Source organism: Heptranchias perlo, chromosome 6 (genome assembly GCF_035084215.1).
Source record: "Heptranchias perlo isolate sHepPer1 chromosome 6, sHepPer1.hap1, whole genome shotgun sequence".
Taxonomy (NCBI): Eukaryota; Metazoa; Chordata; class Chondrichthyes; order Hexanchiformes; family Hexanchidae; genus Heptranchias; species Heptranchias perlo.
The window spans coordinates 75,793,742-75,865,830 of NC_090330.1; the positions used below are offsets into that span (position 1 = coordinate 75,793,742).

The 72,089-nt window shown below is 48.8% G+C and overlaps 2 pseudogenes; both read right to left on the minus strand.

The window, feature by feature from the left end:
- Positions 1 to 36,808: 36,808 nt before the first annotated feature.
- LOC137323205 (GPALPP motifs-containing protein 1 pseudogene) lies at positions 36,809 to 37,352 on the minus strand (annotated as a pseudogene).
- Positions 37,353 to 37,417: 65 nt separating this feature from the next.
- LOC137323207 (probable ATP-dependent RNA helicase DDX5 pseudogene) lies at positions 37,418 to 40,330 on the minus strand (annotated as a pseudogene).
- Between the last annotated feature and the right edge of the window lie 31,759 nt (positions 40,331 to 72,089).

The following is a 72,089-nucleotide window of genomic DNA, read 5'->3' on the forward strand; positions in this document are numbered from 1 at the left end:
AGGATGCCCCATTTGATGAAGATGATGATGATGATGATGAGAAGGAGGAGGAGGAGGAGGCTTCATCTGATGAAGATGATGATGATGACGATGAGTTGGAGGAGGAGTAGGAGGAGGAGGACCCATCTGATGATAATGAGGAGGAGGAGGAGGCCCCATCTGATTATGTTGAGGAGGAGGAGGAGGAGGCCCCATCTGATTATGTTGAGGAGGAGGAGGAGGAGGCCCCATCTGATGATGATGATGAGGAGGAGAAGACCCCATCTAATGATGATGATGTGGAGGAGGAGGCACCATCTGATGATGATGATGAGGAGGAGGAGGCCACATCTGATGATGATGATGAGGAGGAGGAGGAGGCCCCATCTGATGATGATGATGCTGATGAGAAGGAGGAGGCCCCATCTGATGATGATGATGAGGAGGTGGAGGCCCCATCTTTTTGATGAGGAGGAGAAGGCCCCATCTGATGATGAGGAGTAGGAGTAGGAGGCCGCATCTGATGATGATGATGAGGAGGAGGCCCCATCTGAAGATGATGAGGAGGAGGTGGAGGCCCCATCTTTTTGATGAGGAGGAGAAGGCCGCATCTGATGATGATGATGAGGAGGAGGCCCCATCTGATGATGATGATGTGGAGGAAGAGGCACCATCTGATGATGATAATGAGGAGGAGGAGGCCCCATCTGATGATGATGATGAGGAGGAGGAGGAGGAGGAGGAGGAGGAGGAGGAGGAGGAGGCAGGCCCCATCTGATGATGATGATGCTGATGAGAACGAGGAGGCCCCATCTGATGATGATGATGAGGAGGAGGATGCCCCATCTGAAGATGATGAGGAGGAGGAGGCCCCATCTGAAGATGATGAGGAGGAGGAGGCCCCATCTGATGATGAGGAGGAGGAGGAGTTTTTCCCATCTGATGAAGATGAGGAGGAGGAGGAGGAGGAGGCCCCATCTGATAATGATGATGAGGAGGAGGAGGAGGAGGAGGAGGCCCCATCTGATGATGATGATGATGATGATGATGAGGAGGAGGCCCCATCTGATGATGATGAGGAGGAGGAGGCCCCATCTGATGATGATGAGGAGGAGGAGGCCCCATCTGATGATGAGGAGGAGGAGGAGGCCCCTTCTCATGATGATGAGTAGGTGGAGGAGGCCCCATCTAATGATGATGACGAGGAGGAGGAGGCCCCATCTGATGATGATGATGAGGAGGAGGAGGTGGAGGACCCATCTGATGATGATGATGAGGAGGAGGAGGCCCCATCTAATGATGATGATGTTGAGGAGGAGGCACCATCTGATGATGATGAGGAGGAGGAAGAGGCCCCATCTGATGATGAGGAGGAGGATGCGGTGGAGGCCCCATCTGATGATGATGATGATAAGGAGGAGGAGGAGGAGGAGGCCCCATCTGATGATGATGATGCTGATGAGAAGGAGGAGGCCCCATCTGATGATGATGATGAGGAGGAAGAGGCCCCATCTGATGATGATGAGGAGGAGGCGGAGGAGGCCCCATCTGATGATGATGAGGAGGAGGAGGCCCCATCTAATGATGCTGATGAGAAGGAGGAGGCCCCATCTGATGATGATGATGATGAGGAGGAGGAGGAGGAGGAGGAGGCCCCATGTGATGATGATGATGAGGAGGAGGAGTTCCCATCTGATGATGATGATGAGGAAGAGGAGGCCCCATCTTTTTGATGAGGAGGAGGAGGCCCCATCTGTTGATGAGATGGAGGAGCAGGAGGCCGCATCTGATGATGATGATGAGGAGGAGGCCCCATCTGATGGTGATGAAGATGAGGAGGAGGCACAATCTCATGATGATGAGGAGGAGGATGAGGCCCCATCTGATGATGATGATGAGGAGGAGGAGGAGGCCCCATCTGATGATAATGAGGAGGAGGAGGAGGCCCCATCTGATGATGAGGAGGAGGAGGAGGAGGCCCCATCTGATGATGATGATGAGGAGGAGGAGGAGGCCCGATCTGATGATGATGAGGAGGTGGAGGCCCCATCTGATGATGATGATGAGAAGGAGGAGGCCCCATCTGATGATAATGAGGAGGAGGAGGAGGCCCCATCTGATGATGATGATGAGGAGGAGGAGGAGGCCCCATCTGATGATGATGAGGAGGAGGAGAATGCCCCATCTGGTGATAATGAGGAGGAGGAGGAGGAGGCCCCATCTGATGATGATGATGCTGATGAGAAGGAGGAGGGCCCATCTGATGATGATGATGATGAGGAGGAGGAGGCCCCATCTGATGATGAGGAGGAGGTGGAGGCCCCATCTGATGATGATGACGAGAAGGAGGAGGCCCCATCTGATGATGATGAGGAGGAGGAGGAGGCCCCATCTGATGATGATGAGGAGGAGGAGGAGACCCCATCTGATGATGATGATGAGGAGGAGGAGACCCCATCTAATGATGATGATGTGGAGGAGGAGGCACCATCTGATGATGATGATGAGGAGGAGGCCACATCTGATGATGATGATGAGGAGGAGGCCCCATCTGATGATGATGATGAGGAGGTGGAGGCCCCATCTTTTTGATGAGGAGGAGAAGGCCCCATCTGATGATGAGGAGTAGGAGTAGGAGGCCGCATCTGATGATGATGATGAGGAGGAGGCCCCATCTGAAGATGATGAGGAGGAGGTGGAGGCCCCATCTTTTTGATGAGGAGGAGAAGGCCGCATCTGATGATGATGTTGTGGAGGAAGAGGCACCATCTGATGATGATGATGAGGAGGAGGCCCCATCTGATGATGATGATGTGGAGGAAGAGGCACCATCTGATGATGATAATGAGGAGGAGGAGGACCCATCTGATGATGATGATGATGAGGAGGAGGAGGAGGAGGAGGAGGAGGAGGAGGAGGAGGAGGAGGAGGAGGAGGCCCCATCTGATGATGATGATGCTGATGAGAACGAGGAGGCCCCATCTGATGATGATGATGAGGAGGAGGATGCCCCATCTGAAAATGATGATGAGGAGGAGGCCCCATCTGAAGATGATGAGGAGGAGGCCCCATCTGATGATGATGAGGAGGAGGAGGAGGAGGCCACATCTGATGATGATGGTAATGATGATGATGAGGAGAAGGGGAAGGTGGAGGAGGAGGACGAGGAGTAGGCCTCATCTAATGATGATGATGATGATGAGGAGGAGGAGGAGGATGCCCCATTTGATGAAGATGATGATGATGATGATGAGAAGGAGGAGGAGGAGGAGGCTTCATCTGATGAAGATGATGATGATGACGATGAGTTGGAGGAGGAGTAGGAGGAGGAGGACCCATCTGATGATAATGAGGAGGAGGAGGAGGCCCCATCTGATTATGTTGAGGAGGAGGAGGAGGAGGCCCCATCTGATTATGTTGAGGAGGAGGAGGAGGAGGCCCCATCTGATGATGATGAGGAGGAGGAGAAGACCCCATCTAATGATGATGATGTGGAGGAGGAGGCACCATCTGATGATGATGATGAGGAGGAGGAGGCCACATCTGATGATGATGATGAGGAGGAGGAGGAGGCCCCATCTGATGATGATGATGCTGATGAGAAGGAGGAGGCCCCATCTGATGATGATGATGAGGAGGTGGAGGCCCCATCTTTTTGATGAGGAGGAGAAGGCCCCATCTGATGATGAGGAGTAGGAGTAGGAGGCCGCATCTGATGATGATGATGAGGAGGAGGCCCCATCTGAAGATGATGAGGAGGAGGTGGAGGCCCCATCTTTTTGATGAGGAGGAGAAGGCCGCATCTGATGATGATGATGAGGAGGAGGCCCCATCTGATGATGATGATGTGGAGGAAGAGGCACCATCTGATGATGATAATGAGGAGGAGGAGGCCCCATCTGATGATGATGAGGAGGAGGAGGAGGAGGAGGAGGAGGAGGAGGAGGAGGAGGCAGGCCCCATCTGATGATGATGATGCTGATGAGAACGAGGAGGCCCCATCTGATGATGATGATGAGGAGGAGGATGCCCCATCTGAAGATGATGAGGAGGAGGAGGCCCCATCTGAAGATGATGAGGAGGAGGAGGCCCCATCTGATGATGAGGAGGAGGAGGAGTTTTTCCCATCTGATGAAGATGAGGAGGAGGAGGAGGAGGAGGCCCCATCTGATAATGATGAGGAGGAGGAGGAGGAGGAGGAGGAGGCCCCATCTGATGATGATGATGATGATGAGGAGGAGGAGGCCCCATCTGATGATGATGAGGAGGAGGAGGCCCCATCTGATGATGATGAGGAGGAGGAGGCCCCATCTGATGATGATGAGGAGGAGGAGGCCCCATCTAATGATGCTGATGAGAAGGAGGAGGCCCCATCTGATGATGATGATGATGAGGAGGAGGAGGAGGAGGAGGAGGCCCCATGTGATGATGATGATGAGGAGGAGGAGTTCCCATCTGATGATGATGATGAGGAAGAGGAGGCCCCATCTTTTTGATGAGGAGGAGGAGGCCCCATCTGTTGATGAGATGGAGGAGCAGGAGGCCGCATCTGATGATGATGATGAGGAGGAGGCCCCATCTGATGGTGATGAAGATGAGGAGGAGGCACAATCTCATGATGATGAGGAGGAGGATGAGGCCCCATCTGATGATGATGATGAGGAGGAGGAGGAGGCCCCATCTGATGATAATGAGGAGGAGGAGGAGGCCCCATCTGATGATGATGAGGAGGAGGAGGAGGCCCCATCTGATGATGATGATGAGGAGGAGGAGGAGGCCCGATCTGATGATGATGAGGAGGTGGAGGCCCCATCTGATGATGATGATGAGAAGGAGGAGGCCCCATCTGATGATGATGATGATGAGGAGGAGGAGGCCCCATCTGATGATGATGATGAGGAGGAGGCCCCATCTGATGATGATGAGGAGGAGGAGGAGACCCCATCTGATGATGATGATGAGGAGGAGGAGACCCCATCTAATGATGATGAGGAGGAGGAGAATGCCCAATCTGGTGATAATGAGGAGGAGGAGGAGGAGGCCCCATCTGATGATGATGATGCTGATGAGAAGGAGGAGGCCCCATCTGATGATGATGAGGAGGAGGAGGAGGCCCCATCTGATGATGATGAGGAGGAGGAGGAGACCCCATCTGATGATGATGATGAGGAGGAGGAGACCCCATCTAATGATGATGATGTGGAGGAGGAGGCACCATCTGATGATGATGATGAGGAGGAGGCCACATCTGATGATGATGATGAGGAGGAGGAGAAGGCCGCATCTGATGATGATGATGAGGAGGAGGCCCCATCTGATGATGATGATGAGGAGGTGGAGGCCCCATCTTTTTGATGAGGAGGAGGAGTAGGAGGCCGCATCTGATGATGATGATGAGGAGGAGGCCCCATCTGAAGATGATGAGGAGGAGGTGGAGGCCCCATCTTTTTGATGAGGAGGAGAAGGCCGCATCTGATGATGATGATGAGGAGGAGGCCCCATCTGATGATGATGATGTGGAGGAAGAGGCACCATCTGATGATGATAATGAGGAGGAGGAGGCCTCATCTGATGATGATGATGATGAGGAGGAGGAGGAGGAGGAGGAGGAGGAGGAGGAGGAGGAGGAGGAGGAGGAGGAGGAGGCCCCATCTGATGATGATGATGCTGATGAGAACGAGGAGGCCCCATCTGATGATGATGATGAGGAGGAGGATGCCCCATCTGAAAATGATGAGGAGGAGGAGGCCCCATCTGAAGATGATGAGGAGGAGGCCCCATCTGATGATGATGAGGAGGAGGAGGTTGCCCCATCTGATGAAGATGAGGAGGAGGAGGAGGAGGAGGAGGCCCCATCTGATAATGATGATGAGGAGGAAGAGGAGGAGGAGGCCCCATCTGATGATGATGATGATGAGGAGGCCCCATCTGATGATGATGATGATGATGAGGAGGAGGAGGCCCCATCTGATGATGATGAGGAGGAGGAGGCCCCATCTGATGATGATGAGGAGGAGGAGGCCCCATCTGATGATGATGAGGAGGAGGAGGCCCCTTCTCATGATGATGAGTAGGTGGAGGAGGCCCCATCTAATGATGATGAGGAGGAGGAGGAGGCCCCATCTGATGATGATGATGAGGAGGAGGAGGTGGAGGACCCATCTGATGATGATGATGAGGAGGAGGAGGCCCCATCTAATGATGATGATGTTGAGGAGGAGGCACCATCTGATGATGATGAGGAGAGGAGGAGGCCCCATCTGATGATGATGAGGAGGAGGAGGAGACCCCATCTGATGATGATGATGAGGAGGAGGAGACCCCATCTAATGATGATGATGTGGAGGAGGAGGCACCATCTGATGATGATGATGAGGAGGAGGCCACATCTGATGATGATGATGAGGAGGAGGAGAAGGCCGCATCTGATGATGATGATGAGGAGGAGGCCCCATCTGATGATGATGATGAGGAGGTGGAGGCCCCATCTTTTTGATGAGGAGGAGGAGTAGGAGGCCGCATCTGATGATGATGATGAGGAGGAGGCCCCATCTGAAGATGATGAGGAGGAGGTGGAGGCCCCATCTTTTTGATGAGGAGGAGAAGGCCGCATCTGATGATGATGATGAGGAGGAGGCCCCATCTGATGATGATGATGTGGAGGAAGAGGCACCATCTGATGATGATAATGAGGAGGAGGAGGCCTCATCTGATGATGATGATGATGAGGAGGAGGAGGAGGAGGAGGAGGAGGAGGAGGAGGAGGAGGAGGAGGAGGAGGAGGAGGAGGCCCCATCTGATGATGATGATGCTGATGAGAACGAGGAGGCCCCATCTGATGATGATGATGAGGAGGAGGATGCCCCATCTGAAAATGATGAGGAGGAGGAGGCCCCATCTGAAGATGATGAGGAGGAGGCCCCATCTGATGATGATGAGGAGGAGGAGGTTGCCCCATCTGATGAAGATGAGGAGGAGGAGGAGGAGGAGGAGGCCCCATCTGATAATGATGATGAGGAGGAAGAGGAGGAGGAGGCCCCATCTGATGATGATGATGATGAGGAGGCCCCATCTGATGATGATGATGATGATGAGGAGGAGGAGGCCCCATCTGATGATGATGAGGAGGAGGAGGCCCCATCTGATGATGATGAGGAGGAGGAGGCCCCATCTGATGATGATGAGGAGGAGGAGGCCCCTTCTCATGATGATGAGTAGGTGGAGGAGGCCCCATCTAATGATGATGAGGAGGAGGAGGAGGCCCCATCTGATGATGATGATGAGGAGGAGGAGGTGGAGGACCCATCTGATGATGATGATGAGGAGGAGGAGGCCCCATCTAATGATGATGATGTTGAGGAGGAGGCACCATCTGATGATGATGAGGAGAGGAGGAGGCCCCATCTGATGATGATGAGGAGGAGGCGGAGGAGGCCCCATCTGATGATGATGATGATAAGGGCGAGGAGGAGGAGGAGGCCCCATCTGATGATGATGATGCTGATGAGAAGGAGGAGGCCCCATCTGATGATGATGATGAGAAGGAGGAGGAGGAGGAGGAGGCCCCATCTGATGATGATGATGAGAAGGAGGATGCCCCATCTGATGATGATGATGAGAAGGAGGAGGAGGAGGAGGAGGCCCCATCTGATGAGGAGTAGGAGGCAGCATCTGATGATGATGAGGAGGAGGAGGAGGCCCCATCTGATGATGATGATGATGAGGAGGAGGAGGCCCCATCTGAAGATGATGAGGAGGAGGAGGCCCCATCTAATGATGATGATGAGGAGGAGGAGGAGGAGGAGGAGGCCCCATGTGATGATGATGATGAGGAGGAGGAGTTCCCATCTGATGATGATGAGGAGGAGGAGGAGGCCCCATCTTTTTGATGAGGAGGAGGAGGCCCCATCTGATGATGATGATGAGGAGGAGGAGGAGGAGGAGGAGGCCCCATGTGATGATGATGATGAGGAGGAGGAGTTCCCATCTGATGATGATGAGGAGGAGGAGGAGGCCCCATCTTTTTGATGAGGAGGAGGAGGCCCCATCTGTTGATGAGATGGAGGAGCAGGAGGCCGCATCTGATGATGATGATGATGAGGAGGCCCCATCTGATGGTGATGAAGATGAGGAGGAGGCCCAATCTCATGATGATGAGGAGGAGGATGAGGCCCCATCTGATGATGATGATGAGGAGGAGGAGGAGGCCCCATCTGATGATGATGATGAGGAGGAGGCCCCATCTGAAGATGATGAGGAGGAGGTGGTGGCCCTATCTTTTTGATGAGGAGGAATAGGCCGCATCTGATGATGATGATGAGGAGGAGGCCCCATCTGATGATGATGATGATGAGGAGGAGGAGGAGGAGGAGGAGGAGGAGGAGGAGGAGGAGGCCCCATCTGATGTTGATGATGCTGATGAGAACGAGGAGGCCCCATCTGATGATGATGATGAGGAGGAGGATGTCCCATCTGAAGATGATGAGGAGGAGGAGGCCCCATCTGAAGATGAGGAGGAGGAGGAGGAGGCCCCATCTGATAATGATGATGAGGAGGAAGAGGAGGAGGAGGCCCCATCTGATGATGATGATGAGGAGGAGGAGGAGGCCCCATCTGATGATGATGATGAGGAGGCCCCATCTGATGATGATGATGATGAGGAGGAGGAGGAGGCCCCATCTGATGATGATGAGGAGGAGGAGGCCCCATCTGATGATGATGAGGAGGAGGAGGCCCCATCTGATGATCATGAGGAGGAGGAGGCCCCTTCTCATGATGATGAGTAGGTGGAGGAGGCCCCATCTAATGATGATGAGGAGGAGGAGGAGGCCCCATCTGATGATGATGAGGAGGAGGAGGAGGCCCCATCTAATGATGATGATGTTGAGGAGGAGGCACCATCTGATGATGATGAGGAGGAGGAGGAGGCCCCATCTGATGATGATGAGGAGGAGGCGGAGGAGGCCCCATCTGATGATGATGATGATAAGGACGAGGAGTAGGAGGAGGCCCCATCTGATGATGATGATGCTGATGAGAAGGAGGAGGCCCCATCTGATGATGATGATGAGGAGGAGGAGGAGGCCCCATCTGAAGATGATGATGAGGAGGAGGAGGAGGAGGAGGAGGAGGCCCCATGTGATGATGATGATGAGGAGGAGGAGTTCCCATCTGATGATGATGATGATGAGGAGGAGGCCCCATCTTTTTGATGAGGAGGAGGAGGCCCCATCTGTTGATGTGATGGAGGAGCAGGAGGCCGCATCTGATGATGATGATGATGAGGAGGCCCCATCTGATGGTGATGAAGATGAGTAGGAGGCCCAATCTCATGATGATGAGGAGGAGGATGAGGCCCCATCTGATGATGAAGATGAGTAGGAGGCCCCATCTGATGATGATGATGAGGAGGAGGAGGAGGCCCCATCTGATGATGATGATGAGGAGGAGGCCCCATCTGAAGATGATGAGGAGGAGGTGGAGGCCCCATCTTTTTGATGAGGAGGAGAAGGCCGCATCTGATGATGATGATGAGGAGGAGGCCCCATCTGATGATGATGATGTGGAGGAAGAGGCACCATCTGATGATGATAATGAGGAGGAGGAGGCCCCATCTGATGATGATGATGAGGAGGAGGAGGAGGAGGAGGAGGAGGAGGCCCCATCTGATGATGATGATGCTGATGAGAACGAGGAGGCCCCATCTGATGATGATGATGAGGAGGAGGATGCCCCATCTGAAGATGATGAGGAGGAGGAAGCCCCATCTGAAGATGATGAGGAGGAGGAGGCCCCATCTGATGATGAGGAGGAGGAGGAGGTTGCCCCATCTGATGAAGATGAGGAGGAGGAGGAGGAGGAGGCCCCATCTGATAATGATGATGAGGAGGAGGAGGAGGAGGAGGCCCCATCTGATGATGATGATGATGAGGAGGAGGAGGCCCCATCTGATGATGATGATGAGGAGGCCCCATCTGATGATGATGATGATGATGATGAGGAGGAGGCCCCATCTGATGATGAGTAGGTGGAGGAGGCCCCATCTAATGATGATGACGAGGAGGAGGAGGCCCCATCTGATGATGATGATGAGGAGGAGGAGGTGGAGGACCCATCTGATGATGATGATGAGGAGGAAGAGGCCCCATCTGATGATGATGAGGAGGAGGCGGAGGAGGCCCCATCTGATGATGATGACGATAAGGAGGAGGAGGAGGAGGAGGCCCCATCTGATGATGATGATGATGATGAGAAGGAGGAGGCCCCATCTGATGATGATGATGAGGAGGAGGAGGAGGCCCCATCTGAAGATGATGAGGAGGAGGAGGCCCCATCTGAAGATGATGAGGAGGAGGAGGCCCCATCTAATGATGCTGATGAGAAGGAGGAGGCCCCATCTGATGATGATGATGAGGAGCAGGAGGAGGAGGAGGAGGAGGCCCCATGTGATGATGATGATGAGGAGGAGGAGTTCCCATCTGATGATGATGATGAGGAGGAGGAGGCCCCATCTTTTTGATGAGGAGGAGGAGGCCCCATCTGTTGATGAGATGGAGGAGCAGGAGGCCGCATCTGATGATGATGATGAGGAGGAGGCCCCATCTGATGGTGATGAAGATGAGGAGGAGGCCCAATCTCATGATGATGAGGAGGAGGATGAGGCCCCATCTGATGATGATGATGATGAGGAGGAGGAGGAGGCCCCATCTGATGATAATGAGGAGGAGGAGGAGGAGGCCCCATCTGATGATGATGAGGAGGAGGAGGAGGAGGCCCGATCTGATGATGATGAGGAGGATGAGGCCCCATCTGATGATGATGATGAGGAGGAGGAGGCCCCATCTGATTATGTTGAGGAGGAGGAGGAGGAGACCCCATCTAATGATGATGATGTGGAGGAGGAGGCACCATCTGATGATGATGATGAGGAGGAGGAGGCCCCATCTGATGATGATGATGAGGAGGAGGAGGCCCCATCTGATGATGATGATGAGGAGGAGGAGGCCCCATCTGATGATGATGATGCTGATGAGAAGGAGGAGGCCCCATCTGATGATGATGATGAGGAGGAGGAGGCCCCATCTGAAGATGATGAGGAGGAGGTGGAGGCCCCATCTTTTTGATGAGGAGGAGGAGGCCCCATCTGATGATGAGGAGTCATAGAGTCATAGAGTTATACAGCATGGATAGAGGCCCTTCGGCCCATCGTGTTCGCGCCGGCGATCAAGCCCTGTCTACTCTAATCCCATATTCCAGCATTTGGTCCGTAGCCTTGTATGCTATGCTATGAGGAGGAGGAGGCCCCATCTAATGATGATGAGGAGGAGGAGGCCCCATGTGATGATGATGAGGAGGAGGAGGCCCCATCCGATGATGATGAGGAGGAGGAGGCCCCATCCGATGATGAGGAGGAGGAGGAGGCCGCTTCTCATGATGATGAGTAGGTGGAGGAGGCCCCATCTAATGATGATGAGTAGGTGGAGGAGGCCCCATCTAATGATGATGAGGAGGAGGAGGAGGTGGAGGACCCATCTGATGATGATGATGAGGAGGAGGAGGCCCCATCTGATGATGATGAGGAGGAGGAGGCCCCATCTGATGATGATGAGGAGGAGGAGGAGGTGGAGGACCCATCTGATGATGATGATGATGAGGAGGAGGCCCCATCTGATGATGAGGAGGAGGAGGAGGCCCCATCTGATGATGATGATGAGGAGGAGGCCCCATCTGATGATGAGGAGGAGGAGGAGGCCCCTTCTCATGATGATGAGTAGGTGGAGGAGGCCCCATCTAATGATGATGATGAGGAGGAGGAGGTGGAGGACCCATCTGATGATGATGATGAGGAGGAGGAGGCCCCATCCAATGATGATGACGTGGAGGAGGAGGCACCATCTGATGATGATGATGTGGAGGAGGAGGCACCATCTGATGATGATGATGAGGAGGAGGAGGCCCCATCTGATGATGATGAGGAGGAGGCGGAGGAGGCCCCATCTAATGATGATGATGTGGAGGAGGAGGCACCATCTGATGATGATGATGAGGAGGAGGAGGCCCCATCTGATGATGATGAGGAGGAGGAGGAGGCCCCATCTGATGATGATGATGAGAAGGAGGAGGCCCCATCTGATGATGATGATGAGGAGGAGGAGGAGGAGGAGGAGGAGGCCCCATGTGATGATGATGATGAGGAGGAGGAGTTCCCATCTGATGATGATGATGAGGAGGAGGAGGCCCCATCTTTTTGATGAGGAGGAGGAGGCCCCATCTGTTGATGAGATGGAGGAGCAGGAGGCCGCATCTGATGATGATGATGAGGAGGAGGCCCCATCTGATGGTGATGAAGATGAGGAGGAGGCCCAATCTCATGATGATGAGGAGGAGGATGAGGCCCCATCTGATGATGATGATGAGGAGGAGGAGGAGGCCCCATCTGATGATGATGATGAGGAGGAGGCCCCATCTGAAGATGATGAGGAGGAGGTGGTGGCCCCATCTTTTTGATGAGGAGGAGAAGGCCGCATCTGATGATGATGATGAGGAGGAGGCCCCATCTGATGATGATGATGTGGAGGAAGAGGCACCATCTGATGATGATAATGAGGAGGAGGAGGACCCATCTGATGATGATGATGAGGAGGAGGAGGAGGAGGAGGAGGAGGAGGAGGAGGAGGAGGAGGAGGCCCCATCTGATGTTGATGATGCTGATGAGAACGAGGAGGCCCCATCTGATGATGATGATGAGGAGGAGGATGCCCCATCTGAAGATGATGAGGAGGAGGAGGCCCCATCTGAAGATGATGAGGAGGAGGAGGCCCCATCTGATGATGATGAGGAGGAGGAGGTTGCCCCATCTGATGAAGATGAGGAGGAGGAGGAGGAGGAGGAGGCCCCATCTGATAATGATGATGAGGAGGAAGAGGAGGAGGAGGCCCCATCTGATGATGATGATGATGAGGAGGAGGAGGCCCCATCTGATGATGATGATGAGGAGGCCCCATCTGATGATGATGATGATGATGATGAGGAGGAGGCCCCATCTGATGATGATGAGGAGGAGGAGGCCCCATCTGATGATGATGAGGAGGAGGAGGCCCCATCTGATGATCATGAGGAGGAGGAGGCCCCTTCTCATGATGATGAGTAGGTGGAGGAGGCCCCATCTAATGATGATGAGGAGGAGGAGGAGGCCCCATCTGATGATGATGATGAGGAGGAGGAGGCCCCATCTAATGATGATGATGTTGAGGAGGAGGCACCATCTGATGATGATGATGAGGAGGAGGAGGCCCCATCTGATGATGATGAGGAGGAGGCGGAGGAGGCCCCATCTGATGATGATGATGATAAGGACGAGGAGGAGGAGGAGGCCCCATCTGATGATGATGATGCTGATGAGAAGGAGGAGGCCCCATCTGATGATGATGATGAGGAGGAGGAGGAGGCCCCATCTGAAGATGATGAGGAGGAGGAGGCCCCATCTAATGATGCTGATGAGAAGGAGGAGGCCCCATCTGATGATGATGAGGAGGAGGAGGAGGAGGAGGAGGAGGAGGAGGAGGAGGCCCCATGTGATGATGATGATGAGGAGGAGGAGGCCCCATCTTTTTGATGAGGAGGAGGAGGCCCCATCTGTTGATGTGATGGAGGAGCAGGAGGCCGCATCTGATGATGATGATGAGGAGGAGGCCCCATCTGATGGTGATGAAGATGAGGAGGAGGCCCAATCTCATGATGATGAGGAGGAGGATGAGGCCCCATCTGATGATGATGATGAGGAGGAGGAGGAGGCCCCATCTGATGATGATGATGAGGAGGAGGCCCCATCTGAAGATGATGAGGAGGAGGTGGAGGCCCCATCTTTTTGATGAGGAGGAGAAGGCCGCATCTGATGATGATGATGAGGAGGAGGCCCCATCTGATGATGATGATGTGGAGGAAGAGGCACCATCTGATGATGATAATGAGGAGGAGGAGGCCCCATCTGATGATGATGATGCTGATGAGAACGAGGAGGCCCCATCTGATGATGATGATGAGGAGGAGGAAGCCCCATCTGAAGATGATGAGGAGGAGGAGGCCCCATCTGATGATGAGGAGGAGGAGGAGGTTGCCCCATCTGATGAAGATGAGGAGGAGGAGGAGGAGGAGGCCCCATCTGATAATGATGATGATGAGGAGGAGGAGGAGGAGGCCCCATCTGATGATGATGATGAGGAGGAGGAGGAGGCCCCATCTGATGATGATGATGAGGAGGCCCCATCTGATGATGATGATGATGATGAGGAGGAGGAGGCCCCATCTGATGATGAGTAGGTGGAGGAGGCCCCATCTAATGATGATGACGAGGAGGAGGAGGCCCCATCTGATGATGATGATGAGGAGGAGGAGGTGGAGGACCCATCTGATGATGATGATGAGGAGGAGGAGGCCCCATCTAATGATGATGATGTTGAGGAGGAGGCACCATCTGATGATGATGATGAGGAGGAAGAGGCCCCATCTGATGATGATGAGGAGGAGGCGGAGGAGGCCCCATCTGATGATGATGATGATAAGGAGGAGGAGGAGGAGGAGGCCCCATCTGATGATGATGATGAGAAGGAGGAGGCCCCATCTGATGATGATGATGATAAGGAGGAGGAGGAGGAGGAGGCAGCATCTGATGATGATGATGAGGAGGAGGCCCCATCTGATGATGATGATGAGAAGGAGGAGGCCCCATCTGATGATGATGAGGAGGAGGAGGAGGAGGCCCCATCTGAAGATGATGAGGAGGAGGAGGCCCCATCTGAAGATGATGAGGAGGAGGAGGCCCCATCTGATGATGCTGATGAGAAGGAGGAGGCCCCATCTGATGATGATGATGAGGAGGAGGAGGAGGAGGAGGCCCCATGTGATGATGATGATGAGGAGGAGGAGTTCCCATCTGATGATGATGATGAGGAGGAGGAGGCCCCATCTGTTGATGAGATGGAGGAGCAGGAGTCCGCATCTGATGATGATGATGAGGAGGAGGCCCCATCTGATGGTGATGAAGATGAGGAGGAGGCCCAATCTCATGATGATGAGGAGGAGGATGAGGCCCCATCTGATGATGATGATGAGGAGGAGGACGAGGCCCCATCTGATGATAATGAGGAGGAGGAGGAGGCCCCATCTGATGATGATGAGGAGGAGGAGGAGGCCCCATCTGATGATGATGAGGAGGAGGAGGAGGAGGCCCGATCTGATGATGATGAGGAGGAGGAGGCCCCATCTGATGATGATGATGAGGAGGAGGAGGCCCCGTCTGATGATAATGAGGAGGAGGAGGAGGCCCCATCTGATTATGTTGAGGAGGAGGAGGAGGAGGCCCCATCTGATGATGGTGATGAGGAGGAGGAGGCCCCATCTGATGATGAGGAGTCATAGAGTCATAGAGTTATACAGCATGGATAGAGGCCCTTCGGCCCATCGTGTTCGCGCCGGCCATCAAGCCCTGTCTACTCTAATCCCATATTCCAGCATTTGGTCCGTAGCCTTGTATGCTATGCTATGAGGAGGAGGAGGCCCCATCTGATGATGATGAGGAGGAGGAGGCCCCATGTGATGATGATGAGGAGGAGGAGGCCCCATCTGATGATGAGGAGGAGGAGGAGGCCGCTTCTCATGATGATGAGTAGTTGGAGGAGGCCCCATCTAATGATGATGAGTAGGTGGAGGAGGCCCCATCTAATGATAATGAGGAGGAGGAGGAGGTGGAGGACCCATCTTATGATGATGATGAGGAGCAGGAGGCCCCATCTGATGATGATGCGGAGGAGGACGCCCCATCTGATGATGATGAGGAGGAGAAGGAGGTGGAGGACCCATCTGATGATGATGATGAGGAGGAGGAGGCCCCATCTGATGATGATGAGGAGGAGGAGGCCCCATCTGATGATGATGATGAGGAGGAGGCCCCATCTGATGATGAGGAGGAGGAGGAGGCCCCTTCTCATGATGATGAGTAGGTGGAGGAGGCCCCATCTAATGATGATGATGAGGAGGAGGAGGTGGAGGACCCATCTGATGATGATGATGAGGAGGAGGAGGCCCCATCTAATGATGATGATGTGGAGGAGGAGGCACCATCTGATGATGATGATGTGGAGGAGGAGGCACCATCTGATGATGATGATGAGGAGGAGGAGGCCCCATCTGATGATGATGAGGAGGAGGCGGGGGAGGCCCGATCTGGTGATGATGATGAGGAGGAGGAGGAGGAGGAGGAGGCCACATCTGATGATGATGATGCTGATGAGAAGGAGGAGGCCCCATCTGATGATGATGAGGAGGAGGAGGCCCCATCTGATGATGCTGATGAGAAGGAGGAGGAGGCCCCATCTGATGATGATGATGAGGAGGAGGAGGAGGCCCCATCTAATGATGCTGATGAGAAGGAGGAGGCACCATCTGATGATGATGAGGAGGAGGAGGCCCCATCTGATGATGATGATGAGGAGGAGGAGGCCCCATCTGATGATGATGATGAGGAGGAGGAGGAGGCCCCATCTGATGATGATGAGGAGGAGGAGGCCCCATCTGATGATGATGAGGAGGAGGAGGCCCCATCTGATGATGATGATGAGAAAGAGGAGGAGGCCCCATCTGCTGATGATGATGATGATGTGAAGGAGGCCCCATCTGATGATGATGATGAGGAGGAGGCGGAGGCCCCATCTGATGATGATGATGATGAGGAGGAGGAGGACCCATCTGATGATGATGATGAGGAGGTGGACGCCCCATCTTTTTGATGAGGAGGAGGAGGCCCCATCTAATGATGAGGAGGAGGAGGAGGAGGCCCCATCTGATGATGATGAGGAGGAGGAGGAGGCACCATCTGATGATGATGAGGAGGAGGAGGCCCCATCTGATGATGATGAGGAGGAGGAGGAGGCCCCATCTGATGATGATGAGGAGGAGGCGTAGGAGGCCCCATCTGATGATGATGATGAGGAGGTGGAGGCCCCATCTTTTTGATGAGGAGGAGGAGGCCCCATCTGATGATGGGGAGGAGGAGTCGGAGGCTGCATCTGATGATGATGATGAGTCGGAGGCCCCATCTGATGGTGATGATGATGAGGAGGAGGCCCCATCTGATGATGATGAGGAGGAGGAGGAGGCCCCATCTGATGATAATGAGGAGGAGGAGGAGTCCCCATTTGATGATGATGAGGAGGTGGAGGAGGAGGCCCCATCTGATGATGATGAGGAGGAGGAGGAGGCACCATCTGATGATGATGATGAGGAGGAGGCCCCATCTGATGATGATAATGAGGAGGAGGAAGAGGAGGAGGAGGAGGAGGAGGAGGAGGCCCCATCTGATGATGATGATGCTGATGAGAACGAGGAGGCCCCATCTGATGATGATGATGAGGAGGAGGATGCCCCATCTATAGATGATGAGGAGGAGGAGGCCCCATCTGAAGATGATGAGGAGGAGGAGGCCCCATCTGATGATGAGGAGGAGGAGGAGGTTGCCCCATCTGATGAAGATGAGGAGGAGAAGGAGGAGGAGGCCCCATCTGATAATGATGATGAGGAGGAGGAGGAGGAGGAGGCCCCATCTGATGATGATGATGAGGAGGAGGAGGCCCCATCTGATGATGATGATGAGGAGGCCCCATCTGATGATGATGATGATGATGATGAGGAGGAGGCCCCATCTGATGATGATGAGGAGGAGGAGGCCCCATCTGATTATGATGATGATGATGATGAGGAGGCGGCCCCATCTGATGATGATGAGGATGAGGAGGCCCCATCTGATGATGATGAGGAGGAGGAGGCCCCATCTAATGATGATGAGGAGGAGGAGGAGGCCCCATCTGATGATGATGATGAGGAGGAGGAGGTGGAGGTCCCATCTGATGATGATGATGAGGAGGAGGAGGCCCCATCTAATGATGATGATGATGAGGAGGAGGCCCCATCTGATGATGATGAGGAGGAGGCGGAGGAGGCCCCATCTGATGATGATGATGATAAGGAGGAGGAGGAGGAGGAGGAGGAGGCCCCATCTGATGATGATGATGCTGATGAGAAGGAGGAGGCCCCATCTGATGATGATGATGAGGAGGAGGATGCCCCATCTATAGATGATGAGGAGGAGGAGGAGGCCCCATCTGATGATGATGATGAGTCGGAGGCCCCATCTGATGGTGATGATGATGAGGAGGAGGCCCCATCTGATGATGATGAGGAGGAGGAGGAGGCCCCATCTGATGATAATGAGGAGGAGGAGGAGTCCCCATTTGATGATGATGAGGAGGTGGAGGAGGAGGCCCCATCTGATGATGATGAGGAGGAGGAGGAGGCACCATCTGATGATGATGATGAGGAGGAGGCCCCATCTGATGATGATAATGAGGAGGAGGAGGAGGAGGAGGAGGAGGCCCCATCTGATGATGATGTGCTGATGCTGATGAGAACGAGGAGGCCCCATCTGATGATGATGATGAGGAGGAGGATGCCCCATCTATAGATGATGAGGAGGAGGAGGCCCCATCTGAAGATGATGAGGAGGAGGAGGCCCCATCTGATGATGAGGAGGAGGAGGAGGTTGCCCCATCTGATGAAGATGAGGAGGAGAAGGAGGAGGAGGCCCCATCTGATAATGATGATGATGATGAGGAGGAGGAGGAGGCCCCATCTGATGATGATGATGAGGAGGAGGAGGCCCCATCTGATGATGATGATGAGGAGGCCCCATCTGATGATGATGATGATGAGGAGGAGGAGGAGGCCCCATCTGATGATGATGAGGAGGAGGAGGCCCCATCTGATGATGATGATGATGATGATGAGGAGGCGGCCCCATCTGATGATGATGAGGATGAGGAGGCCCCATCTGATGATGATGAGGAGGAGGAGGCCCCATCTAATGATGATGAGGAGGAGGAGGAGGCCCCATCTGATGATGATGATGAGGAGGAGGAGGTGGAGGACCCATCTGATGATGATGATGAGGAGGAGGAGGCCCCATCTAATGATGATGATGATGAGGAGGAGGCCCCATCTGATGATGATGAGGAGGAGGCGGAGGAGGCCCCATCTGATGATGATGATGATAAGGAGGAGGAGGAGGAGGAGGAGGAGGCCCCATCTGATGATGATGATGAGAAGGAGGAGGCCCCATCTGATGAGGAGTAGGAGGCAGCATCTGATGATGATGATGAGGAGGAGGCCCCATCTGATGATGATGATGAGAAGGAGGAGGAGGCCCCATCTGAAAATGATGATGAGGAGGAGGCCCCATCTAATGATGCTGATGAGAAGGAGGAGGCCCCATCTGATGATGATGAGGAGGAGGAGGAGGAGGAGGAGGAAGAGGAGGAGGCCCCATGTGATGATGATGATGAGGAGAAGGAGTTCCCATCTGATGATGATGATGAGGAGGAGGAGGCCCCATCTTTTTGATGAGGAGGAGGAGGCCCCATCTGTTGATGAGATGGAGGAGCAGGAGGCCGCATCTGATGATGATGATGAGGAGGTGGAGGCCCCATCTTTTTGATGAGGAGGAGGAGGCCCCATCTGATGATGGGGAGGAGGAGTCGGAGGCTGCATCTGATGATGATGATGAGTCGGAGGCCCCATCTGATGGTGATGATGATGAGGAGGAGGCCCCATCTGATGATGATGAGGAGGAGGAGGAGGCCCCATCTGATGATAATGAGGAGGAGGAGGAGGCCCCATTTGATGATGATGAGGAGGTGGAGGAGGAGGCCCCATCTGATGATGATGAGGAGGAGGAGGAGGCACCATCTGATGATGATGATGAGGAGGAGGCCCCATCTGATGATGATAATGAGGAGGAGGAGGAGGAGGAGGAGGAGGCCCCATCTGATGATGATGATGCTGATGAGAACGAGGAGGCCCCATCTGATGATGATGATGAGGAGGAGGATGCCCCATCTATAGATGATGAGGAGGAGGAGGCCCCATCTGATGATGAGGAGGAGGAGGAGGTTGCCCCATCTGATGAAGATGAGGAGGAGAAGGAGGAGGAGGCCCCATCTGATAATGATGATGAGGAGGAGGAGGAGGAGGAGGCCCCATCTGATGATGATGATGATGAGGAGGAGGAGGCCCCATCTGATGATGATGATGAGGAGGCCCCATCTGATGATGATGATGATGATGAGGAGGAGGAGGCCCCATCTGATGATGATGAGGAGGAGGAGGCCCCATCTGATGATCATGAGGAGGAGGAGGCCCCTTCTCATGATGATGAGTAGGTGGAGGAGGCCCCATCTGATGATGATGATGATGAGGAGGAGGAGGAGGCCCCATCTGATGATGATGAGGAGGAGGAGGCCCCATCTGATGATGATGAGGAGGAGGAGGCCCCATCTAATGATGATGAGGAGGAGGAGGAGGCCCCATCTGATGATGATGATGAGGAGGAGGAGGTGGAGGACGCATCTGATGATGATGATGAGGAGGAGGAGGCCCCATCTAATGATGATGATGAGGAGGAGGAGGCCCCATCTGATGATGATGAGGAGGAGGCGGAGGAGGCCCCATCTGATGATGATGATGATAAGGAGGAGGAGGAGGAGGAGGAGGCCCCATCTGATGATGATGATGCTGATGAGAAGGAGGAGGCCCCATCTGATGATGATGATGATGATGAGGAGGAGGAGGAGGAAGAGGAGGAGGCCCCATGTGATGATGATGATGAGGAGGAGGAGTTCCCTTCTGATGATGATGATGAGGAGGAGGAGGCCCCATCTTTTTGATGAGGAGGAGGAGGCCCCATCTGTTGATGAGATGGAGGAGCAGGAGGCCGCATCTGATGATGATGATGAGGAGGAGGCCCCATCTGATGGTGATGAAGATGAGGAGGAGGCCCAATCTCATGATGATGAGGAGGAGGATGAGGCCCCATCTGATGATGATGATGAGGAGGAGGAGGCCCCATCTAATGATGATGATGTGGAGGAGGAGGCACCATCGGATGATGATGATGAGGAGGAGGAGGCCCCATCTGATGATGATGATGCTGATGAGAAGGAGGAGGCCCCATCTGATGATGATGATGAGGAGGATGAGGCCCCATCTGATGATGATGATGATGAGGAGGAGGCCCCATCTGATGGTGGTGATGAGGAGGAGGAGGCCCCATCTGATGATGATGATGTGGAGGAAGAGGCACCATCTGATGATGATAATGAGGAGGAGGAGGCCCCATCTGATGATGATGATGATGAGGAGGAGGAGGAGGCCCCATCTGATGATGATGATGCTGATGAGAAGGAGGAGGCCCCATCTGGTGATGATGATGAGGAGGAGGAGGCCCCATCTGAAGATGATGAGGAGGAGGATGCCCCATATGATGATGAGGAGGAGGAGGAGGTTGCCCCATCTGATGAAGATGAGGAGGAGGAGGAGGAGGAGGAGGAGGCCCCATCTGATAATGATGAGGAGGAGGAGGAGGAGGAGGAGGAGGCCCCATCTGATGATGATGATGAGGAGGCCCCATCTGATGATGATGATGAGGAGGAGGAGGAGGAGGAGGCCCCATCTGATGATGATGAGGAGGAGGAGGTCCCATCTGATGATGATGATGAGGAAGAGGCCCCATCTGATTATGAGCAGGAGGAGGAGGCCCCTTCTCATGATGATGAGTAGGTGGAGGAGGCCCCATCTAATGATGATGAGTAGGTGGAGGAGGCCCCATCTAATGATGATGAGGAGGAGGAGGCCCCATCTGATGATGATGAGGAGGAGGAGGAGGTGGAGGTTCCATCTGATGATGAGGAGGAGGCACCATCTGATGATGATGATGAGGAGGAGGAGGCCCCATCTGATGATGATGAGGAGGAGGCGGAGGAGGCCCCATCTGGTGATGATGATGATGAGGAGGAGGAGGAGGAGGAGGCCCCATCTGATGATGATGATGCTGATGAGAAGGAGGAGGCCCCATCTGATGATGATGATGAGAAGGAGGAGGAGGCCCCATCTGCTGATGATGATGATGATGTGAAGGAGGCCCCATCTGATGATGATGATGAGGAGGAGGCGGAGGCCCCATCTGATGATGATGATGATGAGGAGGAGGAGGACCCATCTGATGATGATGATGAGGAGGTGGACGCCCCATCTTTTTGATGAGGAGGAGCAGGCCCCATCTAATGATGAGGAGGAGGAGGAGGAGGCCCCATCTGATGATGATGAGGAGGAGGAGGAGGCACCATCTGATGATGATGAGGAGGAGGAGGCCCCATCTGATGATGATGAGGAGGAGGAGGAGGCCCCATCTGATGATGATGAGGAGGAGGCGTAGGAGGCCCCATCTGATGATGATGATGAGGAGGTGGAGGCCCCATCTTTTTGATGAGGAGGAGGAGGCCCCATCTGATGATGGGGAGGAGGAGTCGGAGGCTGCATCTGATGATGATGATGAGTCGGAGGCCCCATCTGATGGTGATGATGATGAGGAGGAGGCCCCATCTGATGATGATGAGGAGGAGGAGGAGGCCCCATCTGATGATAATGAGGAGGAGGAGGAGTCCCCATTTGATGATGATGAGGAGGTGGAGGAGGAGGCCCCATCTGATGATGATGAGGAGGAGGAGGAGGCACCATCTGATGATGATGATGAGGAGGAGGCCCCATCTGATGATGATAATGAGGAGGAGGAGGAGGAGGAGGAGGAGGCCCCATCTGATGATGATGATGCTGATGAGAACGAGGAGGCCCCATCTGATGATGATGATGAGGAGGAGGATGCCCCATCTATAGATGATGAGGAGGAGGAGGCCCCATCTGAAGATGATGAGGAGGAGGAGGCCCCATCTGATGATGAGGAGGAGGAGGAGGTTGCCCCATCTGATGAAGATGAGGAGGAGAAGGAGGAGGAGGCCCCATCTGATAATGATGATGAGGAGGAGGAGGAGGAGGAGGCCCCATCTGATGATGATGATGAGGAGGAGGAGGCCCCATCTGATGATGATGATGAGGAGGCCCCATCTGATGATGATGATGATGATGATGAGGAGGAGGCCCCATCTGATGATGATGAGGAGGAGGAGGCCCCATCTGATTATGATGATGATGATGATGAGGAGGCGGCCCCATCTGATGATGATGAGGATGAGGAGGCCCCATCTGATGATGATGAGGATGAGGAGGCCCCATCTAATGATGATGAGGAGGAGGAGGAGGCCCCATCTGATGATGATGATGAGGAGGAGGAGGTGGAGGTCCCATCTGATGATGATGATGAGGAGGAGGAGGCCCCATCTAATGATGATGATGATGAGGAGGAGGCCCCATCTGATGATGATGAGGAGGAGGCGGAGGAGGCCCCATCTGATGATGATGATGATAAGGAGGAGGAGGAGGAGGAGGAGGAGGCCCCATCTGATGATGATGATGCTGATGAGAAGGAGGAGGCCCCATCTGATGATGATGATGAGGAGGAGGATGCCCCATCTATAGATGATGAGGAGGAGGAGGAGGCCCCATCTGATGATGATGATGAGTCGGAGGCCCCATCTGATGGTGATGATGATGAGGAGGAGGCCCCATCTGATGATGATGAGGAGGAGGAGGAGGCCCCATCTGATGATAATGAGGAGGAGGAGGAGTCCCCATTTGATGATGATGAGGAGGTGGAGGAGGAGGCCCCATCTGATGATGATGAGGAGGAGGAGGAGGCACCATCTGATGATGATGATGAGGAGGAGGCCCCATCTGATGATGATAATGAGGAGGAGGAGGAGGAGGAGGAGGAGGCCCCATCTGATGATGATGTGCTGATGCTGATGAGAACGAGGAGGCCCCATCTGATGATGATGATGAGGAGGAGGATGCCCCATCTATAGATGATGAGGAGGAGGAGGCCCCATCTGAAGATGATGAGGAGGAGGAGGCCCCATCTGATGATGAGGAGGAGGAGGAGGTTGCCCCATCTGATGAAGATGAGGAGGAGAAGGAGGAGGAGGCCCCATCTGATAATGATGATGATGAGGAGGAGGAGGAGGAGGCCCCATCTGATGATGATGATGAGGAGGAGGAGGCCCCATCTGATGATGATGATGAGGAGGCCCCATCTGATGATGATGATGAGGAGGAGGAGGAGGAGGCCCCATCTGATGATGATGAGGAGGAGGAGGCCCCATCTGATGATGATGATGATGATGATGAGGAGGCGGCCCCATCTGATGATGATGAGGATGAGGAGGCCCCATCTGATGATGATGAGGAGGAGGAGGCCCCATCTAATGATGATGAGGAGGAGGAGGAGGCCCCATCTGATGATGATGATGAGGAGGAGGAGGTGGAGGACCCATCTGATGATGATGATGAGGAGGAGGAGGCCCCATCTAATGATGATGATGATGAGGAGGAGGCCCCATCTGATGATGATGAGGAGGAGGCGGAGGAGGCCCCATCTGATGATGATGATGATAAGGAGGAGGAGGAGGAGGAGGAGGAGGCCCCATCTGATGATGATGATGAGAAGGAGGAGGCCCCATCTGATGAGGAGTAGGAGGCAGCATCTGATGATGATGATGAGGAGGAGGCCCCATCTGATGATGATGATGAGAAGGAGGAGGAGGCCCCATCTGAAAATGATGATGAGGAGGAGGCCCCATCTAATGATGCTGATGAGAAGGAGGAGGCCCCATCTGATGATGATGAGGAGGAGGAGGAGGAGGAGGAGGAAGAGGAGGAGGCCCCATGTGATGATGATGATGAGGAGAAGGAGTTCCCATCTGATGATGATGATGAGGAGGAGGAGGCCCCATCTTTTTGATGAGGAGGAGGAGGCCCCATCTGTTGATGAGATGGAGGAGCAGGAGGCCGCATCTGATGATGATGATGAGGAGGTGGAGGCCCCATCTTTTTGATGAGGAGGAGGAGGCCCCATCTGATGATGGGGAGGAGGAGTCGGAGGCTGCATCTGATGATGATGATGAGTCGGAGGCCCCATCTGATGGTGATGATGATGAGGAGGAGGCCCCATCTGATGATGATGAGGAGGAGGAGGAGGCCCCATCTGATGATAATGAGGAGGAGGAGGAGGCCCCATTTGATGATGATGAGGAGGTGGAGGAGGAGGCCCCATCTGATGATGATGAGGAGGAGGAGGAGGCACCATCTGATGATGATGATGAGGAGGAGGCCCCATCTGATGATGATAATGAGGAGGAGGAGGAGGAGGAGGAGGAGGCCCCATCTGATGATGATGATGCTGATGAGAACGAGGAGGCCCCATCTGATGATGATGATGAGGAGGAGGATGCCCCATCTATAGATGATGAGGAGGAGGAGGCCCCATCTGATGATGAGGAGGAGGAGGAGGTTGCCCCATCTGATGAAGATGAGGAGGAGAAGGAGGAGGAGGCCCCATCTGATAATGATGATGAGGAGGAGGAGGAGGAGGAGGCCCCATCTGATGATGATGATGATGAGGAGGAGGAGGCCCCATCTGATGATGATGATGAGGAGGCCCCATCTGATGATGATGATGATGATGAGGAGGAGGAGGCCCCATCTGATGATGATGAGGAGGAGGAGGCCCCATCTGATGATCATGAGGAGGAGGAGGCCCCTTCTCATGATGATGAGTAGGTGGAGGAGGCCCCATCTGATGATGATGATGATGAGGAGGAGGAGGAGGCCCCATCTGATGATGATGAGGAGGAGGAGGCCCCATCTGATGATGATGAGGAGGAGGAGGCCCCATCTAATGATGATGAGGAGGAGGAGGAGGCCCCATCTGATGATGATGATGAGGAGGAGGAGGTGGAGGACGCATCTGATGATGATGATGAGGAGGAGGAGGCCCCATCTAATGATGATGATGAGGAGGAGGAGGCCCCATCTGATGATGATGAGGAGGAGGCGGAGGAGGCCCCATCTGATGATGATGATGATAAGGAGGAGGAGGAGGAGGAGGAGGCCCCATCTGATGATGATGATGCTGATGAGAAGGAGGAGGCCCCATCTGATGATGATGATGATGATGAGGAGGAGGAGGAGGAAGAGGAGGAGGCCCCATGTGATGATGATGATGAGGAGGAGGAGTTCCCTTCTGATGATGATGATGAGGAGGAGGAGGCCCCATCTTTTTGATGAGGAGGAGGAGGCCCCATCTGTTGATGAGATGGAGGAGCAGGAGGCCGCATCTGATGATGATGATGAGGAGGAGGCCCCATCTGATGGTGATGAAGATGAGGAGGAGGCCCAATCTCATGATGATGAGGAGGAGGATGAGGCCCCATCTGATGATGATGCTGAGGAGGAGGAGGCCCCATCTAATGATGATGATGTGGAGGAGGAGGCACCATCGGATGATGATGATGAGGAGGAGGAGGCCCCATCTGATGATGATGATGCTGATGAGAAGGAGGAGGCCCCATCTGATGATGATGATGAGGAGGATGAGGCCCCATCTGATGATGATGATGATGAGGAGGAGGCCCCATCTGATGGTGATGATGAGGAGGAGGAGGCCCCATCTGATGATGATGATGTGGAGGAAGAGGCACCATCTGATGATGATAATGAGGAGGAGGAGGCCCCATCTGATGATGATGATGATGAGGAGGAGGAGGAGGCCCCATCTGATGATGATGATGCTGATGAGGAGGAGGAGGCCCCATCTGAAGATGATGAGGAGGAGGAGGCCCCATATGATGATGAGGAGGAGGAGGAGGTTGCCCCATCTGATGAAGATGAGGAGGAGGAGGAGTAGGAGGAGGAGGCCCCATCTGATAATGATGAGGAGGAGGAGGAGGAGGAGGAGGAGGCCCCATCTGATGATGATGATGAGGAGGCCCCATCTGATGATGATGATGAGGAGGAGGAGGAGGAGGAGGCCCCATCTGATGATGATGAGGAGGAGGAGGTCCCATCTGATGATGATGATGAGGAAGAGGCCCCATCTGATGATGATGATGAGGAAGAGGCCCCATCTGATTATGAGCAGGAGGAGGAGGCCCCTTCTCATGATGATGAGTAGGTGGAGGAGGCCCCATCTAATGATGATGAGTAGGTGGAGGAGGCCCCATCTAATGATGATGAGGAGGAGGAGGCCCCATCTGATGATGATGAGGAGGAGGAGGAGGTGGAGGTTCCATCTGATGATGAGGAGGAGGCACCATCTGATGATGATGATGAGGAGGAGGAGGCCCCATCTGATGATGATGAGGAGGAGGCGGAGGAGGCCCCATCTGGTGATGATGATGATGAGGAGGAGGAGGAGGAGGAGGCCCCATCTGATGATGATGATGCTGATGAGAAGGAGGAGGCCCCATCTGATGATGATGATGAGAAGGAGGAGGAGGCCCCATCTGAAGATGATGAGGAGGAGGAGGCCCCATCTGATGATGATGAGGAGGAGGAGGAGGTGGAGGTTCCATCTGATGATGAGGAGGAGGCACCATCTGATGATGATGATGAGGAGGAGGAGGCCCCATCTGATGATGATGAGGAGGAGGCGGAGGAGGCCCCATCTGGTGATGATGATGATGAGGAGGAGGAGGCGGAGGAGGCCCCATCTGGTGATGATGATGATGAGGAGGAGGAGGAGGAGGAGGCCCCATCTGATGATGATGATGATGATGAGGAGGAGGATGCCCCATCTGATGATGATGATGCTGATGAGAAGGAGGAGGCCCCATCTGATGATGATGATGAGGAGGAGGCCCCATCTGAAGATGATGAGGAGGAGAACGCCCCATCTGATGATGATGATGAGGAGGAGGAGGCCCCATCTGATAATGATGAGGAGAAGGAGGAGGCCCCATCTGATGATGATGGTGAGGAGGTCCCATCTGATGATGATGATGAGGAGGAGGAGGAGGAGGAGGCCCCATCTGATGATGATGAGGAGGAGGAGGCCCCATCTGATGATGAGGAGGAGGAGGAGGAGGAGGCCCCATCTGATAATGATGATGAGGAGGAGGAGGCCCCATCTGATAATGATGAGGAGAAGGAGGAGGAGGAGGAGGCCCCATCTGATGATGATGGTGAGGAGGTCCCATCTGATGATGAGGAGGAGGAGGAGGAGGAGGCCCCATCTGATGATGATGAGGAGGAGGAGGCCCCATCTGATGATGATGAGGAGGAGGAGGCCCCATCTGATGATGATGATGAGGAGGAGGCCCCTTCTGATGATGATGAGTAGGTGGAGGAGGCCCCATCTAATGATGATGAGGAGGAGGAGGAGGCCCCATCTGATGATGATGATGAGGAGGAGGAGGAGGCCCCATCTGATGATGATGATGAGGAGGAGGAGGAGGCCCCATCTGATGATGATGATGAGGAGGAGGAGGAGGCCCCATCTAATGATGATGAGGAGGAGGAGGAGGTGGAGGACCCATCTGATGATGATGATGAGGAGGAGGAGGCCCCATCTAATGATGATGATGTGGAGGAGGAGGCACCATCTGATGATGATGAGGAGGAGGAGGCCCCATCTGATGGTGATGATGAGGAGGAGGAGGCCCCATCTGATGATGATGATGAGGAGGAAGAGGCACCATCTGATGATGATAATGAGGAGGAGGAGGCCCCATCTGATGATGATGATGAGGAGGAGGAGGAGGAGGCCCCATCTTATGATGATGATGCTGATGAGAAGGAGGAGGCCCCATCTGAAGATGATGATGAGAAGGAGGAGGCCCCATCTGAAGATGATGAGGAGGAGGAGGCCCCATCTGAAGATGATGATGAGGAGGAGGCCCCATATGATGATGAGGAGGAGGAGGAGGTTGCCCCATCTGATAATGATGAGGAGGAGGAGGAGGAGGAGGAGGAGGAGGCCCCATCTGATGATGATGCTGATGAGGAGGAGGAGGCCACATCTGATGATGATGATGAGGAGGCCCCATCTGATGATGATGATGATGAGGAGGAGGAGGAGGAGGCCCCATCTGATGATGATGAGGAGGAGGAGGAGGCCCCATCTGATGATGATGATGAGGAGGAGGCCCCATCTGATTATGAGCAGGAGGAGTAGGCCCCTTCTCATGATGATGAGTAGGTGGAGGAGGCCCCATCTAATGATGATGAGTAGGTGGAGGAGGCCCCATCTAATGATGATGAGGAGGAGGAGGAGGTGGAGGACCCATCTGATGATGATGATGAGGAGGAGGAGGCCCCATCTAATGATGATGATGTGGAGGAGGAGGCACCATCTGATGATGATGATGTGGAGGAGGAGGCACCATCTCATGATGATGATGAGGAGGAGGAGGCCCCATCTGATGATGATGAGGAGGAGGCGGAGGAGGCCCCATCTAATGATGATGATGTGGAGGAGGAGGCACCATCTGATAATGATGATGAGGAGGAGGAGGCCCCATCTGATGATGATGAGGAGGAGGCGGAGGAGGCCCCATCTGGTGATGATGATGATGATGAGGAGGAGGAGGAGGAGGAGGCCCCATCTGATGATGAAGATGAGAAGGAGGAGGCCCCATCTGATGATGATGATGAGAAGGAGGAGGCCCCATCTGATGATGATGATGAGGAGGAGGAGGCCCCATCTGATGATGATGATGAGGAGGAGGAGGCCCCATCTGAAGATGATGAGGAGGAGAACGCCCCATCTGATGATGATGATGAGGAGGAGGAGGCCCCATCTGATAATGATGAGGAGAAGGAGCAGGCCCCATCTGATGATGATGGTGAGGAGGTCCCATCTGATGATGATGATGATGATGAGGAGGAGGAGGCCCCATCTAATGATGATGATGTGGAGGAGGAGGCCCCATCTGATGATGATGATGAGGAGGAGGAGGCCCCATCTGATGATGAGGAGGAGGAGGAGGCCCCATCTGATGATGATGATGATGAGGAGGAGGAGGCCCCATCTGATAATGATGATGAGGAGGAGGAGGCCCCATCTGATAATGATGAGGAGAAGGAGGAGGAGGAGGAGGCCCCATCTGATGATGATGGTGAGGAGGTCCCATCTGATGATGATGAGGAGGAGGAGGCCCCATCTGATGATGATGAGGAGGAGGAGGCCCCATCTGATGATGATGATGAGGAGGAGGCCCCTTCTGATGATGATGAGTAGGTGGAGGAGGCCCCATCTAATGATGATGATGAGGAGGAGGAGGCCCCATCTGATGATGATGATGATGAGGAGGAGGAGGCCCCATCTGCTGATGATGATGATGATGTGAAGGAGGCCCCATCTGATGATGATGATGAGGAGGAGGAGGAGGCCCCATCTGATGATGATGATGAGGAGGAGGAGGAGGCCCCATTTGATGATGATGATGAGGAGGAGGAGGAGGCCCCATCTGATGATGATGAGGAGGAGGAGGAGGAGGCCCCATCTGATGATGATGATGAGGAGGTGGACGCCCCATCTTTTTGATGAGGAGGAGGAGGCCCCATCTAATGTTGATGAGGAGGAGGAGGAGGCACCATCTGATGATGATGAGGAGGAGGAGGCCCCATCTGATGATGTGGAGGAGGAGGAGGAGGCCCCATCTGATGATGATGAGGAGGAGGAGGAGGCCCCATCTTATGATGATGAGGAGGAGGTGGAGGCCCCATCTTTTTGATGAGGAGGAGGAGGCCCCATCTGATGATGGGGAGGAGGAGGAGGAGGCCCCATCTGATGATAATGAGGAGGAGGAGGAGGCCCCATCTGATGATGATGAGGAGGAGGAGGAGGAGGCCCCATCTGATGATGATGATGAGGAGGAGGAGGCACCATCTGATGATGATGATGAGGAGGAGGAGGCCCCATCTGATGATGATGAGGAGGAGGAGGAGGCCCCATCTGATGATGAGGAGGAGGAGGAGGAGGAGGAGGAGGAGGAGGCCCCATCTGTTGATGATGACGCTGATGAGAAGGAGGAGGCCCCATCTGATGATGATGAGGAGGAGGAGGAGGCCCCATCTGAAGATGATGAGGAGGAGGTGGAGGCCCCATCTTTTTGATGAGGAGGAGGAGGCCCCATCTGATGATGAGGAGGAGGAGTAGGAGGCCCCATCTGATGGTGATGATGATGAGGAGGAGGCCCCATCTGATGGTGATGATGATGAGGAGGAGGCCCCATCTGATGATGAGGAGGAGGAGGAGGAGGCACCATCTGATGATGATAATGAGGAGGAGGAGGCCCCATCTAATGATGATGATGTGGAGGAAGAGGCACCATCTGATGATGATAATGAGGAGGAGGAGGCCCCATCTGATGATGATGATGAGGAGGAGGAGGAGGCACCATCTGATGATGATGATGCTGATGAGAAGGAGGCGGCGCCTTCTGATGATGATGAGGAGGAGGTGGAGGCCCCATCTGAAGATGATGAGGAGGAGGAGTCCCCATCTGATGATGATGAGGAGGAGGAGGAGGCCCCATCTGATGATGATGAGGAGGAGGAGGCCCCATCTGATGATGAGGAGGAGGAGGAGGATGCCCCATCTGAAGATGATGAGGAGGAGGAGGCCCCATCTGAAGATGATGAGGAGGAGGAGGCCCCATCTGATGATGAGGAGGAGGAGGAGGTGGCCCCATCTGATGATGATGATGAGGAGGAGGAGGAGGAGGAGGCCCCATCTGATAATGAGGAGGAGGAGGAGGCCCCATCTGATGATGATGATGATGAGGAGGAGGAGGCCCCATGTGATGATGATGATGAGGAGGCCCCATCTGATGATGATGATGAGGAGGAGGAGGAGGAGGCCCCATCTGATGATGATGAGGAGGAGGAGGCCCCATCTGATGATGAGGAGGCCCCTTTTCATGATGATGAGTAGGTGGAGGAGGCCCCATCTAATGATGATGAGGAGGATGAGGAGGCCCCATCTGATGATGATGATGATGAGGAGGAGGAGGCCCCATCTGCTGATGATGATGATGATGTGAAGGAGGCCCCATCTGATGATGATGATGATGATGTGAAGGAGGCCCCATCTGATGATGATGATGAGGAGGAGGAGGAGGCCCCATCTGATGATAATGATGAGGAGGAGGAGGAGGCCCCATCTGATGATGAGGAGGAGGAAGAGGAGGCCGAGAAACGACCCATGTGCAGAACAGCGGCTCATCTAGCTGCTTGAGAGGCCAGGGAGGCACTGATATGTGAACGGCTCTCCTAACATCACCTGGACTGAGGAGCGGCCATACCAGCCCCTTCCCTGCCCACTGCACACAACAGTGGTGCAATGGGTGGGACCAGGTGTTCATCTTCATAGTGAGCCCCACGAAAGATGAGGGGCACAGATAGGATGGATACTAAGAAGCTTTTTCCCTTCGTTGAGGGTTCTATAACAAGGGGACATAGATTCAAGGTAAAAGGCGGTAGTTTTAGAGGGGATTTGAGAAAGAACTTTTTCACCCAGAGTGTGGTTGGATTCTGGAACTCACTGTCTGAAAGGGTTGTGGAGGCAGGAACCCTCACAACATTCAAGAAGCATTTGGATGAGCACTTGAAATGCCATAGCATACAAGGCTACGGACCAAATGCTGGAATATGGGATTAGAGTGGACAGGGCTGATGGGCGGCGCGGACACGATGGGCCGAAGGGCCTCTATCCGTGCTGTATAACTCTATGACTCTATGACTCTATGAAAGGGACCTATTGCACAAGCCGGTAAAGAATGGACAAGATGTGGCAGTAGTGGTGATAACAATGGGGTTTATTGTGGATATGAACTAAACAAATAAATAAAAAACATGATGATTCGTCAAACACCCTTGTGCATTCCCTTTGTGCTCACAAAAGCTTCGCCTTGCATTTACGGGAACCCCTACGTGGTGGATCCCCTGTGGCTTCAGCAGAAGTAGTGGCAGGTTGCTCTTGTCCATGCCCTGACCGATTTGATGCTTTGGGCCGAAGAGCTCTGGGTTTCGGTGCCAGTGAGGACCCCTCCAAAGACTGCTCCTCCTGCACCTGTGTAGGGACAGACTCGGCCACCTGGAGAGGGGGCAGCATTGCAGGGACTGGTTGTGAGGGGGGCAACTGTTAAGACGTGGGAGCGTTTTGAGTGGTGTCCCCACTTCCATGTGCCCTTTAACCATCATCCCTCTCATGGCCCAGGCCCACATCATTCCTTCCACCCTGCTGGACAGCAGTTTGGAGGACCTGTGTGAGGCCTTGGAAGGCCACCTGTAAAGTATCTGTCAGCCTGTTTAAGGCGGCAGAATGTTGCTCACCCCGAGTCCGAACGGCCGTTGTCAGGGCCTGGATAGTCTCATTGTTGAGCCGTGCTTGACGCTCGAGGGAGGCTAGCCTTTCCTCCATCGCAGACATTCCCACACCCACCTGCGACACTATCTCGCAGATACCCTCCTGTACCTGTGCCACCATTCCCCTCATGCAGGAGTTAGACTCCTCCATCACCTGCGCGATTGTGGAGTGCGTGTGGCACCTGTTCCAGCACCTTGGCAATGTGCTGCTGCCCCTCGACGATTCTCCTTTTCACGGCTGGCCCCCAGAGTTCAGCATCTGGGTCCAGCTGAGCACAGCCTGGAGAAGAGTGCTCCTACTGACGCGGACTCTCCACGGCTGACCCTGGCACCAGGGTCTGCGCGTGCTCACATGTGCGTGGTGACTCACCATGTGCAAGCCCAACTAAGTGAGGACGGGGACCCACCGAGGTGTGTGTATTTACACTGGTGGATGCATGGCTCAGATATGACGATGGACCCTCAGAGACCGGCAGGTCCTCTGAGGAATCGCCCTCCATGGTCATGGCGCTCGCAGACGGCCCTGCAAGAGAACAGAAAGCAATATTAGGCATGTGGAAAGAAGTTGAGGTGCGGCAGATGCCAAGTGATGCTAAGATCATTCGCTATCATGTGTGCTGAGTGTTAGCTTTCTGTCACCGGCCATTTGTGCAGTCCCGGCATCTGCCACAGACAGGCACTCCAGCGTGCGGCTGATCTCTAACGCCTGCTGCTCCATGTCCGTTAGCACCACCTGGTGTGGCGGGCCCCTGCGGTCAGTGCCCTCTCCCGGGCATTCTGGCATCTCTTCTCCTATTAAGGCAGGAGACAGGCGTGATGAGTGCTGCTTGCATGGTGAGACACTGCATGCATTGGTGTGGGTGGGTTGACCATGAGGGAGATGGATGGGAGGGTGCGTGTGCAACATGGCCATGACATTGTATGAGGATTGGGGTGCGTGGTAGTGTTCGAATGGGGACAGGGGCGGTGAGTACGTGCAAGCAGGGCGAGGATGATAGTTGAGTGGATGTGAGGAGTGATGCGAGAGCGCTGTGGTGGCAGTGCAGAAGGGGTTGTGTGGTGGAGGTGATGTGGAAGACGGAGTGTGGGAGAATGCGTAAGTATACTCACTTTGCCTGACCTGGTTAGATCATTAAATCTCATGCGGCACTGGACCCAGGTTCATGCAACATTGCCGTAACTGCTGACCTCCTCTGCCACCTCCAACCATGCCTTCCTCGTGGTGGAGGGAGGGCACTTCCTCTCATCCGATGGGATGAATGTTTCCCTCCTCCCCTCCAGCAGCAGCTGGAGTGAGGAGTCCGAGAATCTTGGGGCAGCCTTCCCCCTGGAGTGCTCCATGATGGCGCATTCATTGTTTTCAGCAGGTGGAGCATTGGTGGACTGCCCCTTTAAATAGAGCTCCTCCAGCTGTCAGACATTACTGCGCATGCGCAGTCCACCCGACGCGCAGCTTAGCAGTGGGAAACTTGGAACCAAAGGTAAGTGGCTCCAATTATTCTGTAATTGCGTGCGGAGCTGACTGATTTGACCGGGCGCATTACCGACGCGCCCAATAGACCCCCCACCGTGAAGGTAATATCAGGCCCATAGAGTACAAAAGCAAGGAAGTTATGTTGAACCTTTGTTCAATATTCTGGAGTATTCTGTCCAATTTTGGGCATCTCACTTTAGGAAGGATGTTAAGGCCTTGGAGAGGGTGCAGAAAAGATTTACTAGAACGGATCCAGTTATGTGGATAGACTGGAGAAGCCGGGGTTGTTCTCCGAGCATAGATAGTAGAGAGGAGATTTGATAGAAGTGTTCAAAATCATAAAGGGTTTAGATAAAGTAAATAAAGAGAAACTGTTCCCATTGGCGCAAGGATCGAGAACCAGAGGACACAGATTTACGGTGACTGGCAATGTACAGGGCCACACACCACACACCCCAAAAGCAAGAGGTCTCAAGCTTCCACTTATATCTCCCTCTCTTATAATAGTCTTAGTCACTTAAATGAGGTACATCCATGTCTGTTTAAACAGTTCTTACAAAGTCCTTAAGAATCTTTGATGGCTTTTCATGGTCTCTCGTTGCAATTGCTTCTCTCGATGGGCTATTGGCCATTCTGGTTTGTAGCACTTGCCACACAAGGTTCCTTTTGTATCCAACGTCCTAGGTGTTGATCAGTTTTGTTTTAAAACAAAGACATGGCCCCACCATGTCGGGAGCAGTTGCCTCTCAATAGCTGACTGCCTCTCGAATTAGTGCTGAGTGTTGACCACCTGCTGTAGATTTTGCATTAAAACAGACATGTCTGAAGCAGTATTTCTCCCACATTCTACTGTGGGCTTTGTTGATTCGTCTGGAGACCTCTCACCTATCCTTCCATCTTAGGATTTTAGTCAATGGCCAAAGTTTTACATCCTCAGGGAAAGGTGGAATTCCCAGAATTCTTACACAGCCGAGGGTGAAAGCATGGTAGTTGCAAAAGGCAAGAATAATGAAATGCTGCAGGAAGAGACACACACCTTACTGGCTTAAGGCTATAACATCACAGCAGCTTTGACCACACAGACAACCTAAGCCTCAAACATGACTTACTTGTCTCCTCAGAGACCACCACATACCAGCAGTCCCTCCCAGACCACCACCTGCTACCAGCAACCATGCTCGCTTGGAGCCTCAATGCCCTACCACTCCCCAACCAGATTTACTACAAGTGCCTTTGTACCACTGACCAGCGGACAGCATCAGACCACTAAGGAAGAAAGAATGTATACTCAGGACATCCCAAAGCACTTTGTATTTCAAAAGTAATCCATTGGCTGCAGTCACTTATTATGTAGACATGAGAAAAATTATCAGTTAATTTGTTTTTTTTTTAAATGGTGGAACAATCATCAGGCCATTGAATAGACTCTAGCCGAGAATCATCACACTAGCTTTGGACCTCAATTTCAAGACAGGTTGCGATTCTCAAATACTGCACTACCTCCATCTTTGGATGTCCCTATAGAATGTTCACTCCCTGACAAGCAAGGGCCTTGCCCTTGACAACTTCATGTTGATTAGTCTATTGACATTGGATATGATAGAAATTGTCTATGGGCATAGACTCCTTTCCCCCTCTCCTAAAGTCAGCACTCCCAGCTATGTTTCACAATGGCCCAGTCCCAAACCACTATCATTGCCAGGTCCCATCTCAGCCTTTCCCCTCACACCTTAATTTTACCACATGCAAGCACCAAGTGACCGCTCAACATCAACGGTTTCAACCTTCCCTTGCCCCCTCTGGTGCAAATTTTCTGCCCCCCTATCCTTATTCAACTTCATCTTGCACACCACTTCTTCACTCACCAGTCATGCAAGGACACAATCTATTTGGTCACTGGTGAGGTAGTCTTGGGTCAGTGCTTTGTCCCCTTTACCATCCACATTTTCTGGCTGTAACAAGCTGATGCAGGCCCAGGGCCCATTGGTCAATTAGACACGCAAACTAGATCTGAAAACAATTGAGGGTCATTCTCCCCTTTGGGTCTTTACTCAATGATGCAGACAGTATTACTTTCCAACCTAACTTCTCCCAGTGAGTTCCTTCCCCTCAAACAGAAAAACATCCTATGGCTTACATAGCATCTCACTGTTACATATCCCTCCTGCCAGTAAAGAGCCAGGGGCTCCAGCAATTTCTGTCAAAGCACAACATTCGAGCAACGGCATGCACATTCCCATATGAAAAACATCTGGTGTTCAGCTCCGTGGACTTCTTGATTAAAGCTTTCGTTTGGGCCTCATCAAATCGGGAGATCATGTTCGCGGTCAAATGCCAGTCACTCCAGGGTCTGTCCTGCTTGTCTTTGCTTTTCTCTTCAACCTCTTGCTTTGCATGTGAAAAAGGGACTCCAATTGTTTGGACTCATTGTATATTGACACCTCCCAGGCCATCCATTTGTCTCAGAGAGAGGGATGCTCAGGTTCCTTCTCAGGGGAGTCTTGTGGCTTCTAACATTTCCTGAGCTTTCCTTTCCTTGTCAGCCGGAGTATCTGTCCATATGGATTGGTCAGTTTGCACGCCTCTTAAACGTTCTTGCACTCAGGCCTATGTTTTGCAACTCCGATAGAAGTTCAGTCATCAGAGCCTGTTTCTGGGCATCATCCCTGTCCCCAGAGGCCAGCTTTTCCTTCATTCTGCTCTGTGCTCAATATCTGCCACCACACTGCTTTCAGCATCCAGATTAATCAATATAATGATTTACGATTCTGTCTGCATCACCATCAAATGAGCAGCTGTGTTCAATTGCCTCAAAAGCACAGCGATAAGGTTATTTGCTTGATTCATGTTGCCAGAAGTAAAGAGCGTGTAAGCTGCACCAGATTTGGAACTGTGGGCAGTTCACCCGATGCGGTGAATATAATCTTCAAAGGAGTTAGCGTAGTCATAATTGATGACAAATTTCACATCTTCAACACCTAAACCTCTGGATGCAACATCAGTGGCCCTAAGGATTGGTGCTTTGCCCAACTGAAACTCATTTAGAACCCAGTCATGTCTGGCTGACTCATCACCATGACTACACATTGCTGACTATCCATCTCATTTGCCTTGTAAGCTCATCACATCTCCATTTGGTCTCCACAAAAATCATTGTTTTCTTGGTCACTTGTTTCCTCCAGCAACCAGTCATCTTGCTCAACTGCTTGGCACACATCAACATTCTGCAGGATATTCTGAATGTTCAGGTTAACATGGGAACTTAGTGCCATAGTCCTTCAGGAAGTCTTCAGCAAACTGTCAAACTTCTTTGGACCAAGTTGCACTCCACATCGAGATTTGTCTGTCAGGCCTGACTTGTTCGACAATTTTCCTGATCTGTGGTTCAAAGTGCATGTGGTATTCGGTCTGCCTCATCAAGTACAAGATATATAAATCTTGTAAGATTTGTCTTGTCAGCTTCCAAAAATCGATCAATCTACCAGGTGTTGCAATACAGATTTCCACACCTCTTTCAAGATTCTGAATCTGTGGGCATTCCTCCATAAATGTCGATTTTAGTTGGGATACTCTTCCATAATGTGCCATATGTTGTACTTGTTGAGCCAGCTGTCTGGTTGGTGCCCAATATCAGGCATATGGGACCATCTTCACGTTCCAGGAAAGGCTGGTGATTTATTTGAACAATGGCCAGCAACAAGCAAGCAAGAGTTTTACCAGATCCAGTCTGCACAATTCCAACCATGTCCTTTCCATTGTGTGCAACAGGCCAACCTTGAGCCGAAATAGCAGTTGGTGCTATGAAATTCTGCTGCATTAAAACACCTAATACATATGTTGGAAACCTTGCTTCAGTGAAGTTGAAAACTGGTTTAGAACAACCAAGTCCTTTTACTGTGATTTCTTTGGTTCTTCTGTAAAGTTCAACTTCCACAGTTCGGTTTCCCACATCCATGCGCTAGACGTAGAAGTTCATGAATTTGGACAGCTCATCGAGGTCCCATTTTCTTTTCCTCAGTTTCTCTCCTGGCTGCCTGAACTTCCTGCCAGGAGGAGGTTTGTTGTTGCTTCCACCGAAACGAGGTCCATTCACACTGAACCACCCTCTCTATTGCGTTCACCTCTATCATAACCAGCCATCATTGAAGGAATGAGATGCTTTACACTCAGTGTAAACCATGTATAAAGATGACAAATGCAGGTATAAATCTGAAGCTCTAGTGCACCAATACCATTTGCCCCATCCTGGTCGCTCTCTCTGCTCTATTCCTGCTGTCTGCACCTGAATTTGGTCCATCTGGCCCTTGCGCTTTGACCCTCTTGCCCCAGAGGAATCTTTCTCCACCTTTCTCTGGTTTTCATCCTTATCTGGCCTGAGGTGCTGATTCTTCTTTGCATCCTTCAATTAAAGTTTTAGTGGAAGCCAAATCACCAGAAGACTTCAATTGGATTATGGGTCAATTAGTCACTCCATTGGCTAACTCCACATCATTCCCTTTGTGCCTTACCAGCCCTTTCAGTGTCTTTAACTGTTTATGTACAGCCACATCTGTTTGTCAGAGTTCAAGTTGAGGTTCTTCTTTGATTCCCTCAAGCTGTGCTGATTGCCTGACTTCAAGTTTGTCTTCACAAATGGCCTCAATAATATCAGTCTCCACCTTCTTTACAACCTCAATTATGGTGGTTCCAATTATTTCTTCATAGTCCTTCAATACATGGCTCTTATTCTATAATTTCATGATGTGGAGATGCCGGTGATGGACTGGGGTTAACAAATGTAAACAATCTTACAACACCAAGTTATAGTCCAACAATTTTATTTGAAAATCACAAGCTTTCGGATGCTTCCTCCTTCATCAGGTGAATGTCAGGAAATCCTTGAACCTTTCGCATTTATATTCAGAGAACAATACCTGGTGATTACAGATAATCATTCCAACTGCCCGTTGAACACTTTGATTGCCTTGACAACGGGCAGTTGGAATGATTATCTGTAATCACCAGGTATTGTTCTGAATATAAATGCAAAAGGTTCAAGGATTTCCTGACATTCACCTGACGAAGGAGGAAGCCTCCGAAAGCTTGTGATTTTCAAATAAAATTGTTGGACTATAACTTGGTGTTGTAAGATTGTTTACATCTATAATTTCAGTTGTTGGAATCAATGTCTCAACTACTTGTCCCTTTGTTCTCTGCTCAATGGTTCTTTCAAGGGTTTTATTGGTCTCTTCAGATACTGCCCCCATCATTTCAGTTTCCATACTCAACAGCTACCACATGTTTTCTGGCTTCAACCATTGGCTACATAATCTCAACTGCAGTGAACTGCTCTAGTGCTATATTATTGTATATCCTCTTCAATTCTTTCAATCTTTTCCTGCTTTGTAATTTCAAGATCATCTTTGCCTTCACACAGACTTGCTCTCTTCTATCACCACCTCCACTGGACTGACTTCAATGGCCTCTTCACTACATACAGTCACTTTCACCATGTTACCTCCATAAACATCTTACTCCACTAGCCTTGATCTCCCTTCCCCCTGGGGCGCTTCTTCCTCCAAAGTCTTCTCCAGCACCTGGTGTCTCAGGGATGCTCTCGTTCTTCAACAGCACCTGGCCTGTAAATTCCTCCACTCCTTTGGTGAAATTGTCTGAGTTTTTTTTCCTAGGCATTGCTTTGTCAGAGACTTTTCAAAGAATCCTCCTCCTTCTCCTCAGAAGGTACTAAGACTACAGCACTTCCTTCAGGTTCAGAAATTGGGCTGACAGCAGATTCCTGCTGAGCTTCTGAATTCTGCTCTATTGAAAGCTCCAGACCATTAGTCAACTTCAGTTCTTCAGCTTGTGCAATGGGTGAATCCATCACAGGTTTTAGTGGAGGTTCAGGTTCTTGTCCAGGTTCATCTGCTTGTCCTGGAATAACACTATTACTTTCCACTGCCAAGTATTTTGAAAAAGATGCATCTGCAACCTTCTCCTTCACTGTGCATTTCTCATTTATCTCAACTTCTTTTTCACATGCGTGCACGCACAATCGATCAATCCCTCCCCCAAACTTTCCACTTCAACTCAACCATTTCCCTGCCTTTTATTCTAACAGGCTGGAGTCATTCCTGATTAAAGGCAATTAAGGTCAATGATTTCTTAAAGTTATACTGCCTTTTATATAACTTCTTTATGTGGTATCCCTATGGCTTACATATTGTTCCTCTCACTCTGTTACACCAGCCTACATTCAACTCCACTAGTCTGAATTTGGAAGTGGGCTAAGAAACATTGATGGTGAGGAAGATGGCCTTAGGACACCAGCCCTTCTTGAGCCATGTTGCTTTGTTTATACGTTCAGATCTGGGTGCAGTGATTACAAATCATTGGGGCAAAAGGGCAATTCCACGATTATGGGCTCCTAGCAGAAGCGTGATTTCTCGACCAGCAATCCCTGTGAACACCATTCCTCACTGGGGAGCTTCCAGTTGGGTTATCAGCCCTCATAAGTCACCTTTACCAAAAGATATTGTAGCACTTGTGTTTTTTTAATTAAAAATGTTCCATTAACTATGTAAAAATAAATCTAAGTGGCATGAAATGATGGCTTGGTAATTGTTATTAAATTACTCATGCCAGTACATTTTTATTTTGATTATATATTTTGGCCTTCTTTAAACCTAATCAGGACTGAATCATCTCTAGACCGCCAATAGATGGCACAGTACTCCTAATGTTTTTTAAAACTATGTACACTTTGGCACCAGTTGGAGGTTTCATTTGTTTTGTATGCGAGATCTGGTGCAGCCAAATAATTGTGCATTATAATGTAGTGATTTTGAGATTTGGCTTTGCCCATGTTCCTAAACTTGCTCCTGGGAGTAAATATTTCTAATGCATGTTAGCACACATATGTTAATACTGTTTTGCTTGTTAGCTGCTTGATAGAATCATAGATAATCACCAATTAAAGTGTAATGTGAAGATTTGCTCAGGATTTACTGCATTCCCATACTGTGTTAATTTCTCTCATTTAGAATTCCTGTGATCCAGTGTTCGCAGCAGGGAGTGACGCTGCAAATAGTAAATCGTGTGTGTGCATTAATTTTAATGTTGGCAGAAAATCTTAGGCTCTGTGTCTGTGACTTCTTGAGAGATGCTCCCTGCATTTGCTAGAAGTGGCATTTTCCAGAATCACCCCTTCCCTTGCCCCCTCTTGAGCCCTTCTCTTCTGCCTCCTCCCTTTCCTGTCACGCGGTCATGCCGCCTTTCATTTCCCTCTCTTGAGTACTTTTCCTTCCAATCCCTATCCCAACCTATGAGTACTCCTCTGCCTTCCTACTTTCCTACTGCAGTCTCAGGCTTGAAACCCATTGGACGAACTCACAACTAACCTTTGTGCCTCTATTGCCGTTCTCCGAATGGCCCATCGAGGGCATATCGTTGCCTCCTTACAAGCAGCAACTCCAACTGTCCTATCCTCCTCTCTCACAGATCTTATCGCTCAATGTGCCTCCTGGGGGCTAATCTCACCAACTTCCTTCCCATCCTGCTAACCCCTATAGCACTCCGCCCTTGGACTCTGCCAGCGGATCAACAATCACCAACCCCACCACATTTCCCTCCAAAATGTCCGTTCACTTGTGAACAAGACTCTTGCCATCCAGACCTTTTTGTGGACAATTGACATCATGGCTTTAACTGAAACTTGCCTCACTGGTAGAGACATGTTGCCCTTTACTGAAGCCTCCCTGCCTGGCTGTACTTTCCACCGCCTGCCCTGCCCAAACCTTTGCGGTGGCGTGGCCTTTTCATCACATTACCCATTGGACTCTCCCCCAACTCTTTTGGCACCTTATCCTTTGAGCGCCTCACCTTGTTCAACCCCTTTTGTCTCTCCTTTAAAATCCTTGTTTTCCACCGACCCCGCAAACCCCATCCCAAATTTCTCACCAAGATATCCTCATTCCTTCCTCCTCATCCTCAGTGATTTCAATATCCATCTCAACTCACATTGCTCTTTCTCTCTTTTGATTTCACTTTTTCCTGCCCTCCTGAAACCTTTCCCTCCATTTCAACTCTCCTACCCATATTTATGCAATGGGACTGGTGCTCTGTGAGCCCATTGTCCATATTTTCAATAGTTCAATAGTCAAGGATGGTTCCCTTAGACTGGAAGCTAGCTCCATGTAGTTCCTATTTTCAAAACAGGGGACAAGTCAGAGCCTGGACCTACACGCCCATCAGCCTGACATCCATTATTAAGAAGATGCTAAAAGGCATCGTAAGAGATTACTTTTCTGATCACTGGAAAAGGGAAGGAGCCATTAAAAATATACAAGCTTTCGGAGGCTTCCTCCTTCCTCAGGTGAATGTCAAGAAATTTGCTGCGTCATCCCCACACCTCCACTACTCGCCTTTAAACAGCCACCCAACCTCAAACAGACCATCGTTCGCAGCAAATTACCCAGCTTTCAGGAGAACAGCGTCCACGACACCTCACAACCCTGCCACGGTAACCTCTGCAAGACATGCCAGATCATCGACACAGATACCACCATCACACGAGAGGACACCACCCACCAGGTGCACGGTTCATACTCCTGTGACTCGGCCAACGTTGTCTACCTCATACGTTGCAGGAAAGGATGCCCCAGAGCATGGTACATTGGCGAGACCATGCAGAGGCTGCGACAACGGATGAACGGACACCGCGCAACAATCGCGGTGTCCGTTCGGGGAACACTTCAGCAGTCAAGGACATTCAGCCACCGACCTTCAGGTAAGCGTTTTCCAAGGCAGCCTTCGAGACACACGACAACGCAAAATCGTCGAGCAGAAATTGATAGCCAAGTTCCGCACCCATGAGGACGGCCTCAACCGGGATCTTGGGTTCATGTCACGCTACACGTAACCCCACCAGCGAACAAAAGTTATCTGTTTTTAATATAACGGGTCAATTGCTGTCTTTTCCTTCCGGATGTTTCTATGTTTCTGCCTCTCTCTCTGTTTCTTTTTGTTCTGGCCGTTTGTATATTCGGTGGCCCTGTAGGTAACACCTATCTGTCTGAACACTTTGGTTGCCTTGGCAACGGGCAGTTGAAAAGACTATCTGTAATCACCAGGTATTGTTCTGTGATTTATAAATGCGAGAGGTTCGAAGATTTCTTGACATTCACCTGAGGAAGGAGGAAGCCTCCGAAAGCTTGTGAATTTTAAAATAAAATTGTTGGACTATAACTTGGTGTTGTAAAATTGTTTACAATTGTCAACCCCACTCCATCACCGGCATCTCCACATTAAAAATATACAACATGGCTTCCGGAAAAGTACGTTGTGGGGCATAATTTTGATTGAGTTTTTTGAGGAAGTCACTAAGACAGTGGAGGAGGGAAATTTGGTAGACATTGTCTACTTGGACTTTCAGAAAGCCTTTGATAAGTTATCTCACACTAGATTACTTCACAAAATACAATCTTGTGGTACCAGTAAGAATTTGATATGCTGGATTCAGAACTGGTTCTAATCCCACAGCCAAAAAGTTGTAGTTAACGTATGTGGTTCAGCCTGGAGGCATGTTATTAGTGGTGTCCCCCAGGCCTGCTGCTGTTCACTGTCTTTTTTAATGACCTGGACAATGGTGTTGAGGATATGGTCAGTAAGTTTGTAGATGACACCAAAACCTGTGCAAGGATTAAGACAGTAGAGGAGTGCATTAAATGCAAAGAGATCTAGATGTGCTAGGGGAGTGGGCCACACAGTGGCAAATAGCATTTAACTTAGATAAATGTAGGGATCAATTTTAACCTAACCTGCTCATCGGGAAACTGATGAGATTGGGTGCAACGCTGATTTTACGCTCCACCCGATTTTACTCTCCATTGAAGTCAATGGAGACTTGTCCAGTGAGTTAGGTTAAATTTGACCCCGTAGTATCATTCATGCACATTGGTAGGGCCAACACTGAATACTGAATCATTTGCAGGGAACAATACTGAGAGATTGAGAAAGAAAAACATCTTGGTGTTATTGTGCACAGGTCACTGAAAATTCATGACCAATGTAGAGAAGCTGTAGCTAAAACAGGGTATTGGGTGCATTAATAGAACCATTCAGTATAAATCAATGGACACTATTTTGTCACACAGGTCACTGGTCAGATCGCATCTGGAGTATTGTGCTCAGTTTTGCCCCCCGACTCCCACATGATGGGTGATATTGTGGCCTTGAATAAGGTCCAGAGGAGAGCTATGAGAATGATTCCTAACTTAAAGAAATTTAGCTACTTAAATAGGCTTAAGGACCTGGGTCTATTTACTTTAGAGCAGTGTAGGCTTAGAGGCAACCTGATATAGGTCTATAAAATAATTAAAGGGCTTGATATCATGGCTATTGATAGATTATTCCAGTATAACAGATTGGACAGGACCAGGGCACATAAGTTTAAACTATGTAAAAGTAGGAATAGACTGGATGTTAGGTGGTTCTTCTTTTCCCAGAGAGTAGTGAGCCTCTGGTATACATTGCCTGCTGGTGTGGTGGGTGCTGACTCTCTGTAGGCCTTCAAGAGGGAGCTGGACTGGTTCTTGACTAGGGCACAAAACACATCATATAGAAGGTGAGTGGTTTTATAGATAACACAAGACCCATGTGATCTCCTGGACTGGTTTCGATCGTCTGGGGGGTGGGGAGGTCAGAGAGGAATTTTCTGAAGTTGTTTTTCCCTTATTGGCCCTGGGTGTTTTCTCTGTTTTTTTGGCCTCTCCCAGGAGATTGCATGGCTGGTGGGGGGAGTGTCTAGTCATGATGTTCCAGCCATCATGAGTGTGGAGAAGGCTTGATGAAACAGCTGGTCTTTTCCTGCCCATTAATTTTGTATGCTCATGTGTCTATCCTCTTGACCTTGCCATCTTATGTTGCTTCTCTACTCCTGTGGTCACAATCACAAATAAGGCAATCTCTGAGCAATTCCCTATCACCTACATCACCCATCCCCTACCAACTCCATTTCCTCTGCATCTGCCCCATTCCTCCAAGTTACTTACAACTGCACTTTCAAACTCCAAACTGCCTAGCCTTTGGCCTTTCACTTGCCACAATACTTCTGCAGCTGGTGATCTGCTCAACCACTCCCTCACCTCCATCTTTGATGCCCTTGTCACCAGCAAAACCTTTACTGTCTCCCATCCTGGTTGATCCGCATAGTATGACCTCCATCTTTCTTCCCTCAAGACCAAGGGACAGATTAGAATGAATCTGGTACACAACTGATTTAGCCGTCCATCACCAGATCTGGCTGGACGACTATCAGGCGCTATCAGGCCTCACTTTCCTCTACCAAAACAGCTCATTACTCCAGGATTATCCTGGAGAGCAAAGATAACTCCCGGCTTCTTTTCTTTCCAACCACCAACTGTCGCCTTAAACCCCCCTCCACCTCACCTCCAATAAGGAGCTCATGGACTTTTTTTGTCACTAAGATTGAGTCTATCTGTTCAGCTGCCACTGATGCTTCCCCTTCTTCACCAAGCTAAACTTCTCTGCAGGCTGACCCCTGCCCTATCCCTGAACCTGTGTCTTTCTCTAGTTTCTCTCCTATCTCCTCTCATGCCCTCTTCAAGCTCATCTTAAACCATGAGATGTACCTCCTGCTTCCTTGACCAGATTCTCCCAAAATGCTGACTATCAAACATTCCTTCCTGGCCCCCGTACTAGCTGACATTGTAATAGTTCCCTCTCCTCAGGTACTTTCCCCCTCTCTTGCAAAATTGTTGTCCTCAAAAAACCCACCCTCGACCCACTGTCCTTGCAAACTATCACTCCATCTCCAACCTCCCTTTCATCTCCAAACTGCTTGAACGTGTCGTCACCTCCCAAATTCATGCCCGACTTTCCTATGATTCCATGTTTAAATCTCTCCAATCAGGTTTCTACCCCTACCACAGCATGCAAATGGCCCCAGTCAAAATTACAAACAACATTCTCTGTGACTGTGACCATGGTGCATTTTCACTCCTCATCCTCCTCAACCTCTCTGTAGCCTTTAACATGTTCAACCACACCATCCTTCTCTAATGCCTTTCCTCTGTTGTCCAATTGTAGCCCAAGCATCTCCAGCAATGGTTCCTCATTCCGCCCTGCACTGCTTTGCTGGAATCCACCAAGGATTTATGGTTGGCCCCCTCCTCTTCCTTGTCTACATGTTGCCCTTTGGCTACATCATCTGAAGACATCGCGTCAGTTTCCATGATACCTGACAACAGCCAGCGCTAGCTCGCCACCACATCTCTCAATCCCACCACTGCCGCAGTGCTGTCAGACTGCTTGTCTCACATCCAATCTTGGATGAGCTGCAATTTTCTTCAGTTAAAAGTTGGGAAGACCGAAGCCACCGTCATTGGCCACCACCACAAACTCCATACCTGTTAATCAAATAGGTAGTGACCATGGGCGCTAAATTGGGCCGTGTAGCGCCCGTTGTTTCGGCGATACACGGCCTCTCCGACATCAAAGATGGCGGCTTGGATGCACACGCAAGTTTCCTGCTTAACATGCGCCAGACGCCATCTTGGTATAGGAGTCAGCGCAGGCACAGATAACGAACGATGGAATCATGGAAAGTACGGAGAAAATAGCTTCAATCAGTATGCAACGCTGATTTAAAGTGATAGACACCATTTTGGAACTTAACACTCAACTCAATGCACAGTCTTAACCCGGACCATCTGAACGTGTCTTAGAGTGCCTGGAGGACCCCCCACCAGTGCTATTTAAAGGGACCATGCAGGATTTATAAGTTAGTGGCTAGATTATTGCTTCTGGCTGCCGAGACATTTGTAACTGTTTTTGGAGGTCTCCTAGACTTCAATAGTAGGACACGGGGACATTGCCTAATATTTAGAGCCAGGGCGTGCAGAAGTGAAGTTAGGAAATGCTTCTACACGCAAAGGGTGAGAGACGTTTGGAACGCTTTTCTGCAGATGGCAGTTGATGCTAGCTCACTTGGGAATGTTAAATCTGAGATTGATAGGTTTCTGAGAACCAAGGGTATTAAGGGATATGGGGCTAAGACGGGTATATGGAGTAAGGTCACAGGTCCACTATGATCTCATTGAATGGTGGAACAGGCTTGAGGGGCTAAATGCCATGGCCACTTGCTGCCTCTTGATATGCGCCACCTTCTCCTGCAAGAAAGTGGGATGTGTCTCTGGGTGATGTGCCTGTCATGGTTGAATAGCTGCCAGTGTGTGTGGCCTGTGAGTTGTGGGTGGGCGGCTTGAAACAGTGGTAATGTGTAAGGGTGAGAGGAAGTATCTGATTGGAAGAGTTGAGTACTGATGGAAAGAGTTTATTGGTATGTGGGTGATGGGGGTGTAGTGCGTGGTGCAGTTGGTAGGAGACGCCACTTGACAGTTGACCTCACTCACCTTGACCACTCATGTCAAAGCATTGAACTTCTTCCTGCACTGCATCCGTGTTCATGATGCTGTGCGTCTGGCATTGACTTCGTCCCCCGCTGCCTCCCACTGTCTTTTGAGTATATGTCTGGAGGACCTCTTGCACCCCACTGCGGATATAGGATGTCCCTCCTTCTGACCACCTCTTGCACCAAGGTCTCTAGTGCATCAGTAGGGAACCTTGGTGCATACACTCTCACAGGCGTGGTACTAACTCAGATCGGCAGATTGGTGAGGTCTGGTGTGCAGATTGGAGGATGTGGAATTTAGTAGTGTGCAACCTTTATGTAATGTTTTAACATAACTCATCAGTTTGTAAACATAGGGATGGGATCTGCGTCTGTGTTTTATGTGTGCGATGTCTTATCTCTGTTCAGACTCCATGCAGACAGCAGACTGTTACTTTCAGCAAATAACAGGTACCAGCTACCTTTAAGAGATTTCTAAGCAACGTCCTCCCTTTAAGAGATTGAACTCCCTCTGGTGGTGGAAAGTGCAAATTGCATTGATTCCACATGCAAGGTCTGGAATGGAACGCCAATTGCAGGTAAGTGCTCCCATGGGTCCAAACTTGCGTCCTGTCTGCGCAGGGCTGTCGGGTGCGGGGCAGCCACCGCCCAAAACAGACCCTTATCCAATTTATCCCCCCATGCCTCTAAAAATAATTTGGGTTCAGGCCTGTCGAATTAGACATGACTACAGATTTGTGCATATATTAAAATCAAATGTGAGCTTTATTTATGACAGACTTAAAAATCAGCGAAGCAGAAACATTTCATAACAGTAAGGATTACATTCCGCTATGAGGCAAACTTACCTAGCGCAGGACACATCAATCACAACGATACACTCTTTATTCCGGAAACTGCACCATCTGAGGTCTGTTGAGGGAAGATTCCCACAGTCCACCTTCTAAGTGAAGACTCACTATTTTATACCTTTCCTTATCATTGTTCCCATGAGTATGTGACTGTCAGCATTTCTCACCAGTTACATCCCTTCCTGTACCCAATCTTTGATTCACAGAAAGTGTCAAATCAGATGTGTCTCTTCCTGCAGCCTAACACTTCAGGCCTTGTTTTTCTTATTCTAACACCTTATCGCCCAGCACATCCTTTGTACCAGTTCTGACAAAAGGTCATCGACCTGAAATGTTAACTGTTTCTTTCTCCACAGATGCTGCCTGACTTGCTGAGTATTTCCAGCATTTTCTGTTTTTATTCCTTTGTATAGCTGGTCAGTCATCAATCATGGGGAACTTGGCAGCTCTGAAGTCTCTTCCTTAACTATGTATCTCTTTCGACACCAGTGTGTCTGTTCCTAGTTCTCTTTCCACCTTGATGTTCTCATACTGGGTGCCTCTGCTGTGTAAAGACAATAAACAGGCTTACTTGTATTCTGCTTTTTATCTCTTCTCTTGGGTCAGAATGCTACTTGTTCCAAACTCTTTCCCAAACAATTGCAAGTAGCTCTTTGTTCTAGTATGCTTTTATATGGAAGTTACACTATCATGTTAACAGACAGATGCTTAGAATTAGCATTACTGCACTCTCGCAGCTAATTGCTAATGGACTTTCATTAATGTACTCTAATTCAGCTACAGGATCCCTGCTGATGTTGCTGTTGCCCTAGCGAACACAAATAGTAGATACCTTCATTGGGTTTTATTTTATCTTATTTCATTTAAATTCCCAATATATCCTTGCTACTGATTCCATTCCCCTCCCCGGCCAGTCTTAGTTTAAACCAGACTGGTCACAACCTCGACATACTATTTGACCCTGACCTCTGCCCTGAGCCCATATCCTCTCCATCACAAAGACTGCCTAATTCCACCTCCGTAACATCGCTCACCTCCAACCCCGCCTCAGACCATGTGCTGCTGAAACTCTCATCTATACTTTTCTCAGTTCCAGACTCAACTATTCCAATGCTCATCTGATTCATTTTCCTTCTTCCATGCACTGTAACCTTCAGTTCAAACAAAACAACAACAACTTGCATTTATATAGCATCTTTAACGCAGTAATGCATCCCAAGGCGCTTCACAGGGGTGTTATCAAACAAAATTTGACACCGAGCCACATTGGACAGGTGACCAAAAGCTTGGTTCAAGAAATAAGTTTTAAGGAGCATCTTAAAGAGAGAGATGGAGAGGCAGAGAGGTTTAGGGTGGGAATTCCAGAGCTTAGGGACTAGGCAGCTGAAGGCATGGCGCCAATGGTGGACCGATTAAAATCGGGGATGCATAAGAGGCCAGAATTTGAGGAGCGCAGTTATCTCGGAGGGTTGAAGGGCTGGAGGAGGTTACTGAGATAGGGAGGGGCAAGGTCATGGAGTGATTTGAAAACAAGGCTTGTATTCCCTTGAGTTTAGAAGGTTATGGGCTGATGTAATTGAGGTGTTTAAAATGGTTCAGGTGTCAGCCGTGGCTCAGTGGTAGCACTCTTGCTACTGAGTCAGAAGGTTGTGGGTTCAAGTCCTACTCCAGGGACTTGAGCACAAAATCCAGGCTGATACTCCAGTGTAGTACTGAGGGAGTGCTGCACTGTTGGAGATGCTGTCCTTCAGATTAGATGTTAAAACCCCATCTGCCCTCTCAGGTGGATGTAAAAGATTCCATGGCACTATTTCGAAGAAGAGCAGGGGAATGCTCCCCAGTGTCCTGGCCAACATTTATCCCTCAACCAACACTACCAAAAAACAGATTATCTGATCATTATCACATTGTTGTTTGTGGGATTTTGCTGTGTGCAAATTGGCTGCTGCATTTCCTACATTACAACAGTGACTACACTGCAAAAAAAGTACTCAATTGGCTGTAAAGCACATTGGGACATCCTGAGGTCATGAAAGGCAATAAAAGCAAATCTTTCTTTTTTAAAATGATAAAAGGATTCGATAGAGTAGATACAGAGAAGTTACTTCCAGAGAAGGGATCACAATCTTAAAATTATAGTTAGGCCATTTATGAGTGAAACCAGGAAGCATTTTTTTACATGAAGGTTAATGGAAATCTGTAACTCTTTCTCCCAAAGATGGCGGTCAATTGAAGTTTTCAAGACTGATAGATTTTTGTTAGGTAAGGGTATGAAGTGATAGGGATTAAGCACAGGTAAATGGAGTTGAGATACAGATAGAATCATAGAATAATACAGTACAAAAGGAGGCTATTCAGCCCATTGTGCTTGTGCCAGCTCTTTGAAAGAGCTATCCAATTAGTCCCACTCCTCTACTTTTTCCTTATAGCCCTGCAAATTTTTCCTTTTTAAGTATATACTCAATTCCCTTTTGAAAGTTACTACTGAATCTGCTTCCGCAACCCTTTTAGGCAGTGCGATCACAACAATTCGCTGCATTAAAAAAAATTCTCCTCATCTTCCCTCTTGTTCTTTTGCCAATTATCTTAAATCTGTATCCTTTGGTTACCGACCTCCTGCCAGTGGAAACAGTTTCTCCTTATTTACTCTATCAAAACCTCATTCAATTAGCCATGATTGGATGGCAGAATAGGCTTGTGGGGCTGAATTACCTACTCCTGTTCCTATGTTCCATGCTGCGCCAACTGGACAGGCAGATCCAGTTTTACCAGTTGTGTTACATTCCCAAGTACAAAATGACAATGATTTGTACTTGCATCACCATATATAAACCTGGAGATAGTGCTCTTCCATTTATCAGAAAGCAGAGTTTTTGTCTAATGAGACTTGGATATATGTGTTTATATTTTAGTACTGTGTCAGCTTGAAAGGGAGTCCAAATGTTTCCTTGCAAAACTGTATGTGATCAACATAGACTTCATATTCAATAAGAAATATCTGTCTTATATGAGTTTTCTTTGTTTTTTCAATGCATATTGGACCACACAAAATAAGTTTGTGCTCACACAAAGATATTCCAAAGGAATTCTTCTCAGTGTTGGCTATCTCCTAATGTAACTCAACACAGAACAGGGATCAAGCCTGGGACTGTCCTCATCTGTATGGCTCTGTTATCCGTTGCCTTAACCAGTTGAGCCATTGGAGTAGCCTTGAATTCTCCATCTATAACGCCACTTGCCTAATGCTTGTTTGTATTTTCCTTATTCCATCACTTGTTAACTTGTTTTCTTTTCTCTTATTGTTTCAGATATTCCCTTGCCTCTTAATGGCCCTGAAATTGCATTGAGCGGCGAACGAACGTCGCCTGCCACTCGTTAGTTTTAAACTGACCCACAATCTAATCGCGGGCTTTAGTGTGAGAACTTCCTCTGATGGTGAGCTGCAAAAAGTGCAGTGTCCTTTCCCAGGCTTCTTTGAGCTGTGAGAGCGGGGAAAGGATCCCGCTTTTCCCTCAACCAATCAGCTTGAAGCATCCTTGACAAGCCATGCAGAGTTAGAACTAGGAAGTGAAAGCTACAACAATAAATTCAATGTAAAATCAGTTAGAGAAAGTGAAATAAAGAGAAAGAAAGAAATACTGAATTAAAAGACAGAGCTAAAAGAGACAGACAGAAAAAGTAAAAAAAATAATTTAAAAAAAAAATTCTAAAAGTCCAACAACAATTAAAATCAGAAGTAATGAGACTCCACATTTTTAAATGTTAATTTTCAGTGCCAGAGAGGTTGTTTGGCAGTCATTAAGACTTACCACACCATTAAAAGATAGATTAGGCCTAAAAAACCCAGCGTACCTTTTTTATGGGAGATTAGTTCATTTCCAGCTCTGCATGAGAGCAAATTCGCACTGGTCCATTCATCCATCCGGCAAGCTGTCCTTCCCACGCAGCTTTCAAACGAGCAGGGCAAAGAGTAGAGCAATTTCCGGATTTCCGCGAGTGATTGCGCATGTGCACTCGCCGGAACTTGCATTTTTGTTTGTTCTGAAATAACGGCGAGCCCTGTTAACATCACCATTATTTTGTGAACAATTTCCAGGCCATTATCTTTTCCTAATCATTCTTATTCTACCCCACTTTTCATGAATTTACGTTGCTGGTTCTCAGTCTCAGCGCTGTCTCTTTATACAAAGTTGCCTTTCGGTGATCACAATAATTTAATTATCCATCTTGTCCCTGTTGACTAACCCTTGTTCTCTGTTACTTTTGCTTATTCTTAGTTCAAATAATTACTTTAGCCTCTTCCTTTCCTGCCTTCATACTCTACCACCTTTTACTCTGAACCTGTCAACTTACTCATCCAGTGACTCATTTATTCCCCTCATTATCTTTGGCTCATCACCATTCTGTCAGTTTCAAGGTACATTTCCTTAGCAATCTCTTCCTAAGGGCTTCCCCTTCCTTCCTTCACAGTGCCTGTAATGAAACAATAATAATTATTGCCAAAAGAAATCATAATTTTGTTACTGCATCTATGCAAAATTATTGAAATAAACACTTTAGAGGTCCATGCATACTCAATTAAAATTAAACACTTCTGTTCCACTCTATTCCAGCATGACATTATTCATTCCATCAGTTTTAACCCTCCCATTTGGATATGCTGCAGGAAACCCAGGGGATTGAAGTATTCCACATCTTCATTATTTTAAATATCTGTATGTCTCCCCTCAGTGAGAGTAAGCTTAGTAACTTGAGCCTTTCTTCATAACTTAATCCACCTCTAATGGTGACTAAAACTGCACACCATACTCCAGATTTGGCCTCACGTGGATCTGTATGGTGTCAGTATAATTTGTTGTGATTTGAAGTCCACTACCCTAAGGATGAACCCCTGCACTCAATTTACTTTATTAACAACTGCCTCATGCTGACCAGGTACTTAATAATAGAATTATAAAAAATAGGAACAGGAGTAGGCCATTCGGCCCTTTGAGCCTGCTCCGCCATTCAATATGATCATGGCTGATCCTCTATCTCAATGCCATATTCCTGCACTCTCCCCATACCCCTTGATGCCTTTTGTGTCTAGAAATCTATCTAGCTCCTTCTTAAATATATTCAGTGACTTGGCCTCCACAGCCTTCTGTGGTAGAGAATTCCACAGGTTCACCATCCTCTGTGTGAAGAAATTTCTCCTCATCTCAGTCTTAAAAGTCCTACCCCATATCCTGAGACTGTGACCCCTCGGTCTGGACCCCTCAGCCAGGGAAAACATTCTCCCTGCATCCAGTCTGTCCAGCCCTGTCAGAATTGTATATGTTTCACTGAGATCCCCTCTCATTCTTCTAAACTTGAGTGAATACAGGCCTAGTCAATCCAATCTCTCCTCATACGACAGTCCTGCCATCCCAGGAATCAGTCTGGTGAACCTTCGCTGCACTCCCTCTGTGACAAGAATATCCTTTCTTAGGTAAGGAGAACAAAACTACACACAATACTCCAAGATGGTCTCACCAAGGCCCTGTATAACTGCAGTAAGACATCCTTGCTCCTGTACTCAAATTCTCTTGCTATGAAGGCCAACACACCATTTGCCTTCCGAACTGCTTGCTGCACCTGCATGTTTGTTTTCAGTGACTGGTGTACAAGGATACCCAGGTCCCTTTGTACATCAACATTTCCCAATCTATCACCATTTAAATAATACTCTGCCTTTCTGTTTTTCCTTCTGAAGTGGATAACTTCACATTTATCCACTGCCATGTATTTTCCCACTCACTCAACTTGTCTAAATCGCCTTGAAGCCTCTTTGCATCCTCCTCACAACTCACAATCCCACCTAGTTTTGTGTTGTCAGCAAACTTGGAAATATTACATTTGGTTCTCTCATCCAATCATTGTATATATTGTGAATAGCTGGGGCTCAAGCACTGATCCCTGCGGTACCCCACTAGTCACTGCCTGCCACCCTGAAAAAGACCCATTTATTCCTACTCTCTGTTTCCTGCCTGTTAACCAATTTTCAATCCATGCCAGTATATTACCACCAATCCCATGTGCTTTAATTTTATCAAAGCCCTTCTGAAAATCCAAATAAATCACATCCAATGGTTCTCCCTTATCTATTCTACCAGTTACATGTTCAAAAGTTGCAGTAGGTTTGTCAAACACGATTTCCCTTTCATAAATCCATGTTGACTTTGTCTCATCCTGTTGATATTTTCTAAGTGTCCTGTTATCACATCCTTTACAATATACTCTAGCATTTTCGCCACTATTAATGTTAGGCTAACTGGTCTGTAGTTCCCTGTTTTCTCTCTCCCTCCTTTTTTAAATAGTGGGGTTACATTTGCCACCCTCCAATCTGTAGGAACTGTTCCATAATCTATAGAATTTTGTAAGATGACAACTAATGCATCCACTATTTCCATGGCTACCTCTTTTAGTATTCTGGGCAGATTATCAGGCCCTGGGGATTTATCGGTTTTCAATTCCATAATTTCTTCAGCACTTTTTTTACTAATACAAATTTACTTTAATTCCTTCTTCTCACTAGACCCTTGGTTCCCTAGCATTTCTGGGAAGTTATTTGTGTCCTCTTCCATGAAGACAGAACCAAAATATTTGTTTAACTGTTCTGCCATTTCCTTGTTCCCCATTATAAATTCTCCCGTTTCTGACTTTAAGAGTATGGCCAATAATTACTCTCAAAATTCTTTTTCCTTTTCAGCCTTTCATGTTATACATATGTTTACTGTTACTTATTTCTACTTGCATTACCTAAGATTTATCCGCATCAAGATGGACCCTGGTAACTATAGGCCCATTAGTTTGTCGTCAGTAATACGAAAGATGCTTGAGGGTATCATTAGGGATGAGGGAAGGCCAGTAGACGTTGTCTACTTAGACTTCCAAAAAGCTTTTGACAAGGTACCACACAAGAGGCTTCTCTATAAGATTGAAGCTTCTGGTATACTGAGCTGGATTTTGAACTGGCTGGAAGGCCGTAGGCAGAAAGTAGTTATGGATGGATTTGGATCTGTTTGGAGACCGACCACCAGTGGTGTTCCGCAGGGATTGGTGTTGCAACTGTTGCTCTTCACTATTTTCATTAATGATCTAGATGTAGTTCGATCTGCAAATTTGCAGATGATACCAAGCTCTGTGCGAGTGTCAGGACTGTAGATGATGCTCGACTGCTTCAGGCAGATCTTGATGTGTTAGGGGATTGGGCTCATGACTGGCAAATTATGTTTAATTTGGAGAAGTGCAGCGTTATGCTTGTGGGCAGGACAAATGCTCAACATACATACACCCTTCAGGGAAAAGGATTAAAGTAGGTGGAGAAAGAAAGAGATCTGGGCATTCCAGTGCATAGATCTCTAAAGGTTCATGAGCAATGCCATGAAGTGATAATTAGAGCAAATAGGGTGTTGGGGTGCATTTATAGGACAATTGATTGTAAGACAAAGCGTGTTATTTTGTCCTTGAACAAGACCTTGGTCAGGCCTCAGTTGGAATACAATGTCCAGTTTTGGTCTCCTCACATAGTCGGTGATATTGAGGCTTTGGAAAGGGTGCAGAGGAGGGCACTGTACTAATTCCCAGCTTAAAGCATCTTAGTTATTAAGATAGGCTAAAAGCGCTGGGACTCTACACTTTAGAAAAGTGTAGACTTAGGGGTGATTTGATCTAAGTTTATAAGATGATGAAAGGAATAGATTGCATTCAAGTTGACAGTTTGTTCCATTAAATAGGAACAGGAGGACCAGGGGTGACAATTTTAAGTTGTATAAGGCCAGATCTAGGTTATATGTTGGGAGGCGGTTCTTTTCCCAGAGAATAGTGGACCTCTGGAACAGGCTGCCAACTTGAGCGGTAAACGCGATTTGCTGAATTCCTTCAAGTAAGAGCTGGACCTGTTTCAGGCTTGGACAGGGATCACCTCTTTAAAAAGGTAGGTAATGCATGGAATTATCAGGGCCAGAGTGATCGCCTGAATTAGTTTCAATCACCAAAGTGGGGGTCAGAGAGGAATTTCCCAGATTTTTTTCCCCAAATTGGTCTAGATTTTTACCTGTTTTTTTGCCTCTCCAATGAGATCACACATTTTTGGGTGGAGTGGGGAGTATATCAGTTGTGTGGGACAGGCTGAAGTTTCAGAGGGTCTTTTCCTGTCCATCATTGTTCGTACGTTCATATATCTCAGCCCATCTAAGGATAGTCAAAATTCTTTTTGCGGATTACCTTCCCAAACAATTTGTATTGTCAGCAAATGTAATATTGCTACGACTGACATGTTGCTGCATATTCGTCAGGCATATTGTGATAGCAGGAGTCATTGAACAGATCCCTGTGGAACTTCACTGGTTATTTTTTCCCAGGCAAAGTGTTTTCCATTTATTAAGCCCCTTGCTTGTCTGTTGTCAAGTCCATTCTCAATCGAGGTAGACAAGTGTTAACTATTCTATGAACCTAAAACCTTCTCACTTGTGTCATATGAGGAACTTAGTTAGATGCTTTTTGAATATCCAAATGAATTAGTTAGTGATTAAAGCTCACCCACAAGTTTCGTAACCAACTGAAAAGATTTTCAGTAGAAAAGTAAAATCTAATACTTAAGTCAATGGTTTCAGATCTTTTTTTAATTCGTTCATGGGCTGTGGGCATCGCTAGCAAGGCCAGTATTTATTGCCCATCCCTAATTGTCCTTGAGAAGGTGGTGATGAGTCGTCTTCCTGAACCGCTACAGTCTGTGTGGTGAAGGTTCTCCCACAATACGGTTAGGTAGGGAGTTCCAGGATTTTGACCCAGCAACGGAAGGAACAACGTTATATTTCCAAGTCGGGATGGTGTGTGACTTGGAGGGGAACGTGCAGGTGGTGTTGTTCCCATGTGCCTGCTGCTCTTGTCCTTCTAGGTGGTAGAGGTCGCGGGTTTGGGAGGTGCTGTCGAAGAAGCCTTGGCGAGTTGCTGCAGTGCATCTTGTAGATAGTACACACTGCAGCCACTGTGCGCCGGTGGTGAAGGGAGAGAATGTTTAGGGTGGTGGTTGGGGTACCAATCAAGTGGGCTGCTTTGTCCTGGATAGTGTTGAGCTTCTTGAGTGTTGTTGGAGCTGCACTCATACAGGCAAGTGGAGAGTATTCTTGCGAGTGTGCAAACTTGCAAGGAACATAAAAGTGGACTGTAAAAGCTTCTACAAGTATGTAAAAAGAAAAAGATTAGTGAAGACAAATGTAGTTCCCTTATAGTCAGAAACAGGAGAATTTATAATGGGGAACAAGGAAATGGCAGAACAATTACACAAATACTTTGGTTCTGTCTTCACGGAAGAGGACACAAATAACTTCCCAGAAATGCTCGGGAACAAAGGGACTAGTGATAAGGAGGAATTAAAGGATATTAGTATTAGAAAAAAAAATAGTGCTGGAGAAATTAATAGGACTGCAAGCCGATAAATACCCAGGGCCTGATAATCGGCATCCCAGAGTATTAAAGGAGGTAGCCATAGGTGCATTGGTTGTCATCTTCTAAAATTCTGTAGATTATGGAACAGTTCCTACAGATTGGAGAGTGGAAAATATAAACCCATGATTTAAAAAAGGAGGGAGAGAGAAAATAGGGAACTACAGACCAGTTAGCCTAACATCAGTAGTGGGAAAAATGCTAGAGTTTATTATAAAGATGTGATAACAGGACACTTAGAAAATATCAACGAGCTCATACAAAGTCAACATGGATTTATGAAAGGGAAATCATGTTTGACAAACCTACTGGAGTTTCTTGAGGATGTAACTGGTAGAATAGATAAGAGAGAACTTGTGGATATGGTTTATTTGGATTTTCAGAAGGCCTTTGATAAAGTCCCACATAAGAGGCTAGTGTGCAAAATTGAAGCACATGGGATTGGTGGTAATACACTGGCATGGATTGAAAATTGGTTAACAGACAGGAAACAGAGAGTAGGAATAAATGGGTCTCTATCGGGCTGGCAGGCAATGACCAGTGGGGCACCGCAGGGATCAGTGCTTGGGCCCCAGCTATTCACAATATATATCAATGATTTGGATGAGGGAACCAAATGTAATATTTCCAAGTTTGTTGATGACACAAAACTAGGTGGGATTGTGAGTTGTGAGGAGGATGCAAAGAGGCTTCAAGGCGATTTAGACAAGTTGAGTGAGTGGGAAAATACATGGCAGATGCAGTATAATGTGGATAAATGTGAAGTTATCCACTTCAGAAGGAAAAACAGAAAGGCAGAGTATTATTTAAATGGTGGTAGATTGGGAAATGCTGATGTACAAAGGGACCTGGGTATCCTTGTACACCAGTCACTGAAAGCAAACATGCAGGTGCAGCAAGCAGTTAGGAAGGCAGATGGTATGTTGGCCTTCATTGCAAGAGAATTTGAGTACAGGAGCAAGGATGTCTTACTGCAGTTATACAGGGTCTTGGTGAGACCACACCTGGAGTATTGTGTGCAGTTTTGGTCACCTTACCTAAGATAGAATATACTTGTCATTGAGGGAGTGCAGTGAAGGTTCACCAGACTGATTCCTGGAATGGCAGGACTGTCGTATGAGGAAAGATTGGGTTGACTAGGCCTATATCCACTACAGTTTAGAAGAATTAGAGGATCTCATAGAAACATATATAATTCGGACAGGTCTAGACAGACTGGATGCAGTGTGGATGTTTCCCCTGGTTGGGGGGGTCCAGAACAATGGGTCACAGTCTCAGGATATGGGGTAGGACATTTAGGACTGAGATGAGGAGAAATTTCTTCACTCAGAGGGTGGTAAACCTGTTGAATTCTCTACCACAGACGGCTGTGGAGGCCAAGTCACTGAATATATTTAAGAAGGAGGTAGATAGATTTCTAGACACAAAAGGCATCAAGGGGTATGGGGAGAGAGCGGGAATATGGTATTGAGATAGAGGATCAGCCAAGATCATATTGAATGGTGGAGCTGGTTCGAAGGGCCGAATGGCCTACTCCTGCTCCTATGTTCTATGTTTCTATATTTCAATGTTTCCATCACACTCCTGACTTGTGCTTTGTAGATGGTGGAAAGGCTTTGAGGAGTCAGGAGGTGAGTCACTCGCCGCAGAATACTCAACCTCTGACCTGTTCTTCTAGCCACAGTATTTATGTGGCTGGTCCAGTTAAGTTTCTGGTCAATGGTGACCCACAGGCTGTTGATGGTGGGGGATTTGGCGATGGTAATGCCGTTGAATATCAAGGGGAGGTGGTAAGATTCTCTTTTGTTGGAGATGGTCATTGCCTGGTACTTCTAAAGTGAGGTCATCCACTTTGGATCTGAAAAAGATAAATCGGAATATTTTCTTAATGGTGGAAGAGCAAAGGGATTTAGGTGTTTTGGTTAAAATACATCTGATAAACAAAAGTTTTATATACAAGTGTAAAATCGTCTCCAGGCAGGCTGAAGCAAAAAGGTCTGCTGAGGTTCACCTTGTTATTGCAAGATAAGGAGAACAGATCACCGTGGGAACTTGCAGAACCTGGCTCCAGACCAGTTGGAGACCAATCTAAATTGGCTAGATTAAAGATACCGAAAGAAAACAAATGGAATGTCAATCAATCCTGGGGTTGTACTTGAAGAAGCCGATTGTTGGCAAGCAACCACCTCAGAGGTGTGGTTCAAAAAGAAAAAGACTATAAAAACTCAACCATGTGTAGAAAATAGGTTCCCGACCTTGCTTTTTCTCAATCTCGCTGTTTCTTGCAGATTACTTCTGGAACGGCTGACCTGACCACAACAGAAAACCATGTGCTACACCACAACCCGTGTCCATCAAAATGCTTTTTTTTATTATTCGTTCATGGGATGTGGGCGTCGCTGGCGAGGCCGGCATTTATTGCCCATCCCTAATTGCCCTTGAGAAGGTGGTGGTGAGCCGCCTTCTTGAACCGCTGCGGTCCGTGTGGTGAAGGTTCTCCCACAGTGCTGTTAGGAAGGGAGTTCCAGGATTTTGACCCAGCGACGATGAAGGAACGGCGATATATTTCCAAGTCGGGATGGTGCGTGGAGTTGTTCCCATGTGCCTGCTGCTCTTGTCCTTCTAGGTGGTAGAGGTCGCGGGTTTGGGAGGTGCTGTCGAAGAAGCCTTGGCGAGTTGCTGCAGTGCATCCTGTGGATGGTACACACTGCAGTTACAGTGCGCCGGTGGTGAAGGGAGTGAATGTTTAGGGTGGTGGGTGGGGTGCCAATCAAGCAGGCTGCTTTATCTTGGATGGTGTCGAACTTCTTGAGTGTTGTTGGAGCTGCACTCATCCAAGCAAGTGGAGAGTATTCCATCACACTCCTGACTTGTTCCTTGTAGATGGTGGAAAGGCTTTGGGGAGTCAGGAGGTGAGTCACTTGCCGCAGAATACCCAGCCTCTGACCTGCTCTCGTAGCCACAGTATTTATATGGCTGGTCCAGTTAAGTTTCTGGTCAATGGTGACCCCCAGGATGTTGATGGTGGGGGATTTGGCGATGGTAATGCCGTTGAATGTCAAGGGGAGGTGGTTAGACTCTCTCTTGTTGGAGATGGTCATTGCCTGGCACTTGTCTGGCACGAATGTTACTTGGATTCGTGGATGTTGTCCAGGTCTTGCTGCATGCGGGCTCGGACTGCTTCATTATTTGAGGGGTTGCATATGGAACTGAACACTGTGCAATCATCAGCGAACATCCCCATTTCTGACCTTATGATGGAGGGAAGGTCATTGATGAAGCCGCTGAAGATGGTTGGGCCTAGGACACTGCCCTGAGGAACTCCTGCAGCAATGCCCTGGGGCTGAGACGATTGACCTCCAACAACCACTACCATCTTCCTTTATGCTAGGTATGACTCCAGCCATTGGAGAGTTTTCCCCCTGATTCCCATTGACTTCAATTTTACTAGGGCTCCTTGGTGCCACACTCGGTCAAATGCTGCCTTGATGTCAAGGGCAGTCACTCTCACCTCACCTCTGGAATTCAGCTCTTTTGTCCATGTTTGGACCAAGGCTGTAATGAGGTCTGGAGCCGAGTGGTCCTGGCGGAACCCAAACTGAGCTTCGGTGAGCAGGTTATTGGTGAGTAAGTGCCGCTTGATAGCACTGTCGACGACACCTTCCATCACTTTGCTGATGATTGAGAGTAGACTGATGGGGCGGTAATTGGCCGGATTGGATTTGTCCTGCTTTTTGTGGACAGGACATACCTGGGCAATTTTCCACATTGTCGGGTGGATGCCAGTGTTGTAGCTGTACTGGAACAGCTTGGCTAGAGGCGCAGCTAGTTCTGGAGCACAAGTCTTCAGCACTACAGCTGGGATGTTGTCAGGGCCCATAGCCTTTGCTGTATCCAGTGCACTCAGCCGTTTCTTGATATCACGTGGAGTGAATCGAATTGGCTGAGGACTGGCTTCTGTGATGGTGGGGATATTGGGAGGAGGCCAAGATGGATCATCCACTCGGCACTTCTGGCTGAAGATGGTTGTAAACGCTTCAGCCTTGTCTTTTGCACTCACGTGCTGGACTCTGCCATCATTGAGCCCACCATGAATATATATATATATATACTTTCATTAAGGGATTAGTCTAGATAGACCATTGATTTCCAAAAGGGTATGCATTTTAGGGAATAATAAGGTTTTTTTTTATTTGTTGTTAAAGAAATTCTAGATCATACATGAACCGAAGATGTTGTTTAATTCTAATGTTGATGTTTTTTCCCAGTGCATAATAAATGACAGTTTTTTTTTATAAAGCTGTGGTTTATGTCTAAAGTTTCTTTAGAAAAAAGAGCCCACTAAGTTAAATATAAAACTAAGCACGTGGGGATCAAAAGGCACTTCCCCAAATTGAAGAATAACATCATATTGGGCCTTTTGTCCCCACAGTGTCCATCTACACATATAATTAAAAGCTGGTACACAGGTACAAAAAATAAATCAAAAAGACTAATGGAATGTTGTCCTTTATCTCAAGGGGTTTGGAATTCAAAAGTGATGCTTCAGTTGTACAAAGCCTTGGTTAGACCCCATCTGCAGTACCATGTTCAGCTTTGGGCAACAGACTTCAGGAAAGAGATATTGGCCTTGGAAGGAGTGTGTTGCAGATTCACCAGAATGATACCAGAGATTAAAGGGTTAAATTATGAGGACAGGTTGCATAATCTTGGCTTGAATTCCCTTGTGTTTAGAAGGTTGAAGGGTGATCTGCATCGAGGTGTTAAAAATGATTAAGGGATTCAATAGGGTAGTTACAGAGGAACTATTTCCTCTGGTGATGGAATCCAGAACAAGAGGGCATAATCTTAAAATACATCGGGGGATAAAATTCGATAGGGCCTATTATTGGGTGTAGGTAGCGTGAACCGCTGTTAACCCGCACCCAATGCAGGCAGGAAGAGAACGTCGTCCGGCCTCAGTACTCACCGCCAATTTGCATTGAAATCCAGGCCTTACATGTCGATTCAATGCAATTTTTTACTTCCCACCAGCAGGGGCAGCCCCAATCTCTTAAAGGGAGGATGTCTCTTTAAATCTCTTAAAGGTAGCCAGTACCTGTTATTTGCTGAAAATATTAGTCTGCTGTCTGCACGGAGTCTGAACGGAGATCAGACATCGCACCTGTAAAACACATGTCCCATCCCTAGGTTTACACACTGACAGGCACATCACCCAGACACACGTCCCGCTTTCTTGCAGAAGAAGCTAGCGCACAACAGGAGGCAGCAAGTGGCAGTGGCATTTAGCCCCTCTAACCTATTCCGCCATTCAATGAGATCATGGTGGACCTGTGACCGAACTCCAGAAACCCGCCTTAGTCCCTTATCCCTTAATACCCTTGGTTCACAAAAATCTAGCAATCTCAGATTTAGAATTCACAATTGAGCTAGCATCAACTGCCATTTGCAGAAGAGCATTCCAAACTTCTCCCACCCTTTGCGTGCAGAAGCGTTTCCTAACTTCAATCCTGCACGTCCTGGCTCTAAATGTTAGGCTATGTCCCCGCGTCCTAGTATTCAAGTATAGGAGACCTCCAAAAACAGTTACAAATGGATCGGCAGCCAGAAGCAATAATCTAGCTACTAACCTGTATATCCTGCATGGTCCCTTTAAATAGCACTGGTGGGTGTCCTCCAGTCATGCTAAGACACGTTCAGACTGATTAAGACTGTACGTTCAGTTGAGCGTTAAGTGCCAAAATGGTGTTGATCATTTTAAATCAGCGTTGCACACTGATTGTATCCATTTTCTCCTTACTTTACATACTTCCGGCATTCGGTATTTGCACATGCGGTAACTCCTGTACCAAGATGGCGTCCGGTGCAAGTCACGCTGGAAACGCATGTGTGCAGACAAGACGCCACCTTGGATGTTCGAGAGGCCGCATAGCGCCGAAACAATGGGCGCTACACGGCCCAATTTAGCACCCATAGAGTTCGATAAGGATCCGTTTTGGGTGGTGGCGCGCTACCACCCAGCGCCCGATGGACCTTACGCAGGCAGGACGCAAGTTTGGACCCAAGGGAGCACTTACCTGCAATCGGCGTTCCTTTCCAGGCCTTGCACGTTGAATCAATGCAATTTACACTTTCTACCACCAGGGGAGCTCAATTTCTTAAAGGGAGGATGTTTCTTAGAACTCTCTTAAAGGTAGCTGTTACCTGTTATTTGCTGAAAATAACAGTTTACTGTCTGCATGGAGTCTGAACAGAGATCAGACATCGCACACATAAAACACAGATGCAGATCCCATCCCTATGTTTACACACTGATGAGTTATGGTAAAACATTGAATAAAGCTTACGCACTACTAAATCCCACATCCTCCAATCTGCACACCAGACCTCACCAATCTGCCGATCTGAGTTGGTACCAGGCCTGCGAGAGTGTATGCACCAAGGTTCTCTGCTGATGCACTATAGACCTTGGGTGCAAGAGGTGGACCGAAGGAGGGACATCCTATATCCGCAGTGGGGGCAAGAGGCCCTCCAGACATATACTCAAAAGACAGTGGGAGGCAGCGGGGGATGAACTCAATGCCAGGTGCACAGCATCATGAACATGGATGCAGTGCAGGAAGAAGTTGAATGCTTTGACATGAGTGGTCAAGGTGAGTGAGGTCAACTGTCAAGTGGTGTCACCCCCCATTCCCCACACACCAATAAACTCTTTACACCAGTACTCAACTCTTCCAATCAGATGCTTCCTCTCACCCTTACACATTACTACTGTTTCAAGCCGCCCACCCACAACTCACAGGCCACACACACTGGCAGCTATTCAACCATGACAGGCACATCACCCAGACACATGTCCCGCTTTCTTGCAGAAGGTGGCGCATATCAAGAGGCAGCAAGTGGTCGTGGCATTTAGCCCCTCAAGCCTGTTCCACCATTCAATTAGATCATAGTGGACCTGTGACCTAACTCTATATACCCATATCCCTTAATACGCTTGGTTCACAGAAATCTATCAATCTCAGATTTAACATTCACAAGTGAGCTAGCATCAACTGCCATCTGTAGAAAAGCATTCCAAATGTCTCCCACCCTTTGCGTGTAGAAGCATTTCCTAACTTCACTCCTGCATGTCCTGGCTCTAAACTTTAGGCTATGTCCCCGTGTCCTAGCATTGAAGTCTAGGAGACCTCCAAAAACAGTTACAAATGTCTCGGCAGCCAGAAGCAATAATCCAGCCACTAACCTGTAAATCCTGCATGGTCCCTTTAAATGGCGCTGGTGAGGGGTCCTCCAGGCACTCTATGACCTTTAAGAGAGTTCTAAGAAACATCCTCCCTTTAAGAGATTGTGCTCCCTCTGATGGTGGAAAATGCAAATTGCATTGATTCCACGTGCAAGGGCTGGAAAGGAAGGCTGATTGTGGGTAAGTGCTCCGGTGGGTCCAGACTTGCGTCATGCCTGTGTAGGATCCGTCGGGCGCTATGCGCTACCACCGCCCAAAACGGACCCTTATCGAATTTTTTTTTTTCCCCCTGTGAATTTAGGCTGCTTACTTGCTTCACACGACATAGGATCCATTGCTACAATGATTACTCCAGAGGTACCAGCTTAACCTCCACTGGATTCTAGCAGTTCTATGAAAATCGAAGATGGCACTTTCTGAGTGTATTGTTACCCATATTGCATGAGCATTGTTGCTACATGTTATGGTCTGCAGTGGTGTTCAACTATTGTGTGTACCCAGAACTGTTCCCAATGTTATACTGTGGTGTAAATATTATACTGTGGTGTACATTTTACAAAATAGCAACATAAGAACATAGGAACAGGAGTAGGCCATTCAGCCCCTCGTGCCTGCTCCGCCATTTGATAAGATCATGGCTGATCTGTGATCTAACTCCATATACCTGCCTTTGGCCCATATCCCTTAATACCTTTGGTTGCCAAAAAGCTATCTATCTCACTTTTAAATGTATCAATTGAGCTAGTATGAATTGCCGTTTGCAGAAGAGAGTTCCAAACTTCTACAACCCTTTGTGTGTAGAAATATTTTCTAATCTTGAAAGGTCTGGCTCTAATTTTTAGACTGTGCCCCCTACTCCTAGAATCCCCAACCAGCGGAAATAGTTTCTCTCTATCCACCCTATCTGTTCCCCTTAATATCTTATAAACGTCGATCAGATCACCCCTTAGCCTTCGAAACTCCAGAGAATACAACCCCAATTTGTGTAATCTCTCCTCGTAACTTAACCCTTGAAGTCTGGGTATCATTCTAGTAAACCTACTCTGCACTCCCTCCAAGGCCAATATGTCCTTCCGAAGGTGCAGTGCCCAGAACTGCTCACAGTATTCCAGGTGCGGTCTAACCAGGGTTTTGTATAGCTGCAGCATAACTTCTGCCCCCTTGTATTCTAGTCCTCCAGATATAAAGGATAGCATTCCATTTACCTTCTTGATTATTTTCTGCACCTGTTCATGACACTTCAATGATCTATGTACCTGAACCCCTAAGTCCCTTTGGACATCCACTGTTTTTAACTTTTTACCATTTAGAAAGTACCCTGTTCTATCCTTTTTTGATCCAAAGTGGATGACCTCACATTTGTCCACATTGAATTCCATTTGCCACAGTTTTGCCCATTCACCTAATCTATCAACATCGCTTTGTAATTTTATGTTTTCATCTACACTGCTTACAATGCCACCAATCTTTGTGTCATCGGCAAACTTAGATATGAGACTTTCTGTGCCTTCATCTAAGTCGTTAATAAATATTGTGAATAATTGAGGCCTCAAGACCGATCCCTGCGGGACTCCACTAGTCACATCCTGCCAATGTGAGTATCTACCCATTATCCCTACTCTCTGTCGCCTATCGCTCAGCCAACTTTCTAACCAAGTCCGTACTTTTCCCTCGATTCCATGAGCTTCTATCTTAGCTAACAGTCTCTTACGTGGGACCTTATCAAATGCCTTCTGGAAGTCCATATAAATAACATCCATTGACATTCCCCTGTCTATTACTTTAGTCACCTCTTCAAAAAATTCAATCAGGTTTGTCAGGCACGACCTACCTTTCACAAATCCATGCTGGCTCTCTCTGATTAACTGAAAATTCTCGAGGTGTTCAGTCAATCTATCCTTAATTATAGACTCCAGCATTTTCCCCACAACAGATGTTAGGCTAACTGGTCTATAATTCCCCGGTTTCCCTCTCTCTCCTTTCTTAAAAAGCGGAGTGACATGTTTTTAGTTCTGGCCGTTTGTATATTCGGTGGCCCTGTAGGTAACACCTATCTGCCTGAACACTTTGGTTGCCTTGGCAACGGGCAGTTGAAAAGACTATCTGTAATCACCAGGCATTGTTCTGTGATTTATAAATGCGATAGGTTCGAGGATTTCATTTCCACATTCACCTGAGGAAGGAGGAAGCCTCCGAAAGCTTGTGGATTTTAAAATAAAATTGTTGGACTATAACTTGGTGTTGTAAAATTGTTTACAATTGTCAACCCCAGTCCATCACCGGCATCTCCACATCATGGCCACTATTTGAAGAAGAAGAGGGAAGTTCTCCCCTGTGTCCTGGCCGATATTTATCCCTCAACCAATATCACTAAAAAACAGATTATCTGGTCAATATCTCATTACTGTTAGTGGGACCTTGCTGTGTGCAAATTGGCTGCCATGTTTCCTACATTACTACAGTGACTACACATCAAAAGTACTTCCAATGGCTGTGAAGCACTTTGGAACATCCTGATGTGAGCACAGAGGTTGGGAAAGACGGAGAGTGAGCTTCTAATGGAGTGAGACGCTAAAAGAGTGAGGACATTCAACTGGGAATTTGGTGAGTGTGGGAATTAGGGGGAAGGAGGTGCTATATGATTTAAACCAAAGAATTATAGACTAAGACTGAGCGGAGCATAAATGGAGCCACACGAGGAATCAAAACAAGGCAAGGAGGAGTGCCAAGGATAAGTATTTAGTTCATTGGTTAGTGTTTTAAGTTTTTAATGGTTATTGGGGATGAAGGGAGGGGGTGAGGAGGTCCGAGAGCAGAAGGAACAGGACCAGCGACCGAGAGCAGAGCACATTAAGCTGAGACCAACCCAAAAACAGGCAAAATTCGAAAGAGTGAAATTAGAGGACAGCAGGTTGGTGACTGGTTGGTGAGTAATACATTTTTTGCTCTCTAACTTAGGGGAGTAGTTTAAATTAGGAACCTATAACTTGATAATCCTTTATTAGATTAATAAGTTAAACTAGAAAAATTGATTTAAAAAATAACTAAAAATAAACCAAGTGAATTAATTACATGAAAACTTTAATTAAGTAAATAAATAAAACCAGGTTAGTTAGAGATGATAGTGCAGGTGGTGTGCTGTAACTGCAGCATGTGGGAGTTTGTGGAGAGCAGCGTGATCCCAGGCAACTACATCTGCAGTAAGTGTCTGCAATTCGAAGAACTTTGGCTCAGAGTTGTTGAGCTGGAGTCCGAAGTGCAGACATTGCAATGCATCAGGGAGGGGGAGAGTTACCTGGACACTTTGGGCCAGGAGGCAGTCACACCCCTTATGTTAGGTAGTGGTTTAGATTTGGTTAGTGGTCAGGGACAGGAGGATGTGACTGCGAGTCAGGCAGGTAAGGTGACCCCAAACGCAGTGGTGGAGGAGCCTCAGCCTTTGCCCTTGTCCAACAGGTACAAGGTACTTGCTACCTGTATGGATGAGAAGAAAGACTGCAGCGAGGATGGGCAAATTGACCATGGCATCATTGCACAGGAGGTCATTCAAGTGAGGGGAACGAAAAGGAATGTGGTAGTGTTAAGGGATAGTATAGTCGGGGGATAGATATTGTTCTCTGCAGCCGCGACTAGGAGTTCCGAAGGCTGTGTTGCCTGCCTGGTGCCAGGGTTAAGGACATCTTCTCATGGCTGGAGAAGAACTTGAAGCAGGAGGGGGAGAATCCAGTTGTCGTAATGCACGTAGGAACCAACGACATAGGTAGAACTAGGAATGAGGTTCTGCCGAGGGAATTTTGAGGAGCTAGGGTCCAAATTAAAAAGCAGAACCTCAAAGGTAAAAATCTCTGGATTACTACCTGAACCACGTGCAAATTGGTATAGGGACAAACAGATTAGATTGTTAAGTGCTTGGCTGAAAGTGTGGTGTGGGAAGCAGGGGTTTAAATTCATGGGGCACGGGCACCAGTACTGGGGAAAGGGAGCTGTTCCGTTGGGAGAGGCTCCACTTAAGCCGGGCTGGGACCAGTGTATTTGTAAATCAAATAACTAGGGCGGTAGATAGGACTTTAAGCTAATTGAGGTGGGGGGGAAGGGGGGTTCAGTAAGGGTAAATTTATAAGTCTAAAGAGAAAAGTCAAGGCTGTAGAGCAGAGTAGTGATTTGCATAAAAACAAGCAGAGTGTATCAGCAAGGGGCAGAGAGTTTAACAAAGGTAATAGGGCATTAGTGACTAAGGTCACATCAGGGAAAAATTGTAAAAAATTGTAAAAAGTTAAAATTGAAGGCACTAGCATTCATAACAAGATAGACGAATTAATGGCACAAATAGAGATAAATGGGTTTGATCTAGTAGCCATTACTGAGATGTAGTTGCAGGGCGGCCAAGGTTGGGAACTAAATATTCCAGGGTATTGAACTTTTAGAAAAGATAGGCAAAATGGAAAAGGGTGGGGGAGGGGTAGCTCTATTAATAAAGGATGAGATAAAGACAGTAATGAGAAAGGATCTTAGCTCAGAAAATCAGAATGTAGAATCAGTATAGGTAGAGCTAAGAAACAACAAGGGGCAGAAGACACTGGTGGGAGTAGTTTACAGAACCCCCTAACAGTAGTTATAGTGTTGGACAGAGTATAAATCAGGAAATTAGAGGAGACTGTAATAAGCGTAATGCAATAATCGTGGGAGACTTCAATCTTGATATAGACTGGGCAAACCAAATTGGCAAAAGTAGTTTGGAGGGTGAGTTCATGAAATGTATTTGAGACAGTTTTCTAGAACAATATATCGAGGAACCAACTAGGGAACAGGCTATTTTAGATCTAGTATTCTGTAATGAGATAGGATTAATTAGTAATCTCACAGTAAAGGATCCTCTGGGGTAAAGTGATCTTAATATGATAGAATTTCTTATTTAGTTTGAGAGTGATGTAGTTAAGTCAGAAAATAGGGTCTTAAATTTAAACTAAGCCAATACATAGGTATGAGAGGCAAGTTGGCTAAGGTAGATTGGGAAATTAGATTAAAAGATATGATGGTAGATATGCAATGGTGAACATTTAAAGAAATAATTCATAATTATCAAAGAATATACAGTGCTGGTGCTAGTCCCCCAAGCCCCGTCGACCCTCCTCACTAACATCTGGGGTCTTGTGCAAAATTGGGAAAGCTGTCCCACAGACGAGTCAAGCAACGGCCTGACATAGCCATACATAGAAACATAGAAAATAGGAGCAGGAGTAGGTCATTCGGCCCTTCAAGCCTGCTCCGTCATTCAATACGATCATGGCTGATCCTCTATCTCAATACAATATTCCCGCTCTCTCCCCATACCCCTTGATGCCTTTTGTGTCGAGAAATCTATCGAGTTCCATCTTAAATATATTCATTGACTTGGCCTCCACAGCCTTCTGTGGTAGAGAATTCCACAGGTTCATCACCCTCTGAGTGAAGAAATTTCTCCTCATCTCAGTCCTAAATGTCCTACCCCGTATCCTGAGACTGTGACCCCTTGTTGTGGACCCCCCCAGCCAGGTGAAACATCCTCCCTGCATCCAGTCTGTCTAGCCCTGTCAGAATTTTATATGTTTCATAGAAACATAGGAAATAGGAGCTAGAGTCGGCCATTCGGCCCTTCGGGCCTGCTCTGCCATTCAAATGGCTGATCGTCTAACTCGGTACCCTGTTCCCACTTTTTCCGCATATCCCTTGATCCCTTTAGCATTAAGAAATATATCTATCTCCTTCTTGAATATATCTAATGGCTCGGCTTCCGCTGCCTTCTGTGGTAGAAAATTCCACAGGTTCACCACCCTCTGAGTGAAGAAATTTCTCCTCATCTTGGTTCTCAATGGCATACCCCATATCCTGAGACTGTGACCCTTGGTTCTGGACTCCCCAACCATCGGGAACATCCTCCCTGCATCTAGTCTGTCTAGACCTGTTAGAATTTTATATTTTTCGATGAGATCACCTCTCATTCTTCTAATCTCTAGTGAATATTGGCCTAGCCGACCCAATCTCTCCCCATACGTCAGTCCTGCCATCCCAGGAATCAGTCTGGTAAACCTTCGTTGCACTCCCTCCATGGCAAGGACATCCTTCCTCAGATAAGGAGACCAAAACTGCACACAAAACTCCAGATGTGGTCTCACCAAGGCCCTGTATAACTGCAGTAAGACATCCCTGCTCCTGTACTCAAATCCTCTTGCAATGAAGGCAAACATACCATTCGCCTTCCTAACTGCTTGCTGCACCTGAATGCTCGCTTTCAGCGACTGATGTACAAGGACACCCAGGTCTCGTTGCACCTCCTCTTTTCCCAATCTATCACCATTCAGATAATAATCTGCCTTTCTGTTTTTACAACCAAAGTGGATAACCTCACATTTATCCACGTTATACTGCATCTGCCATGTTTTTGCCCACTCACCCAACTTGTCCAAATCACATTGGAGC